The sequence below is a fragment of the Urtica dioica genome, chromosome 5, assembly GCF_054948205.1.
Source record: "Urtica dioica subsp. dioica isolate 48M chromosome 5, U.dioica_male_clone48M_v1_H2, whole genome shotgun sequence".
Classification (NCBI taxonomy): domain Eukaryota; kingdom Viridiplantae; phylum Streptophyta; class Magnoliopsida; order Rosales; family Urticaceae; genus Urtica; species Urtica dioica.
In genome coordinates, this window is record NC_142760.1 from 11299900 (window position 1) to 11371988 (window position 72089).

Sequence of the window (72089 nt, forward strand, 5' to 3'; positions counted from 1 at the left end):
AGTCCTCCCCTCAAATACTATAAATACCCCCCCCCCCCCTAGGGGAAAGATAGACAGACATTTTTTCGAGAACAACATTCTTCTCTCGAGAATTCTCTCTCGTGCTCTTGTGATATCCCAAGGGTGCGCACTCCTCTTCTCTCGGCTCAGAAATAAGGACCCCCTCCACGAGAGGGAGCGCGCTCCTCTTCTGCGGCCCGAGCTCCTGCAGTACACACTGCCCTCCGGCTTCTCGGCCCTTGAGCTAGAACCCCGAGCTACGAGGCAGGCGACCCCTCTAAAGTCTTCACTAGAAGCTACGAGCCCGGTCCCCCTCTAAAGTCTTGGATTCACAAAGCCTCCGAGCCCAAGATAGCCACCAATACACAAATTGAACTACGTTCTGACCTGATCCCTACTAAAGGGTACGTAGGCAGCCAACCTTTGGCACGGTCACACCCCCCAAAACACACCTCAAGGTCTGGAGGGTGTAGCTCGGTCTACGAGCTCCCATTTTTGGCCCGGGCGCGATCACTTGGTCCGGCCTTGGATCGAACCGCCCGAGGTATTTAATCGTTGTTCATTTTCGTGCGACAACATTTTGGCGCTAGAAGGAGGGGACTTCCCGACTTACACAGCCCGAAATCCCTTCTACAGTTCGACCCCTTTCTTCTCGACTTGAGAAAGACATGAGTGGTCAACCACCTGTTCGTTCTGAGGGCGTGAACAACCCCGAAAACGCAACCGCGGTGAAGAAATACTTCCTGCGCTCCCGAGTGCAAGGCGACGAGGAGTCTCTCAACGACGAGAGCCACACTCCCTCGCCCCATCCACCTCAGGACAGTCGGGACGACCGCATCCTTGAAATGAAGGAGAAAATCCGCCAACTAAAGATAGCCAATGCAAGGTACCACCGCCGACTGGCGGGCAAGGCACCAGCACACGGCGCCCCCCACGGGGAATCTGAGGACCTCATGGACGAGGGGCATGATTATGACCCCGACTATGAAGGCTTGGAGATTTCGGCGGACGTCGAGACTTCTCTCACCAAGGACGGGGAACTCCCTGTTGAGATCGAAGCCGGCCCGTCGAGAACGAAGGCAATACCGGTCTCCTCTCAAGAAGAGACCTCCCGACGTTCGGCCCATGACCGACTCGGTCAAAGAGGCAATGTCAGGGAAGGTACAACGACTCGGCGAGTAATGTGTGTGGCTCGAAGCTCGCACCCCCATACCGTCGGGCCGGATCTTAGAGATCGACTTACTGCCCAACGGAACAACCGTGGCGAAGACCTCTGAGAGAGGCTGAGCGCTCGTAAGGGTCACAACCATACGGCCCCAATCAATGGGGACCCTCGCACAGCTCAAGGGTCGAACGAAAGGCGATAGGTGACTCCTCCTGAACAAGGAGCGACCCCCAACACTGGCCTCGACGTCGTCACCATGATTCACAATCTCCGTAACGAGGTGCGTGACCTGCGTGAAGGCGGCTTGGCCGGTGATACACACGGGGTCGTGGAAGAACATTCCTCTCCCTTCACCACCCAAATCCTTGCTGAGGTGTGCACGGGAAACTTCAAACTCCCGAATCTCCCTCCATACAGTGGGAAATCTGATCCCACGTATCACATCCAACATTACGAGACTTGGATGACGATGCAAAGCGTCTCACCTGGGGCTCTATGCCAAGCTTTTAGTCTTACCCTCACGGACCCGGTTTCGAGTGGTTTAAGAATCTAAGACCAGGGAGCGTCCAATCGTTCAAAGACCTGAAGGACATGTTCCTGGCACGATTTGCTACATCCATGGTCCAAAAGAAGACCAAGATGTACTTATGGTCAATCAGGCAAGAGAATAACGAGTCCTTGAGACAGTATCTCACTCGATTCACCACAGAATCGAACAAGGTCGACCGCTTTGACGACAGTGACGCAATTACAGCCATCATCGAGGGCTTGCGCACTGGAGACTTCCTAAAGTCCGTCGTCGGCAGAGTCCCTTCTACGATGGCCAAATTAATGAACCAAGCCAAAACCTTTATGGGGGTAGAAGATTACCTCGACGGCCGCAGGAGCAGCAACCAAAGCTCCCGCCGTCGGGACGAGTCCAGAAACGAGCCTGGCAATCCCCGTAAGAGGATAAACAAAGGAGGTCAATCTTCCGATAGCCGACCCCCTATGTCTCAAAAGCCGCGTCTTGCGAGCAATTTTAGAGACTACTCGGGTTACACTCCCTTGAACGCCCCGGTAGAGCAAATCTACGCTGTGGCGCGTGACAAGTTCATCGCTCCGGCTCCAATAAGAGGCAACCCCGCGTCTCGCGACCGGTCCCGCTATTGCGAGTTCCACCGGGATTACGGTCACACGACCGCTCAGTGCTTCCATCTTAGGAAACAAATTGAGACGTTAATCCAGAAGGGAGAACTCAAAGAGTTTGTCCTTCGCTTGGTAGGAGCGACAGCCCCCACCGACAACAGGCCACAGCCTGAAAAAGGTGGAGGGACCAACCCAAACACCGACCGCACGGCGGTCACAGCTACGGCTGATGCGCAACTCCACGTCGTCACCACCATACTAGGTGGCTTGCAAGACGGGGACTCGGCCCGGCAAAGGAAAAAGCTCCTCAGAGCTGCCTCCCATGAAGGCCTTGCCGGGCAGGTTAACCTCACCTATGAGGAACCTCCGTCCATACCTTACGAGACGATACAATTCACCAATGAAGAGGCCAAGCGAGTTGTGCACCTGCACAATGACGCTATAGTCCTCAAGGCCCAAGTGGCCAACAACTTGGTAAAAAGAGTTCTTATTGATAACGGCAGCGCGACCGATATAATCTTTAAGACCACCCTCGAGCGCATGAAGCTCAGGGGGCTCCGCCCTATCCCAACTCAGACACCCCTGTTTGGGTTCACGGGAGAAAAGGTCATGACTGAAGGAATCATTGATTTACCAGTCACCTTTGGAACTGCCGGAGGCATCGAAGTCGTTCACATGGTCCCCTTTCTTGTGGTCGACCAGGAGTCGCCCTACAATGTTATCATTGGGCGACCCACGTTGAACAGACTAAGGACTATCACGTCCACTTATCACCTACTAGTGAAATTCCCCACCGAAGAGGGAATTGGCGTCATGGCCGATGATCAAACCAAGGCGAGGATATGCTACGTCCAAGGCGTGGACGGCAAGCCCGCTGAAAAAAGGGTTAACACGATCTACCAACTGGAAGACGACTACCCGTGTGATCAAAAAGACGCACGGCAACTCGGGGAATTAGACCCCCGCGACGATATCGAGAGGTTGAAAGTGGACACCCCCGACGATCTCACTTCGATCGTTCTCGATGAAGCTAAACCTGATCATGTAGTAAAGATCGGTGCACAACTCCCTCTCACCATCAAAACTCAACTCGCGTCCTTCCTTCGGGAGTTTAAGGATGTCTTTGCATGGACACATGCAGACATGCCTGGCATAGACACCGACGTGATTGTGCACCGATTGAATGACGATAAAACCATCGTTGAAAAGGTACAACCTAGACGTGCGTTCAACCCCGAACGGTACCTAGCAATAAACGAGGAAGTCGAAAAACTTATCTCCGCTGGTTTCATCCGAGAAGCCAAGCACCCAAAGTGGGTGGCCAATGTGGTCATGGTCAAAAAGCCCAACGGGAAGTGGCGCATTTGCATAGATTACAAAGATCTTAACAAAGCATGCCCGAAAGATTGCTTTCCACTCCCACGCATCGAACAACTGGTCGACGCCACGGCAGGACATGAACTCCTAAGTTTCATAGACGCCTACTCGGGCTATAACCAGATACGAATGCACGAGCCCGATCAGATCAAGACAACCTTTGTCACTGATCGCGGCCTCTACTGCTACAAGGTCATGCCTTTCGGCCTTAAGAATGCAGGAGCTACTTACCAACGATTGGTAAACCGGATCTTTGCCGACCTAATCGGCAAGACCATGTAAGTGTACGTGGACGACATGCTCGTTAAAAGCCTACTGGCTACCAACCACGTAGACAACCTGAGGGAGATGTTCTTAATCCTCCGCCGGTACAAAATGAAGCTCAACCCCACCAAATGTGTGTTCGGGGTCGAATCCGGGAAGTTCCTAGGCTACATAGTTAGCCGTCGAGGTATCGAAGCGAACCCAGAGAAAATTAAGATGCCTACGACTGGGCGAGAAAGTGCGACAAGTGTCAACGCTTCTCCAACGTTCCACGACAGCCACCATCTCCCCTAAGTAGCATCGTTGTTCCACGCCCCTTCGCAAAATGGGGCGTAGACATTATCGGCAAGCTTCCCAAAGCCCCGTGGCAATACGAATACGCCATCGTCGCTATCGACTACTTCACCAAGTGGGTCGAAGCCGAGCCTCTGGCCAGGATCACCGAGGCCAACACTACGAACTTCATCTGGCAATCCATAATATGCCGCCACGGCATCCCCGCGTCAATCGTGACCAATAACGGCGCGCAGTTCGACAACGCGAGGGTTAGAGAGATTTGCGCCCAACTAGGGATAAGCAAGACATTCTCATCCCCGCGACATCCACAGGCTAATGGCCAGGTGGAAGCCGTCAACAAGACGATTAAGAGCAACCTCAAGAAAAAGCTCGAAGCCAAAAAAGGCGCCTGGGCTGAAGAACTGCCTTTCATCCTATGGGCCTATCGAACGACCGTTCGAAACGCCACCGGAGAGACCCCCTTCTCCCTAGCTTTTGGGGTTGAAGTGGTGGTCCCCGTGGAAGTAGAAGTCCCCACCTATCGGGTTGACACTTTCGACGAAAATGAAAATGATGAAGCCATGCGCCTCGAACTGGATCTAATCGACTAGAAAAGATTCGAGGCTCTCACCAGACTCGCTGCACAAAAGCGAAAGGTCGAGAGATACTACAACACCAAAGTCAAATGGTGGATCTTCGCCGTCGGCAGCCTTGTACTCAGACGCGTGTTCCAGAACACCCAAGTGCAAGGCGCCGGAGTCCTAGGCCCAAATTGGGAAGGACCGTATAGACTCCGACAAGTCATAAACGACGGGACCTACTACATCGAGCACACGGACGGAACTCCAATCCGGCACCCGTGGAACGCCGAACACTTGAGGCAGTACCACCAGTAATCAAGTCCCCCCATTATTGCTCTGATTTTCCTTATTCAATAAAGGCCTATGTGCCACTGTTCAAGGATGTTACCTGTTAGCAAAATCAATAAAAAATAAAGTTTGCGGTCCCTTTTACCCACTTTAAAATAATAAAAAAAGTTTTTAGTCATCATGGCACGGCCTGTAAACTAAAAACTTGGGGGGCTAAGGGGTCCTGCGACATACAAGAATTCACGGCAAAAAAAAAAGAGGTAAAAACCTTAAGCTCCCCACTTCCGGGATGAGGCTTAGGTCGACCTAACTCGACGAGCTCGGTTGCTCACCAGAGCAAGCTCAACGAGGCCGGCGTCGAGTCGAGCTCGCTCCCCAAGTCGAGTTCGCTCCATGAGTCGAGCTCAAGTTCGCCCCTCAAGTCGAGTTCACTCCTTGAGTCGGGCTCAAGTTCGCTCCTCAAGTCGAGTTCGCTCCTTGAGTCGAGCTCAAGTTCGCTCTTCGAGTCGAGCTCGCTCCTCCAGTCGAGCTCGCTCCTCGAGCTCAAGTTCGCTCCTCAAGTCGAGTTCGCTCCTTGAGTCGAGCTCAAGTTCGCTCTTCGAGTCAAGCTCGCTCCTCCAGTTGAGCTCGCTCCTCGAGCTCAAGTTCGCTCCTCAAGTCGAGTTCGCTCCTTGAGTCAAGCTCAAGTTCGCTCTTCGAGTCGAGCTCGCTCCTCCAGTCGAGCTCGCTCCACGAGCTCAAGTTCACTCCTCAAGTCGAGTTCGCTCCTTGAGTCGAGCCCAAGTTCGCTCTTCGAGTCGAGCTCGCTCCTCCAGTCGAGCTCGCTCCTCGAGCTCAAGTTCGCTCCTCAAGTCGAGTTTGCTCCTTGAGTCGAGCTCAAGTTTGCTCTTCGAGTCGAGCTCGCTCCTCCAGTCGAGCTCGCTCCTTCAGTCAAGCTCGCTCCTCGAGCTCAAATTCGCTCGTCAAGTCGAGTTCGCTCCTTGAGTCGAGCTCAAGTTCGCTCCTCAAGTCGAGTTCGCTCCTTGAGTCGAGCTCAAGTTCGCTCTTCGAGTCGAGCTCGCTCCTCCAGTCGAGCTCGCTCCTCAAGCTCAAGTTCGCTCCTCAAGTCGAGTTCGCTCCTTGAGTCCAGCTCAAGTTCGCTCTTCGAGTCGAGCTCGCTCCTCGAGCTCAAGTTCGCTCCTCAAGTCTAGTTCGCTCCTTGAGTCGAGCTCAAGTTCGCTCCTCAAGTCGAGTTCGCTCCTTGAGTCGAGGTCGAGTTCCCTCTTCGAGTCGAGCTCGCTCCTCGAGCTCAAGTTCGCTCCTCAAGTCGAGTTCGCTCCTTGAGTCGAGCTCAAGTTCGCTCTTCGAGTCGAGCTCGCTCCTCCAGTCAAGCTCGCTCCTCGAGCTCAAGTTCGCTCCTCAAGTCGAGTTCGCTACTTGAGTCGAGCTCAAGTTCGCTCTTCAAGTCGAGCTCGCTCCTCGAGTCGAGCTCGCTCCTCGAGTCGAGCTCGCTCCTCCAGTCAAGCTCGCTCCTCGAGTCGAGCTCACTCCTCCAGTCGAGCTCGCTCCTCGAGCTCAAGTTCGCTCCTCAAGTCGAGTTCGCTCCTTGAGTTGAGCTCAAGTTCGCTCCTCAAGTCGAGTTCGCTCCTTGAGTCGAGCTCAAGTTCGCTCTTCGAGTCGAGCTCGCTCCTCCAGTCGAGCTCGCTCCTCGAGCTCAAGTTCGCTCCTCAAGTCAAGTTCGCTCCTTGAGTCGAGCTCAAGTTCGCTCCTTGAGTCGAGCTCAAGTTCGCTCTTCGAGTCGAGCTCGCTCCTCTAGTCGAGCTCGCTCCTCGGGCTCAAGTTCGCTTCTCAAGTCGAGTTCGCTCCCTGAGTCGAGCTCAAGTTCGCTCTTCGAGTCGAGCTCGCTCCTCCAGTCGAGCTCGCTCCTCGAGCTCAAGTTCGCCCTTCAAGTCGAGTTCGCTTCTTGAGTCGAGCTCAAGTTCGCTCTTCGAATCGAGCTCGCTCCTCCAGTCGAGCTCGTTCCTTGAGCTCAAGTTCGCTCCTTAAGTCGAGTTCTCTCCTTGAGTCGAGCTCCAGTTCGCTCTTCGAGTCGAGCTCGCTCCTCCAGTCGAGCCCGCTCCTCGAGCTCAAGTTTGCTCCTCAAGTCGAGTTCGCTCCTTGAGTCGAGTTCAAGTTCGCTCTTCGAGTCGAGGTCGCTCCTCCAGTCGAGCTCGCTCCTCGAGCTCAAGTTCGCTCCTCAAGTCGAGTTCGCTCCTTGAGTCGAGCTCAAGCCCGCCCCTCAAGTCGAGCTCTCTCCTCAAGACGAGCTCGCTCCTTGAGTCCAGTTCGCCCCTCAAATCGAACTCGCTTCTTGAGCCTAGCTCTCTCCTGGAATCGAGCTCGCCCTTCGAGTCGAGCCCCGAGTCTACGAGTCGATTGATACTCCTCGTGCCGACTCTTCAAAAAACAAAAAAAAACAAAAGACGCCGGCCTAACCCGGCGCAACCGCGTTCGCTCACTCCAGGGTGAGCGGGCCCAAAAGACGTCGGCCTAACCCGACGCACAAGGCCTAAGTCCCCCACGGGGGCACAAACTTAGGAAGCTCGGATCCCGACGGCCCTTCGCGCATACGGGATCGAGTAAAACGCCGGCCTTCCCGGCGTGCCGTAAGACGCGTAAAGGCGCAGGTGAAAGACGTCTTCCGAGACGCATGTAAGTCGCGTAAAGGCACTGCCTCAAACCCGAAAAAGGCCAAATTTGAGCCAAACTAAGGTTCGCTAGCCTCAGGGCACGAACACCAAAAGACGCCGGCCTAACCTGGCGCATGTGGTTTGAGTAAAAGACGCCGGCCTAATTCGGCGCAACCGCGTTCGCTCACCCCAGGGTGAGCGAGCCCAAAAGACGTCGGCCTAACCCGACGCACCCGCGTTCGCTCACTCCAGGGTGAGCGAGCCCAAAAAGACGTCGGCCTAACCCGACGCACCCGCGTTCGCTCACTCCAGGGTGAGCAGGCCCAAAAAAAAAAAGAAAGAAGCCGGCCTAACCCCGGCGCACCTATGTTCCGACGCTCAAGGGCGCGAACACCTAAAAAGACGCCGGCCTAACCCGGCGCACCTATGTTCCAATGCTCCAGGGCGCGAACACTAAAAAGACGTTGGCCTAAACCCGACGCGAAACTGTTGGAATTGATCTAGGGTTTAAGAAAAAGATTAAACGCTTCGGGAAGCGGCGGAATTTTAAAAAATTTCTTTTCAAGTAAAAACAGTTTTTACTAACCTAGACAAAGAAGCAAGTACATGTAATTAAAAATCAATATGAGCTAAGAGTTTACTAACCTTTCTTGAAGCTTGAACTTTGAAGAAGCTTTTGGAAAGTTCGCAACGCTCGTCTCCCCTCGCAGCACGTCTCTCTTTCTTTCCTCGGTACCTCGAGCAACCAGGAAAGTTTCTATCACTAAATCACTCGAAAAGAAGGAATCAGTGAGTGGGCACTTTTAAACACTACGACTTAAGAACGAGTCTCGAAGTCGCAGAGCTAAACACTAGGTCGAGTGAGGACCTAGGTGCCAAGATAAGAAAAAATCGAAAATAAACTAGAGAGAGAGAGAGAGGATTTTCGGCCACAAGTTCTAGAGAGAGAGTCTCTCAAATCTCTTAAACTTGGATGAATGAATTGTGAGGAAATGAGGCTCCTATTTATAGGATAGGTCTCACCTTCAATAAGGTAGTTTCTTCTTCTATAGAATATCACATATTCATGAGCTAATTTCCCTAATTCCTACTTGAGACACACGGCCAAAACAAGTCTTCTAGAAGCCTTGATTTTTTCCTATTTTGTTCAAGGCTTGCCTTTTCTCTCATGTGGCCGATTACCCTAGTGCATCTACATGCAAATTCGTTTCCTCTTTTTCTTTTGGCAAGTATCTAAATACATTTATGCACAAAATAAACTCTCTTTCCTTGGGTATTATGGGCGCCTATTCTCATCTAGAAGCTTCTTCATTTGTTCATGACAACATGAGAAAAGACCATTAAGAATTTTCAATAAAATTCTTATGAAATGAAATTAATTCACAAGGCCCAATAATCAAGTTATGGCCGAGTGACATTAAGTCATCAAATGAACTTGTCAAAAAATTTATTGACATTCATTTCATCATATGTCTCAAAAGACAAAAATACCCTTTTGACTATTTTCGTTCTTGTTTTGACTTAGCTTCCAGTTTAACTATTCCTATCAATGTGATTCGTGACAGTGACCTCATGGACCCAAATGAACAAAGCTTGAGCTAAAAACTTGGACTCAAAAGTTCACAAACCTTTTCCAAGTTTAGCTTAATGCCAACTGACTCCACTAAAGAGCTGACACTGAAAATCTCTCGGTTCAAATGAATTTGTTTTCTACTCAAGAATTCGACCTAATTATGATGAGCGGATCCACTGAATATTATCTATGTTTACCCTTCATGAATGTCATCAGCTATTACTAAATTACCATTTTACCCTTCTAGTTGTTATTTCCTCAACTCCTTTGTCGCTTGTGAATAAGTTAGAAACAATGTATTGACGAGGAGCTAACAAGTCACATTGTTTCATCCAAAAGAGTCAGGACTCAATTTGGACACTGGCCAGTTCATTTATTCACACTCCAAGGAACAAAGCATGAGGTGACATACATTGCATTTCAGCAATCTTGTACATGAATTCCATATCTATGAGAACTTCACAAAGTTACTCATGACAGACTCACGACTTAGTACTTCACCAATAGGCCTTGTTCGGAATCACATAGTGAGTCCGAACTTTGACTTTCTCAAATGAGAATACTAAGGTGTGAAATGGCATGTCTCATTTCAGGATTAAGGTAAGCATGATGCAATTCATACATAGTGACTTCGAGACACAAGAGGTTAAATGGTTTGTTCTTATATTGTCTCTAGAAGTGCACTGGTCAATTCAGTACCTCCGGAAGATACCTAGAAGAACTATAGAGTCCCAAACTCTCAATGCCTCATAACCAGACATCATAGATTCTTCTAACAATCGTACTGAGGTTAATAGTCCTTTGACCCTAAGATTGCAAATATATCGTTTTAAGCAAACTACGAAGAGTTTGTTCATGCAGATCTACATTTGTCTCTTCATAAGTTGTTAAGTTTGTTTATGGACTAAAAGGCTAAGGTTTTATCATAAAGCTTCAAATAAAGAAAGAATGAATGAACGTTTCAACTTTATTAATGAATAGATAGGCAATTACAAGCAAGAGTCTTCATGAGACTTTATTACATCAAATGTACAAAATAAAGACTACAACTCTTCTTGTGGGCACCATTGACAACAAACTCCCACTTGACTCAAAGAAGGTGTGTGTAGTCCTTTATGCCTAATTCCTCATGATGTTGGTCGAAGACCTTGTTCGCTAGGGCCTTGGTGAATGGATCTGCGAGGTTGTCCACCGTTGAGATCTTCTTCACTTCCACGTCTCCGCGCTGCACGATCTCTCGAATCAAATGGTATTTCCTCTCAATATGCTTAGAGCGCTTATGGCTTCTAGGTTCCTTTGAGTTAGCGACAGCCCCACTATTATCACAATAAAGGGTCATGGGCTCGTCGACGTTTGGAACAACTTCCAAATACTTAAGGAACTTTCTAAGCCATACAGCCTCTTTTGATGCTTCACAAGCAGCCACATATTCTACTTCCATTGTGGAGTCAGCAATGCAAGATTGCTTAATACTTCTCCACACAACAGCTCCACCATTAAGGATGAACACAGATCCCGAAGTGGATTTCCTGGAATCCTTATCCGCTTGAAAATCGGAGTCGGTATATCCCGTCATAGTCAGGTCAGTACCTGAGTATGTAAGCATCAAGTTCCTAGTTCTTCGAAGATACTTAAGAACATGCTTAACATACATGAGGCTTCCTACGGTAGAGGGGTAAGGAATTTTCCTCATGTCTTCAATCTCTTGTGTAGTCTTGGGAGACTGGTCCTTAGAGAGTGAAATTCCATGCCTAAAGGGTGTTTGACCCCTCTTGCAGTCTTGCATCGAGAAGCGATCCATCACCTTATCAATATAAGATGCTTCAGAGAGCGACAGGGTCCGGTTTTTCCTATCGCGAAAGATTTGGATTCCCAGAATGTACGCGGCTTCTCCTAGATCCTTCATATCGAATTGCTTTGCCAGCCAGACCTTAACCTCAGATAACTTAGCCACGTCATTACCAATGAGTAGTATATCATCGACTTATAGTACCAGAAACACAACTTTGCCTTCGTGTATTAACTTGTAAACACAAGGCTTATCTATTGACTGTTCAAAGCCAAAGCTCTTTACAGTTTCATCGAATCTAATATTCCATGACCTAGATGCTTGCTTTAGTCCATAAATGGATTTAGGCAACTCACTAACCTTGATCTCTTGACCTTTATCCACGAAACCATCTGGTTGAGCCATGTAAATGGGCTCGTCAAGATTGCCATTCAGAAAGGCTGTCTTGACATCCATTTGCCAGATCTCATAGTCGAGAGCTGCAGCTATGGATAGGAGTATGCGGATGGATTTAAGCATCACGACTGGCGAGAAGGTTTCTTCATAGTCAATCCCTTCTTGTTGGGTATAACCCTTCGCCACAAGTCGTACTTTGAACGTCTCAACGTTCCCATCAGGACCCCTTTTCTTCTTATATATCCACTTACAATTCAAGAAGATTGAGTGTTTGAGTGATTTGGGTTCGGTGCTTACGTGATTGAAGACTCACGTGCGTTTGAAGGCTGAAGTCATCCGAGCATGGGTGTTTGCTCGAAGAGTGGAATTGACGAGGATCTCAAATTCAGGGGGAGTCCCTGGTCTAGGTATTCACTCGTGGTAATAGTTTCTAGGGCTTTTATTTTGCGTTGTAATCATATAAGACCTTGCTTGTACTATTGACTACTATACTTTGAAATCCTTTCCACTGGCAGAGTGCCCCCAGACATAGGTGTTGTTGCACCGAACTAGGTAACAATATTCTGTGTCTTTTATTTATCGCACTGTTTGTTGATTATTCATTATCTGTGATCAAGCAAGTTGTCGGACACTATTGTCAATGGTGCCCACAAGAAGAGTTGTAGTCTTTATTTTGTACATTTGATGTAATAAAGTCTCATGAAGACTCTTGCTTGTAATTGCTTATTCATTAATAAAAAGTTGAAACGTTCATTCATTCTTCCTTGTCTGTTTGAAGCTTTATGATAAAACATTAGTCTTTAGTCCATAAACAAACTTAACAACTTACGAAGAGACAAATGTAGATTTTCATGAACAAACTCTTTGTAGTTTGCTTAAAACGATATATTCGCAATCTAAGGGTCAAAGGACTATTGACCTCTGTACGATTGTTAGGAGAATATATGATGTCTGGTTATGAGACATTGAGAGTTGGAGACTCTATAGTTCTTGTAGGTATCTTCCGAAGGTACTGAATTAACCAGTGCACTTCTAGAGACAAGATAAGAACAAACCATTTAACCTCTTATGTCTCGAAGTCACTACTTATGAACTACATCGTGCTTACCTCAATCCTGAAATGAGACATGCCATTTCACAGCTTACGTATTCTCATTTGAGAAAGTCAGACTTCGGACTCACTATGTGATTCTGAACAGGACCTATTGGTGAAGTACTAAGTTGTGAAGATGTCATGAGTAACTTTGTGAAGTTCTCATAGATATGGAATTCATGTACAAGATTGCTGAAATGCAATGTATATCACCTCATGCTTTGTTCCTTGGAATGTGAATAAATGAACTGGCCAATGTCCAAATTGAGTCTTGACTCTTTTGGATGAAACAATGTGACTTGTTAGCTCCTCGTCAATACATTGTTTCTAACTTATTCACAAGCGACAAAGGAGTTGAGGAAATAACAGCTAGAAGGGTAAAATGGTAATTTTGTAAATCCCGACTAGCTGATGATATTCATGAAGGGTAAACATAGATAATATTCAGTGGATCCGTTCATCACAATTAGGTTGAATTCTTGAGTAGAAAATAAATTCATTTGAACCGAGAGATTTTCAGTGTCAACTCTTTAGTGGAGTCAGTTGACATTAAGCTAAACTTGGAAAAGGTTTGTGAACTTTTGAGTCCAAGTATTTAGCTCAAACTTTGTTCATTTGGATTCATGAGGTCACTGTCACAAATCATATCGAGTAGAAATAGTTAAACTAGAAGCTAAGTCAAAACAAGAACGAGACAAGTCTTACGAAAATTGTCAAAAGGGTAATTTTGTCTTTTTGGACATAGGATGAAATGAATGTCAATAAATTTTTTGACAAGGTCATTTGATGGCTTAAAACCACTCGGCCAAGATTAAATTAATTGGGCCTTGTGGATTAATTTCATTTTATAAGAATTTTATTGAACATTCTTAATGGGCCTTTCTCATGTTGTCATGAACAAATGAAGAAACTTCTAGAAGCCCCTTCTAGAGAACCTTGGCCGCCCAACCCATAGAGAGAAAGGGATATTATTTTGTGCATAAATGTATCAAGATACTTGCCAAAATAAAAAGAGGAAACAAATTTCCTCAAAGAGGAAAGTACAATTTCGGCCAAGACAAGTCAAGGGAGAAGAAAAATAAAAGAGGAAACAAATCCAAGGTGTCATGAAGGCTTATGTTGGCCGTGTGACTTGGATAGAAAAAGAGAAATATTTGCTCATGAATATGTGATATTCTATAGAAGAGGAAACTACCTTATTGAAGGTAAAACCTCTCCAATAAATAGAGCCCTCATTCCTCGAGTTTTATTCATCCCACATAAGTTAGAGATTAAGAGCTTCTCTCTCTAGACATTGTGGTGGCCTATCCTCTCTCTCTCTCTCTCTCTCTCTCTCTCTCTCTCTCTCTCTCTCTCTCTCTAGTTATTTTCGTTTTTTTGTTTTGGCACCTAGGTCAACATTTGACCTAGTGTTTTAGGTCTTCGACTTTGAGACTTGTTCTCGAGTCGTCGTATTTAAAAGTGCCCACACACTAATTCCTTTCTTTCTCGAGTGATTCTTATGATAGAAACTTTCGTGGTTGCTCGTGTTACCGAGGAAAGAAGAGAGACGTGCTGCGAGGGGAGACGAACGTTGCAACTTTCCAAAAGCTTCTTAACGTTCAAGCTTCTAAAAAGGTTAGTAAATTTATTATGCTCATAATAGTTTTTATTTACGTGTACTTGCTCTTTGTCTAGGTTAGTAAAAAAAAATTACTTGTCAAAAGAAAATTTTTAAAATTCCGCCACTTACCCGAAGCGTTAAACTTTTTCTTAAACCCTAGATCAATTCCAACAGACACATTGTCAAGACATTGTGTGCGACATCTTGTCTTTGTGACTAATCAGAATTTCAATTCGTATCAGAGCGGGCACCTAGATCTTTGGGGGGTTTCCTAGGTATTTTATTCTGATTACCAGATATGGATAGTTCCAGAGAGGGAGGCTCGGTCAATCGTCCTCCAGTCCTTGATGGAACCAACTATGGTTACTGGTAAGCCCGTATGAGCGCCTTTATGAAATCCCTTGACAGCGGAACTTGGAAGGATGTGATCCATGGTTGGCAAGCTCTAGTTTCTGTTGATGACAAAGGAGCCGCTACTGGTCCCAAACCCGAGAAGGACTGGAGTCCTACTGAAGATGAGGCAGCTCTGGGTAACTCTCGTGCACTCAATACAATATTTAACGGGATTGATAAAAATGTTTTCATGCTTATAAACACCTGCACGAGTGCCAAAGAAGCTTGGAAAATTCTTGTTGTCACCTATAAGGGAACCACTAAAGTCCGTTAGCAGAAGCAACAGTATCTCACTACAAACTTTGAAGCTCTCACTATGCTTGAAGATGAATCTGTTGCCGACTTCAATGTGTGTATTCGAGACCTTTCCAATGAATCCTACTATCTCGGAAAACCTATGACCGATGAAGATCTTGTTAGGAAAACTCTGAGAGCTTTAAGCTCAAGATTCAAAATGAAGTTCACAGCGATAGAAGAAGTCCATGACCTTAAAACACTAAAGTTTGATGAACTTATGGGATCCCTCATGACCTTTGAGCTTTCTCTTCCCAAGATGGAGAAGAAAGACAAAGGAATGGCCCTCAAAAGCTCTATTCATGATCAGAAGGAGCAGGTATACTCTGATTCTGATGCCAAAATTGATGATACTATTGCTATGCTTGCCAAAAACTATAGCAAGGTTATAAAGAGATTCAACCAAATGACTGGGAAGAATGTATCACAAGATGTCAAAGATAACTTTCAGCCAAGGTTCTAGAAGAATGGAAACCCTCACATAAACGGCAGAAATGGGGCTTCGGTATACTCATGGTGCTTCCACGTCACAGACTACTTTTGTTCCCTAAAAGTCTGCTGACCATATGCCGTGCAAAATGTCTCAGACATCTAGTGGTAACAAGTTTCAGAATCAGCATCAGCGACATCCTCATGGACCAACTAGGTCTCTTGACAACAGACCTCGTTGGGTCTTCCATCATTGTGGATGAAGGGATCATATTCGGTCTTTTTGCTATCGCCTATATGGGAGGAACCTTCATCAGCATTAATCCTCCCACAGGCATGCTCAACCACGCCGTCAACCCTCTTCACGTAAGGAATGGAGAGTGAAAGATGCATCATATCGTGCCAACATAGCATACACCTCTCTGAGAGCCTCCACATGTAATGATTGGTATTTTGATAGTTGTTGTTCTCGTCACATGACTGGTGTTCGTGCCTTTTTGTCCAACATAAAACCTTATTCTAATTGTCATGTTACTTTTGGTGATGGAGTGAAGGCCAAGATTATTTATAAAGGTCAGCTCAACTATCCTGGTTTGTCTTGCTTAATAGAGGCATTATTGGTTGAAGGTCTCACTGCTAATCTTATTAGTATCAGCTAACTTTGCAATTTGAACTTACATGTTAATTTTACTCGTGATAAGTGTGTGGTGATTAATGAGGAACAGGATGAGCTTATGAAAGGAACCAAGTCTCAGGAAAATTACTGCATGTGGTCTCCGGTCAAAGACTCTCAGGTCACAAAGTATCTCTTGTCCAAGGTAGATGAAGCTAGGCTATGGCATCAAAAGCTTGGCCATCTGAACCTCAGAAGCATGCACAAAATTGTCTCTGAGAAGGCCATTGTCGGACTTCCTAAGCTAAAGATTGTTGAAGGAAAAATCTATGGGGATTGTCAGAATGGAAAGCAGGTCAAGAAGTCGCACAAAATGGTGCAACATCTTACTACCTCACGGGTTTTAGAACTCATCCACATGGACTTGATGAGGCGTATGCAGGTTGAAAGCCTTGGTGGAAAGAGATACATGTTTGTGTGTGTCTATGACTTCTCCAGGTATACTTGGATTGATTTTATTCGTGAGAAATCTGACACTTTTGCTATTTTTGAAGCTTTATGCAAGCAAGTGCAAAGAGAAAATGGAGAAGGCATAGGCAAAGTGCTCAGAATCCGAAGTGATCATGGAAGGGAATTTGAAAACATGAGTTTTACTAACTTTTGTATTACATAAGGAATATCTCAGGAATTCTCTGCCCCCCTCACCCCACAACAAAATGGGATTGTTGAGAGGAAAAATCGCACTCTTTAGGAAATGGCTCGTGTGATGATGCTTGCCAAAGACATTCTTCTTCATTCTTGGCTGAGTCACTCAATACAGCCTGCCATATTCATAACAGAGTTACCATTCGTCCGGGTACTACTGTCACTCATTATGATATATGGAGGGGGAGAAAGCCAAATGTCAAGTACTTCCATGTCTTTACCTCGGTGTGCTACATTCTTGCTGATCGAGATCATCGCTGTAAGTTTGATCCCAAAAGTGATGAACGTATATTTCTTGGGTATTCCAAAAATAGTCGTGCTTATTGTGTTTTTAATAAATGCACTAAGACTATGATGGAGTCTATAAATGTGGTTGTTAATGATGTTCCTGATGACTCTAAGAGTGCTGATGATGAAGATGATGTTCTACCTAGTAGCACGGATGTCAGGAGAGATGTTGGTGATAAAGTGGATGACATTGCGCCTGAACAAGAGTCTTTCCCTGAAGAAGCTGAATCTTCACCAGAAAGAAGGGTTCCCTCCAGAAGAGTTCAGAGAAATCACCATGTTGAGGAGGTGGTTGGTGATATTGGAGATGGTATGCGCACTCGTTCAAAAACTTCACTAAACTACGGAGATGGTAATCTCTGTTTTGTCTCTAAAATGGAACGTAAAAATGTCAATGAGGCAAATGATGATGAATATTGGATTAGTGCTATGCAAGCGGAACTTGTTCACTTTGAAAGACATGAAGTCTAGGAGTTAGTTCCTAAACCTGATAATGTTAATGTTATTGGAAGTGGATTTTTAAAAATAAATCTGATGAGCATGGCAATATAAGTCGAAACAAAGCTAGACTTGTGGCACAGAGTTATACGCAAGTGGAAGGTGTGGATTTTGATGAAACCTTTGCCCCTGTTGCTCAGCTTGAAGCCATCAGACTCTTGCTTGGCATCTCGTGTCATCTCCATTTCAAAATTTTCCAGATGGATGTTAAAAGTGCTTTCCTCAACGGGGACTTGACTGAGGAAGTCTATGTTGCCTAGCCTAAAGGTTTTGTAGATCCCAGCTCGCCCCAACATGTCTACAAGCTTAGAAAGGCTCTCTACGGTCTTAAGCAGGCACCTCGGGCATGGTATGGAAGACTAACTCAGTTTCTTGTGTAGAATGGTTATATTAGAGGTGGAGTTGATAAAACTTTGTTCATAAAGAAAGAGGATGGCAACCTCATGATTGCTCAAATCTATGTTGACGATATTGTCTTTGGAGGAATATCGAACAAGATGGTGGACCGTTTTGTGCGACAAATGCACTCTGAATTCGAAATGAGTATGGTTGGTGAGCTTAACTTTTTCTTGGGTTTTCAGATAAGGCAGAAGAATGATGGTATTTTCATCTCTCCTTAAAACATTGTGAAGAAGTTTGGCTTAGAAAAGTCATCTCACAAGCGGACCATGCCGCTACTCATGTTAAACTCACTAAGGATGAGCTTGGTGAATCTGTTGATCAAAACCTTTACAGAAGTCATTGGCAGTCTTCTATATCTTACTGCCACTCATCCTGATCTAGCATATTCTGTTGGTGTTTGTGCTCATTATCAAGCTAATCCCAAAGCGAGCCATTTGTCTCAAGCCAAGCGCATTGTGAGGTACATTTCGGGAACTGATGATTTTGGTCTTCTATACACTTTTGATACCTCATCTACTCTTGTGGGATATTGTGATGCTGACTGGGTAGGTAGCACTATTGATAGAAGAAGCACCTCTGGTGGATGTTTCTATCTGGGAAACAGTCTTATTTCCTGGTTCAGCAAAAAGCAAAACTACATTTCTTTGTCCACAGATGAGTCTGAATACATTGTAGGTGGAAGCAGTTGCACTCAGCTACTCTGGATGAAACAGATGCTTGCTGAATATGGTGTCGGACAAGATTTCATGACATTATTCTGCGACAATATCAGTGCCATCAATATTTCAAAGAATCCGATCCAACATAGTAAGACAAAGCACACTGAAATCAGGCACCATTTCATTCGGGATCTAGTAGAAGATAAGAAGATCAAACTCGAATATATCCACACTGAAAAACAGCTTACAGACATCTTTACAAAGGCCTTGGATGTGAACAGGTTTGAAAGTCTCAGATCCTCCCTAGGATTATGTGCTATTGAACAATAGCAATTACTGAGATATGGAGAGATGATTGTTTGTATTTTTCCTCTCCTCTGGGCTAATTTGTCTCTAATTTGTCAATGTTCATAGGCCCATTTGTTTGGTTGGCTCATTCGACCTATTTGCCGGGCTAAAATACCATCTAAATCGAGTTTGGGCTTGAGTTGGACCAAGACCCATTTAATAGTACGGCGTCGCTTTGATCATCCTCAGCTCATCAAACATGCAACTGACGGTTTATTTATCCAGGAAGTCTGGGAAGTTACTTTTTTTTCAAATTTCGCTTTAGCCTTATTTCCTGTTTTCCCGCCCTCTTCTCACACAATTCCTTTGAATTGGGTAACCACCTCCCCTGACATTTATTTTTGTGGTAGTTATCTCAGTTTTTCCTTCACTATGATGGGTACAAGAAGTGGCATGAGCACAACCGAGTCAGAAAAGAAAGAAAAACCTAAGATGAAGACGAAGAATGTCGCTAAGAAAGGGACTGGACTTGAGCCGGAAAGCAACAAGCATGGGGTCCGGGTTCGTGGAATGCGATCTAATAATCGCACAGATGGTAAGGACGGAGGTGCCATTGCTGGGTCGTTAGTTTCACCTGTAAACCCTGTTGGAATTGATCTAGGGTTTAAGAAAAAGATTAAACGCTTCGGGAAGCGGCGGAATTTTAAAAATTTTCTTTTCGAGTAAAAACGGTTTTTACTAACCTAGACAAAGAGCAAGTACATGTAATTAAAAACTATTATGAGCATAGAAGTTTACTAACCTTTCTTGAAGCTTGAACTTTGAGAAGCTTTTGGAAAGTTGCAACGCTCGTCTCCCTCGCAGCACGTCTCTCTTGCTTTCCTCGCCAACTCGAGCAACCACGAAAGTTTCTATCACATGAATCACTCGAGAATAAAGGAATTAGTGAGTGGGCACTTTTAAACACGACGACTCGAGAACAAGTCTCAAAGTCGAAGAGCTAAAACCACTAGGTCAAATGAGGACCTAGGTGCCAAAACAAAAACAAAAATAACTAGAGAGAGAGAGAGGAGAAATCGGCCACAAGGTCTAGAGAGAGAGTCTCTCAATCTCTAACTTATGTGGAATGAATCAAATGAGAGGAATGAGGTGGGGTATTTATAGGAGGAGGATTACCTTCAAAAGGTAGTTTCCTCATACCCCTTGCACGTCCAAATGAGCTTCTAGAAGCCTTTGGATTTGTTTCATCATTTGCTTTCTCTCTTATTGGCCGAAAATGCACTTTCCTTCTAAAGGAAATTTGTTTCCTCTTTTTCTTTTGGCAAGTATCTTCATACATCAATGCACAAAATAAACTCTCTTTTTCTCTATGGGGCTGCACGAAATTAGTCTCCCATTCTCTTGGGTTGGACGGCCAAAGGGCTTCCAAAAAGCCTTTCTAGATTTTTCTTTACTTGTTCATGACAACATAAGAAAAGCCCATTGAGAATTTTCAAGTAAAATTCTATGAAATGAAATAAATCCACAAGGCCCAATGAACACATCATGGCCAAGTGATCTAGGCCATCATATGACCATGTCAAAAAAAAATTTATTGACATTCATTTCATGCTATGTCCAAAAAGACAAATTTACCCTTTTGACAGTTTTCGTAAAACTTGTCTCGTTCTTGTTTTGACTTAGCTTCTAGTTTAACTATTCCTACTCGATATAATTTGTGACAGTGACCTCATGGATCCAAATGAACAAAGCTTGAGCTAAACACTTGGACTCAAAAGTTCACAAACCTTTTCCAAGTTTAGCTTAATGCCAACTGACTCCATTAAAGAGTTGACACTGAAAATCTCTCGGTTCAAATGAATTTATTTTCTACTCAAGAATTCAACCTAATTATGATGAGCGGATCCACTGAATATTATCTATGCTACCCTTCATGAATGTCATCAGCTAGTCGGGATTTACTAAATTACCATTTTACCCTTCTAGCTGTTATTTCCTCAACTCCTTTGTCGCTTGTGAATAAGTTAGAAACAATGTATTGACGAGGAGCTAACAAGTCACATTGTTTCATCCAAAAGAGTCAGGACTCAATTTGGACACTGGCCAGTTCATTTATTCACACTCCAAGGAACAAAGCATGAGGTGACATACATTGCATTTCAGCAATCTTGTACATGAATTCCATATCTATGAGAACTTCACAAAGTTACTCATGACAGACTCACAACTTAGTACTTCACCAATAGGCCTTGTTCGGAATCACATAGTGAGTCCGAACTTTGACTTTCTCAAATGAGAATACTAAGGTGTGAAATGGCATGTCTCATTTCAGGATTAAGGTAAGCATGATGCAATTCATACATAGTGACTTCGAGACATAAGAGATTAAATGGTTTGTTCTTATATTGTCTCTAGAAGTGCACTGGTCAATTCAGTACCTTCGGAAGATACCTAGAAGAACTATAGAGTCCCCAACTCTCAATGCCTCATAACCAGACATCATAGATTCTTCTAACAATCATACTGAGGTCAATAGTCCTTTGACCCTAAGATTGCGAATATATCGTTTTAAGCAAACTACGAAGAGTTCGTTCATGCAAATCTACATTTGTCTCTTCGTAAGTTGTTAAGTTTGTTTATGGACTAAAAGACTAAGGTTTTATCATAAAGCTTCAAACAAAGAAAGAATGAATGAACGTTTCAACTTTATTAATGAATGAATAGGCAATTACAAGCAAGAGTCTTCGTAAGACTATATGACATCAAATGTACATAAATAGACACTACTACTCTTCTTGTGGGCACCATTGACAGCAAACCCTTCCCTTGCGGCCACGAGAAAGGCCATGATCAAGAAAGATGCACTATCGATCAGCGACATCACAGGCGATGTCAGTTCCAGTAGCGCGTCTGAAGAGAGAGAGGATGTAAGAAGCCCATACAAGCGCATCTCCTATTTGAAAGTCCTCACAAAATGGTTCAAGGTAATCTTGACTCCACTATTCCTTCTGAACCTATTGAAGGAAACCCTAGGGACAGTGATGTTTTGGAATCTCTTCTTGATGAATAAGAACCCCCACATGATGATGTGATTGGGGTAATTCTGGGTCTGGGACAAGATGTTGTGAAGGATGTCCTGAGATCCTTTGCTCGGGTGGACAAGGATAAGACTGATGAGAGGCAAGATGTTGGAGAGGATGTTCTTACCTCTCTAAAGAAGAAAGTTCAGCACAATGATGACGTGTGCATTGCTACTCTTCTGTCTGAGAAGAGGAAGAAGAAGAGAATGATAATGGAGGAGTGTGAGACTGTTGCTCCTATCAAGGAAAAGAAAAAGAAGAGAAAAGTTAAGGTTGGACTAAACAAGAAGAAAGGGAAAAGGCCTACTGTGGCATCTATGCATGTTGCTGACGAGCCCATTGAGGCTGAAGAAGAGGAACCTGTGATATCTCTTGGCATTGGAAACAAGAGATCTGTGGGAGGTCAAAAGCTTCCCAAGAATGTCCATGCTGGTCCCATGGACAATGTTTCCTTTCACAAGGAAGACGGGGTGCTTAAGTGGAGGTTTGTGTATCACCGTGCCATCTTTCCTGAGAAGGGACTGTCTGCTGAGGCTCAAAAGATTGATGTGTTCATGGAACTCTTGCATGATGCTGATTTGCTCAAGACCATCACCAACATCGGAGTGTACTACCCTACTTTGGTGAGAGAGTTCATCGTCAATCTATCCACTTCCTTTGATGCTCCTGTTGACTCTGAGTATAGGAAGGTCTTTGTTAGAGGTCACTGTTTTGACTTCTCCTCAAGTTGCAGACCTGTTTACCAAGGAATTGAATATTCCTACGTTTGATTACTTGATCTCCAAGCTAAACATGTTGCAGTATGTCTAGCTTGAGGGGAGATATTAGAGTAAAGCCGGAGAAGGCTTTACAGCCCTTAGATTCAAACTAAGTTATGTACACGTGTAAGGCCATGATATAAACGATTGCATGTATATATAGTCAAATCAAGTCAATGAGAAAGTTAGTTGCGCAGTTACACAAATCAGTTACATTCTTCTTCTTCTTCCTCTCTCTCTCTCTCTCTCTCTCTCTCTCTCTCTCTCTCTCTTGATCTCTCTTTCTTTCAGCTTGAGTTCTTGATCTTAGAAGATAGGAACAATAAGGTCCTAGGCCTTCCTTTTCTTTGAACCCAACTCTTGATGAATGATATCAGACAAAGAGGGAAGGAGTGGTAAAAAAAGGGGGAGGGGGCATGGTGGGTATTGGGCTACCTTATTTGGCATAAACCCGTCATTTGATTCTTTTAGGTATTTTGGGTCAAAGGCCTACGGAACAAAGGTTGGTTCATGTGCTATACTGGGTCACTTTTGGATAGCTCTTGGGTAAGCAATCCTTACCCGAAACAGTCTCGTAGGGGAACCTGGTGGAACCACCATTATCGACTCGTACTCTAGGACACATCAACGTTATTCTTCTGTTTTGTTGATTCCACACCACTGTTATCTGCAACATTTGCGCTCTGTGCTCTTCAGACTATCTTAACATGCTTTTTCAGGTGGACTTATGTCTTTTATCTCCTTGCCCTTTTTCCCTAGAGACATTCTCCCCTCTGGCGGCGCTGGTCATACATCCAAAGAGACCTCTCATTGAATTTCTTCAATCTTCATGGACTTTAGACATTTCCCCACTCTGAGGATGCCGACGATACTATCATCCCCCGTTGAAGAGAAGCACGTAGAGCTAGTTCCATCAACACGCATCCATGGTCTGTACAACCTTATTGCATCCCCTCTAGCGGTGGCGCTCTCACATCGGAAGAGACCTCCCATTGCATTTCTCCAATCTTCATGGACTGTAGACATTTTCCCACTCTAAGGATACCAACAATACTAGCATCCCACGTTGAAGAGAAGCACGTAGAGCTAGTTCCATCAACATGCATTCATGGTATGTACAACCTTATTGCATCCCCTTCTGGCGAAAAAAGGCCATTTTCACCAGATCTTGGCACATTTTCTTCTCATGATTGATAATCCCACATCCATAGCAAATCGAAGGGAGACGTTCGAATTTGATTTGCACCCAAAGCTCATAGAAGCCTTTCATTTTCTGGGAGAAACCAACAAAATGAGGCTTGGTAATATCTACTTCCACCTGAAGACGCATGAATTTGAGGTTAGAATAAGACCTCTTTTACATATCCTCTACCGGCATTCCAATCTTGGCCGCGACTTTGTTCGCATTTTCCTTTTGAGTGGAATGGGAGTAGGAGACCATGAACTTGAACCCATAATACTGACTTTGTGAACTCAACATCTTCCAAACCACCATTCACCGGCCACTCCTTCATAATCATATGAGAACCATTTACATTCCATGTTCTCCCCAGGAGAATCTCCGCACCTCAACTCCGACTTGAAAGAGAAGGAGAAGACGTCTGTGTGGAGTCTATGTACTTTTAAATCCGAGCTTCTCCAATGACTTTTCTAACTATAATGTACATTTTTTAGGAGAAATATAAGTCTCTCATAAAAAAAATTAATTTCAGGCTTATATAATTTTGGCTTAACAATTTTAAGTCTTTGATAATTTAGCAGTTGCCTATGATTGGTCCGTTCAAAGACTAAACATAAAAATAATGCTAATATGATCACGACTATTAGTTCGCCAAAATGACTAAAGTAGTTTCAATTTTAAAAATCAAATCTAGCAATTAAATATAATAAGGTTACTCTAATTTAAATGAAAACTAACAAAACTTATTGTATACCATATCTTATAAATTATTAATAATAATATGGTACACTTTCTTCCTTGAAAATGTTTTATAAAGACCTCCAAGAGTTTTCAAAAGTAGTCCAGTTTGATCTTAACTCACTACTACAAATTTTGTTTTCTGATGCGTATGACTATCAGGTGCGATTAGTCGCACCTAAAAGTCGCATCTAAATGACTTTCAGATGCGACTAGTCGCACCTTATTGTCTACCATAAGTCCAAAAAAAATTCGCTGAAATTGAGTTTGATTTTAACTATCAGGTGCGACTTGTCACACCCGATAGTTCAACAAACTTTCAGGTGCGACAAAGTCGAACCCAATTGTTAAATTATTTTCTTAAGTTCAAATCTCCCCCTCATTTTTTTCATCCAGTTATATGACATGGCATTCTGATTTAATTTTTTTCAATATCATCCAGTGTGAGTAGTCGCACCGATGAGTTATCGGGTTCGTTTAATCGCATCCGAAAGATTCTGCAGGTACGACTTTGTCGCATCTGATTGTTCAAAATTTTTACCGGGCCAAATTTCCCCCTCAATTTTTCGTCCAGTTATATCACATGGCATTCTGATTTAATTTTTTTTAAATATCATCGGGTGCGACGACTAGTCGCATCCGATGAGTTATTGGGTGCGACAAGTCGCATCCAAAACACTATTTAGGTTCGACTTTCTCGCACATGTTTTCTAGGATTTTCTATAAAACCAAATCTTTTGTACTTCGTCTTCTTCATAACTTCCACTAATTTTCTCCAAAAAAAAATACTTCTCTTGCTCATTTTTACTCTGCTCCGACCTCTCCACCATCATAAACCACCACAACCGCCTCCACGAACCTCCACAACCACCAACTCCTCCACAGTCACCTCAAAATCTCTGCCTCACACTCTCTCCGACCTCTCACTCTCCGCCTCACTCTCACTCTCTCCGACCTCTCACTCTCCGCCGCACTCTCACTCTCTCCAACGGCTCTATCTCTCTTCATAACTCTCACTCTCTCTGACATCTCACTCTCCTCCTCACTCTCTACCCCATTCTCACTCTCCTCCTCACTCTCTGCCCCATTCTCACTCCCTCCAACCTTTCACTCTCCGCCACACACTCTCTTCGGCCTTTCTGGTATTTCTCTCTCTCTCTCTATCTTTCTCTCTCTCTCTCTCTCTCTCTCTCTCTCTCTCTCAAATGTGCTCAGCCTCGGCATCTCTACCCCGACAACCCCACTGCCTCGACACGTGTTCAGCCTCGTCACTACAATCCCGCTAATCTATCCCTCACTGCCTCTCTCTCTCTCTCTCTCTCTCTCTCTCTCTCTCTCTCTCTCTCTCTCTCTCTCTCTCTCTCTCTCTCTCTCTCTTATTTTCCTGAACCAAGAGCCGATTTAATTTGGCAGGCTGAACTCTCTTCTGCGTTGTAGTGTCGTGTCCCGAGCCTCGTCAAGTTGTTGTCCCGAGCCTCGTCGCTGCAATCCCGGTAAGCTATCCCTCTCACTGACTCTCTCGTTCTCATTTTCTCTGTCACTGACTCTGTCACTCTCGCTCTCTCTGTCTCAGTTTAGCCGTTGTCCCGACGTGATGCTGCTGTTTCGACGAGTCCCTGTCCTCGATGAGTCTCTGTCCCCGCTGTGTTGTCGGTCCTCAACCGTCTTTCGTTGTACTGTACCGTCGCTGCCTCGATCCCTCCTCCACCGTTTCACCGAGCCGCTCTTCCGCACCGAGCCGCTCTTCCAATTAAGTCTAGCTTTTTTATTTTATTGTTTGTTATATAAGCTGTTAGTTTAGTTAGTTTAGTTAATTAGGCTAGTTGATATAAAATGTAATGTTAGTTAATTTAGGTGTAAATGTTAGTTAGTTAATTAGTATGTAAATGTTAGTGAATTAAATAGATATGTAGTAATTGTTTAGAATGTTAAATGTTAGTATGTAAATGTAAATGTTAGTTAATATAATTGTAGTTAATAATTGTAAATGTTAATTAGATAGTTAGTAATATGTTTAGGTTGTTTAATTTAATTTTGATTAGTTTATGTTAATTGTAATTGTAATTGAATTGTAATTAATTTGATAACATATTAATGTTTAGTAATATGTTTAGGTTAGTGTTTAGTTTAAATTTGTTTTGTTTTAATTAGTTTTGAATTATTGTAATTTATCAATTAGGAATTGTAGTTAGTCTAATAATTACATGAATAGGTTGTTTAGTTTAAAACTAGTTAATCAAATTAAAATTGTAATTGTAATATGCTACTTTCAAATTGATTAGTAATTGTAATTGATAATTTCACAAATTTAATAATTTGATTAGTTTATGTTAAAATTAAGTTTTAATTGTGTTTTGTGACATGTTTTGATAGTTTGTGACATGTTTTGATAGTTTGTGATATTTTGTTTATTTCGATTTTTTATGCTAATGAATTTGTGATTAGTTTTGTTTAGTTGATTTAACATGAAATGAAATTGTAACTTTAAATAAGAAAAATAGTTTGTGACATGTTTTGATAGTTTGTGATGTTTTTTTTATTTCGATTTTTTATTTATAAAATGTTATGGCCAAACCACGGAGGTTTGGTTTAGGGCTGAGCTTATTTATAGGATAGTTCTGGATGGTTTGTATATGTCTTTAAATAATTTTGCAGGTTTTTGGTTTGTCAGTATAATAGGGGAAACTCTGCCAAAATTTCGATAGAGTTTCGAATCAATTAGTCTAAAAACTCCCAATTTATTCAATCTGACTTCAAAATAACATACAATTCATAATCTCTCGTCCATTTGTTCTTCGTCCCTTATCAATAACTCTCAACAACTTTCATTTTTCGCTCTCATTCAGCAAAATGTCCAATCCAAGTAGAGATTGGATCACGGAGAACAATCGGTTGACCTTACCGTATAAAACCGGGATTAACGAGTTTATCCATGTTGCAAGAAGATTCCCTAACGAAAATGACAAATATCGGTGTCCTTGCAAGCCTTGTAACAACGTGAGATGGCATGACACTGGGGTTGTTAGGAATCATCTGTTGAACAAGGGGTTTACCCTAGGCTACACAGAATGGTATCATCATGGCGAGCTCGAACGTGTCGTCCTTCCTCTTGAAGAAGATTCCATCGGAGGAACAGATCAGAGAGGAATAGAAGGATTGCACAGTGTTGTGGAGGATATCAGGGATCACGAGGATTTTGACGATGCTACGGAGCCGACCCAGAGCGAGGTGGGTGCAGAGGAGCAAGTGGAAGACCTCTTCGCCCAGTTGGAAGCATAATTGTACCCAGCATGCAAAGAGTTTTCTTCTTTGTCGTTCCTGGTTTCTTTGATGCAACTCAAAGTCACGAACCATTGGACGGACAAGTCGTTCACAGAACTCTTGCAACTGCTGAGGAAGTCTCATCCAGCTGGTACTCGAATTCCGGAGAAGCATTACGAGGCAAAGGCGAAGTTGAAGCTTTTGGCATGGGATACGAGATGACCGACGCGTGCATTAACAACTGTGTCCTATTCCGAAAAGATCTCGCGGAAGCCGACGTGTTCCCAGTATGCAACGAGAGTAGATGGAAGCCAATTGGGAAAATGATAACGCAAAATATTTTGCGATATTTTCCCTTGAAAGATCGATTAAAGCGGTTATACGCATCTCGACACACGTCGCTTCTGATGTAGTGGCACAAAAGAGATCGCGTCAGGGAAGCTGGTGTTCTGCGACATCTTGCGGATGGTACGACGTGGAAAAACCTGGACGATAGATACCAAGGCTTTGCTGCAGAGCCTCGAAACGTGTGGCTTAGACTAGCTGTGGATGAGTTCAACCCGTTTGGAGAAATGAGTCTATCGTACAGCATGTGGCATGTGGTACTAACTGCGTACAACTTGCCGCCTTAGTTATGCATGAAGAAAGAGTACCTGATCCTGACGCTTCTGATCCCGGGGCCTCATTCACCAGGAAAAGACATAGTGTGTTCTTGCAGCCAGTTGTTGAAGAGCTGAAAGAACTGTGGGAAACTGGATTTCGCGTTCGAGATGGCGCCAACGATGAAGTGTTTTAATTGCGTGATGCGCTACTCTGGACGATAAAAAATTTTCCGTCTCGATTGTATTTATCGGGATGGAGTGGCCAAGGGTATCTCACTTTCCCCACGTGCAACCTTGACACGCCGTCTCTGAAAATCAGAAACAAGATCGTCTACTATGACCACCGTCGATTCTTGCATACGCGTCACTGATTGAGGAAAAGCACCAATCACTACAAGGGTCACCACGAAAAACGCAGTAAAGCAGAAACCCGAGAAGTTGACTCCGCAAGACATACTCGCTCAGTTGGCTAGTGTGTCTAGCACGACAACTGGCAAACACGCCGGCTCCGTGGGCAGAAAACAAAAGCAAGCCTAGTGCGAACTAAATTGGGCCAAGAAAAGCATCTTTTACGAGTTACCGTACTGGTCAGATTTGGAGTTGAAGCACAACATGGACTTCATGAACATAGAGAAGAACGTGCGCGAGAATCCTCTCGGAACCATGCTCAGCTTAGAAAAGAAGAACTACGACACCGAGAAAGCGAGGTTTGATTTGATGGACTTGGACATCAAGACTGCTCTCCACTTGAAAAAACAAGGGGATTAGTGGTACAAACGTTTGACATAGACCAGGTGGAGCAATATGCGATAGATACCGTTCTCGGGCAACGTCAAGATTGGTATATCGGGATAGGTCCTTCGATCCCGAGATCCTCGTATCTTTTGGCTCAAGCTCAGGACGAGAGCTCGTCATCAGGTTCCTCATCTAGGTGCGTTCCAGATCTAGCAGTTAGCGAGCTACAAGCTGCGTTGGATGCACAACAGGTCGCGATGGAAGAGATGAGATGTGAGCATCAAGCTCAGTTTGACGCCATTCAGCAACATTTCTTCGCGTACACACAACAGAATCCATCTCCCTTGCAGACGTCCCCCGCGATGCAGCACCCTCAGACGACGCCGCTATCAGCTCAATGGCGAATGCTCAGACGCCAGCTTCAGTAGAGTTCCAGCGACAGTGTTCGAGCGGCAGTGCACCAGAACGCCAAGGCGTGCGAGGAAAATCTGACGAAAGAAGAGGTCGTGCAATCAAGGATTGGTATGAGCAGCAAGGAAAGGGGAAACAAACCAAGTAGAAATGTATTATTTTAATTTATCGAATGCAAATTATCAAATTTTCATTTGTAAATATTAGAATTTCAACTATAATGAACCAAATGCTATTATTAATATTATATAATTATTATTCTAATTATTATTATTAAAATTATTTAATTAATTTTATAAAAAAAATTATATGCTGATTAATCAGCATATGAAAAAAAAAAAAAAAAAAAAAAAAAAAAAAAAAAAAAAAAACTAAAGAGAATCAGATGCGACTAGTCGAATCTGATACTCTTGCATCTTGCCAAAATATTAGGCGGGAAAGAATATCATATGCGACTAGTAGCATCTGATACTTTTGGCGCTAAAGTTTCAGATGCGATTAGTCTCATCTAATTCTCTTTTCCCCGCCTTTATATATTGTTTTGGAATGAATTTAAGTGCGACTTTAAATGCGAAAAGTCGCACTTAAATGTGTCGCACCTGATAATTACGATTTTCAGGTGCGACTTTTGCACTTTCAGGTGCGAAACAAGTCGCACCTGATGCTATGTTTTGTACTAGTGACTAAGCCTAACGGTTTTGGGGACTAAATTCACTTATTATTTTACATATGTTTAATTAGAAAATTATTATTAGCTCATAAATGTGTTTTTGAAACCGATATTAACTGCTATTAAAAAAATCGACATGCAAAATAAGATCACGAACCCTCAAGAACTATATGTCTCGCTAGCTCAGTAAATCATCGACCACATTACTAATAATTAGGTTCACAACCATCAAGTGAATTTTGAAATAAAAAATTCCATGCCACTTCTGAACAAGAAAAAAATGAATTACATAGATGATTCAAATATGAACCCCTATTGATAAAATAATAAAATATTAAAAAAAAAAAAGTAATAACCCGCAAAATACACACATGCAAATGAGAAGGAATTTCTCAGCGTTATCTTATGCTTTTATAAGATAAAAGATTAACTGTATTCAGACATCGACTCAGTAAAGCTGTCAAGCTTTTTGACATAATTAATTAGAGAAAATACCTTTTATGATATGTGACCTTATTCCCAACCACGGAACTTAGTTTACGATTTTGTTAAGCACTCAATATCAGCTAGCTCTCCACTATGTAATCCAAGTCCAACACTCTTATGTTACATGTATTTTATGTTCTTACGTACTACGATGAATAGATATCCACTGGTCAAATACGCAAATCTATCCGGAAATTTAATATATTATGAACATGATTTCAAGTCTAACCTTGATTGCCTGGTCTTTGTTTATATATGCAACAAAATCTGGTTAAAAAAAATGATCATGTGCCTGAATAGATAGGGTAATATAGTATTTTACTTGAGCTAAAAAAATTATGTGTTACGGTAGGATCAGCATTTTTATAAACAAATATACCCTGGTAGATTAATGAGGCATGATAATTTGACTACGAAAGCAGTATCTTCTGAAATTCTATTGAGTCAAAGAAAAAATGCCGCACACAATATAAAATCAATTAATTAATGAAACATTCTGTATAGAAGCAAAAAATGAACTTTAAAAAGAACAATGCATAAATATAAATGACACAAAGAGTGGTAACCCAATTCGGTGTAACGGCACCTACTCTGGAGTGTAGTGTACCAAGTGAAAAGGAAACACACTATAACGATAAGTAATCAATAGTACAATAATGGACTTATATGAACAATCTCTGTCTCAATGTCATATTTCTATTACTACCCGTGAATTTCAAATCATGTTCCCCTAAATATGAGATCTCATCTATTCCACTCTCAAGCACTCTTCTAGTGTTTCATAATCTTCAATATCAGCGCTCCTGAAACCTTCAACCACGATATCACAAAACCAACATTTCGAGAGTTACACGACACACATCAAACAATTAGTTTCTCAGTCCGCCAATCGTGCAAGTCTAAGAACCCTACAAGATTGATGAATGCATCTAGACTACTAAGGGTGAAGCCCTTGGCTTTTATAGTAGTCAACACCTATGGAAGTTGATCTAGGGTTTCCTTACCCATACACGGGAAGAGAACCAGTGTAGAAAGTCTTCCTGAATCATTCAGGTATTTCAAAAAAACATGCCAAAAATATAGATTTGCACACAGAGACAAAGATGTCTCAACATATCCTGAAGCATGTTATCAGACATCTTACCAGACAAACTTGTAAAAAAATAAGCCAGCAACACATGTAACAACGAACTCCCCCTTTCGCTATTTTTTAGACAAGCACTTCAAGAACAGTACTCATCAGATAAAGTCTCAGTAAAAAATAAAATGACACTCCAAATAGAGTCTAGAAATTAACAAGTCAAAATAAATAAATAAAAAATTAAGTACCTCTCCCATTTATTGCCTCACAAACATACCAAAGACAAAGACATATCAAACTCAGAGTGTGGCACAAATCTGATAAACAAAGAGTACTAGAACAAAGCAGCAGAAAAGACTATCATCCACAAGCAAAGAGGTCTAAGTACACATACGAGAAGAGAGAGGCTGATCAAAACAAAACAGCCACTAACATAGTCTTAAACACAAACAGTCTAGAAGCAGGAACAAAAAGAACACAACATGTTGTCAATGGTGCCCACAAGAAGAGTTGTAGTCTTTATTTTGTACATTTGATGTAATAAAGTCTCACGAAGACTCTTGCTTGTAATTTCTTATTCATTAATAAAAAGTTGAAACGTTCCTTCATTCCTCCTTGTCTATTTGAAGTTTTATGATAAAACATTAGTCTTTAGTCCATAAACAAACTTAACAACTTACGAAGAGACAAATGTATATTTGCATGACAAACTCTTCATAGTTTGCTTAAAACGATATATTCGCAATCTAAGGGTGAAAAGACTATTGACCTCAGTACAATTGTTAGGAGAATCTATGTTGTCTGGTTATGGGGCATTGAGAGTTGGAGACTCTATAGTTCTTCTAGGTATCTTCCGAAGGTATTGAATTGACCAGTGCACTTCTAGAGACAAAATTAGAACAAACCATTTAACCTCTTATGTCTCGAAGTCACTACGTATGAATTGCATCGTGCTTACCTTAATCCTGAAATGAGACATGCCATTTCACAGCTTACGTATTCTCATTTGAGAAAGTCAGAGTTCGGACTCACTGTGTGATTCTGAACATGGCCTATTGGTGAAGTACTAAGTTGTGAAGATGTCATGAGTAACTTTGTGAAGTTCTCATAGATACGGAATTCATGTACAAGATTACTTAAATGAAATGTATATCACCTCATGCTTTGTTCCTTGGAATGTGAATAAATGAACTAGCCAGTGTCCAAATTGAGTCCTGACTCTTTTGGATGAAAAAATGTAACTTGTTAGCTCCTCGTCAATGCATTGTTTCTAACTTATTAACAAGCGACAAAGGAGTTGAGGAAATAACAACTAGAAGGGTAAAATGGTAATTTTGTAAATCCTGACTAGCTGATGATAATCATGAAGGGTAAACATAGATAATATTCAGTGGATCCGCTCATCATAATTTGGTTGAATTCTTGAGTAGAAAATAAATTCATTTGAACCGAGAGATTTTCAGTGTCAACTCTTTCGTGGAGTCAGTTGACATTAAGCTAAACTTGCAAAAGGTTTGTGAACTTTTGAGTCCAAGTGTTTAGCTCAAGCCTTGTTCATTTGGATCCATGAGGTCACTGTCACAAATCACATCGAGTAGGAATAGTTAAACTAGAAGCTAAGTCAAAACAAGAACGAGACAAGTTTTACGAAAATTGTCAAAAGGGTAATTTTGTCTTTTTGGACATGGCATGAAATGAATGTCAATAAATTTTTTGACATGGTCATATGATGACTAATAACTCTCGGCCATGATATGTTGTCAAATTAATTTCATTTCATAGAATTTTACTTGAAAATTGTTAATGGGCTTTTCTTATGTTGTCATGAACAAGTAAAGAAAAATCTAGAAAGGCATTCTAGAAGCTTTTTGGCCGTCCAACCCAAGGAAATGGGAGATAAAATTCGTTCAGCCCTTTGTGTGAAAGAAATTTTATTTTGTGCATTAATGTATGAAGATACTTGCCAAAAGAAAAAGAGGAAACAAACTTCCTCTAGAAGGAAATTGTGATGGGCGGCCAAGGCAAGGTCAAGGCAAACAAAATAGGAAACAATCTTGTTTCTAGAAGGCTGCCACACGTCCAAATGAAAGAGGAAATAAGGCAATATTTGCTCATGAATATGTGATATTCTATAGAAGAGGAAACTACCTTATTGAAGGTAAAGCCTCTCCTATAAATAGGGGCCTTATTCTTCTCATTTCATTCATCCCAAGTTTTAGAGATTGAGAGCTTCTCTCTCTAGCTTGGCCGCCCCTATCTCCTTGTCTCTCTAAGTTCTTTTCGTTTTTGTTTTGGCACCTAGGTCCTCATTTGACCTAGCGAGTTTAGCTCTTCGACTTTGAGACTTGTTCTTGAGTCATAGTGTTTAAAAGTGCCCACACACTAATTCCTAATTTTCTCGAGTGATTATAGTGATAGAAACTTTCGTGGTTGCTCGAGTTGGCGAGGAAAGAAGAGAGACGTGCTGCGAGGGAGACGCACGTTTTCAACCTTCCGAAGGCTCATCAACGTTCAAGCTTCTAAAAAGATTAGTAAATTATTTATGCTCATAATAGTTTTTATTTACATGTGCTTGCTCTTTGTCTAGGTTAGTAAAATCGTTTTACTTGTCAAAAGAAAATTTTTAAAATTCCGCCGCTTACCGAAGCGTTAAACTTTTTCTTAAACCTTAGATCAATTCCAACACAACCAACTATCACAAAATCGAGATAATACAACCAATCAACAATACAGACCAATATGAGATAGAAGTATGAGAGCCATCCTTTTAGCAGGCTGCTTTTCATAAATTTCTTCTTGTTAAGTCCCACATTTCCTCTCTTTTTCTTCTTCTTCTCTACACCTTTTTCTTTTCCTTTCTCACTAGTCTTTGGAATAGATCTAGGATTAAGAATAATTTATCGCTTCTAGCAAGCGGCGGAATATAAAAAATTCTTTAAAGCATGTAAAACAATTTTACTACGTAAACAAAGTGCATGAACATATAATTTAAAACTAATAACTATAAAGAGTTTTCACTCGGTACCAACCTCGTTAGAAGCTTGAGCGTTGAGAAGCTTTTGGAAAAGTTGAATCACTGGTCTCCCCACTTAGCTTGTCTCCTTCGTGTCTTTTTGAATCCGAGTAACCACGATAGTTTCTACCATTAGAGTCTTCGAGTTTTTAAAGGATTTAGTGTGTGGGCACACTATTAAACACAATGACTCAAGAACTAGTCTTAGAGCCAAAGAGCTAATACAAAAGGTAGGTCTAATGAGGACCTAGGTGGCAAAACAAAAGAGCAAGAAGAAAAGAGAGGGAGAGAGAGAGAGAGAGAGGGGGTCGGCCAAGTCTAGAGAGAGAAGCTTTCAATCTCAAAAACTTGTTTCAACATTGTGAATGAGGTGTGGTATTTATAAGAGGAGGGATTGCCTTGAAGAGGTAGTTTCCTCTTTTTTATTGAATATCACATATTCATGAGCACAATCTTTATTTCTCATTCCTATCATAATACCAAGGTTGGAAATTTGTTTCCCTTTTTCCTTAGTTGGCCGTCCATACTATAGCTTGGCGCTATAAATTTGTTTCCTCTTTTCCTTTTGGCAAGTATCTTCATACATCAATGCACAAAATAATTTCCTCTTTTCTATTGATGGAGGCCACGAAATTTTCCCTCTTGAACAAGCTTCTAGATGTTTCTTTATTTGTTCATGACAATACAAGAAAAGCCCATGTAGAATTTTCACATAAAATGAAATTCAATCCTTAAGGCTCAAAACCCAATGTTGGTCGTGTGGATCAATTTACATTGTCATCATATGACAATGTCCAAAATCTTATTTTGATATTTATACCATCTTATGTCCTTATGAAAAAAATTACCCTTTAGACAATTTTCGTAAAATTCGTCTAGTTCAACACCTGAACTTGTTTTGACTTAGTTACTAGTTTAACAAATCCTACTCTAATGACTTGTGGTAGTGCCCTCATGGATCCAAATGAACAAAGCTTGAGCTAGCATGCTTGGACACAAAAGTTCACAAACCTTTTACAAGTTCTAGCTTAATGTCAACTGACTCCACTAAAGAGTTGACATTGAAAATCTCGATTCAAATGAATATGTTTTCTACTCAAAATTCTACTTAATTGTGATGAGTGGATCCATTGAATATTATCTATGTTTGCCCTTAATGAATATCATCAACTAGATGAGATTTATAAAATTACCATTTTACCCTTCTAATTCTTATTTCCTCAACTCCTTTGTTACTTGTGAATAAGTTAGAAGTAATGTATTGACGAGGAGCTAACAAGTCACATTGATTCATCCAAAAGAGTCATGACTCAATTTGGAAACTGGCCAGTTCATTTATTCACATTCCAAGAAACAAAGCATGAGGTGATATACATTGCATTTCAGCAATCGTGGACATGAATTTCATATCTATGCGATCTTCACAAAGTTGTTCATGACATCTTCAAAGTGAATCTAGAACTTTGACTTTCTCAAATGAGAGTATGTAAGCTATGAAATGACATGTCTCATTTCAGGATTGAGGGAAGCATGATGCAATTCATACATAATGACTTTGAGATGGAAGAGGTTAGATGGTTTGTTCTTATATTGTCTCTAAAAGTGCACTGGTCAATTTAGTATCTTCATAAGGTAACTAGGAAGAACTATAGAGTCTCCAACTCTCTATGTCTCATAACCAGACATCATAGGTTCTCCTAACAATCATACTGAGATCAATAACTTTTTTGTCCTTAGATTGTGAATATACTGTTTTTAAGCAAACCATGAAGAGTTTGTTCATGCAAATCTATAATTGACTCTTCGTTTGTTGTTAGGTTTGTTTAAGGACTAAAGATTAAGGTTTATCATAAAGCTTCAAACAAACAAGGAAGAATGAATGAAAGTTTCAACTCTTTATTAATTATTCAGCAGTTACAAGCAAGAGTCTTTGTGAGACTTTATTACATCAAATGTATGTAAGTTATAACTACTACTCTTCTTGTAGGCATCAAAGCCAACATAGTCTTCTTCTTCTTGGTGACCAGAGAAAAAAACAGAACATCATCCTCAAAAACAGATTTCCTCTTTCGAGAGGACTTCTTACCAGAGCTAGGCATAAAATCAACATGTACCTCTTCTCTTCTCTCTTCATCCACTCTCTCTATCTCCACAGCAAGTTTTTCCAAAAGAGGAGTGTGGTTACGTTAGGTGTTGGCTTATTTTTTACTGCAAGTTATTAAGGAAAGATGTCGGTCAATAGGTTTCAGGATAAGTAGATACATCTTTCTCTTTGTGCGGAAACTGTATTTCTGGCAAGTTTCTTGTTTTACCAGATCGTATCGCTGAAGACTTTCTTGATGATCTTCACTGGTTTATGGGTAAGGAAACCCTAGATTGACTTCCAGACTTGTATGACTGCTATAAAAGCCGAGTGCTATTCCCTTAGCAGTTCTTGACGCTATATCAAAATACTTAGGGTTCCTAGACGTGCACGATTGGCGGACTGGGAGACTATTTGTTTTGTTAAGAGCAGTGTAATTCTACAAACACTATTCTAGAAGTCTGAGTGTTTATGATATTGGGTTTTATGATTGTGTGATTGAAGTCTTCGCGTATGTTTGATATTGAGGCTGACCGAGCATCAGAGCATGCTTGAAGAGTAGAATTGAGAGGGGTCTCAAATTCAGGGGGAGTCCCTGTTTTGGTAATCACTTGTAGTAATAGTTTCTAAGGCATTTATATTTGTGTTGTTCATATAAGTCCTTGTTTGTACTATTGACTACATGATACTGAAATCCTTTCCACTGGCTGTGAGCCCCCAGACATAGGTGACGTTACACCGAACTAGGTAACCATATCTTATGTCTTTACTTTTATGCACTGCTTTGTTCATTATCCATTATCTGTGTTAAAGCAACTTGTCGGACATATTGCTGCTACATTGTGTGCGACATCTTGCCATTCACTCTAAACAGAATTTCAAGTAGAAGCATTTTTCTCGACATTAGAAGCAGCAGGCTCCACAACATTCTCCTCAGGTTGATCAACAACAACGTGGGATAACTGAAGAATTTCTTCGATAACATCAGCACTAGGAGGATCAGTATTGTTCAATACAGATTCCAAATTTTCAAAATCATTTTCTACATTTTCAGTAATCTCAACCCTAGCGGCAGTAATCTCCTCATCAACCATATCTTTAATTATATTCTCTACATTCTCTTCTACATCAATAGTAGAGACACCAGGATCAGGAATACCTTGAACCATAATATGAGGGGCTTCTATCGGAGAGGTGTTTGACTGATTCTTCGGAGAGGCAGTAGAATTTTCTTCTTCAAGGGATGAAGGAACATTTTTTTTCCTTGGAAGTATTACTCAAAGAAACTTTATCAGTGATGTCTTGAAAGGTGAAAGCCATACTATTCCTTTTATTTGTGGATTTCTGAGCGGAGAGTTTCTCGGTGCGTTTTGGGATGATTTTGGAAGAAGGACCTTCGGCCTGAGCATCAGCACTCTTTCCCGAAGTCATTCCCCTAACACAAATACCATGTTTGTTTGTCTCTTTCTCCGTACATCTTTCTCAATAATTTTCTTCTTCAAAGTTTTCTTGGCCGGGACCGACGTTGTTGCACCACTTCTTGCTCTTACCGTTCTCAAAACACAAAGCAAACAAGGAGAGGAATTTGAAGCAGCACAAACCCACAATGTAACACAAACAATTTTCACATCGAGCGGAAGCGAGAAATCATTAATTTTTTAGTTGAGAAAATTTGAAAATAAGGAAACTATATTAAACGTCAAGAAATAAACAGTCTTTCTTACAAACTGACACACACCAAGCTTCACAACGACATCGTATAGAGATATGGGCCAACTAGCTGCAAAGGCCCAAAATAGATGAGAGGGCCATAAACCACTCAGGTTAGGATTTCGAGTGGGCCTTTTAAACCAAATAGCCCAAGCAAATTTATCAAGACAAATCGAATCGTTGTAATATTGTCGACTCAGCCAACCAAAATCATGGGCCCATGAACAAGTGTAGGAGATCTACATACTTCTACTGCAAAGTCGAATTGGCCAACCAGATAAATGGGCCCATGAACAGCTACACTAGCCAAGACTCGGTAATTGCTACAAGTTGATCACACACAGACCAAGAGAAGACCGAAGAGCTTCAAACTGATTAGCATCCAGGGCATGGGTAAAAATATCTGCAAGTTGTTTTTCTATACGCACATGCTCTAGATTTATCTTCTTTTCTTCTTCATGAATAAAATGGTGTCGGATATCAATATGCTTTGTCTTTCTATATTGAACTGGATTCTTGGAGATGTTAGTGGCGCTTATGTTGTCACACTACAGGGTCATGACATCTTGAGAGACATCATACTCAGCAAGCATTTGTTTCATCCACCAAAGTTAGGTGCAATTATTTCCTGCTGCAATATATTATGCCTTAACAGTAGATAGAGAAACATAGTTTTGTTTGTTGCTAAACCGGAAATCAAGTTGTTTCCCAAGAAGAAACATGCTCCAGATGTGCTCTTCCTATCTTTGGAACTTCCGGCCCAATCAGCACTGCAATAACCAAGGTAAAGGTTGTGTCATAGTAATATAAGAGACCAGAATCAACAGTACCAGCTATGTATTTTATGATGCGCTTGACTTGAGTAAGATGACTAACCTTTGGAATTCTTGATAGAAGGCACAAATACCTACAAAGTATGTTATGTCAGAACGATTCGTAGTAAGATAGAGCAAACTTCCAATCATGCTATCGTACAAGATTTGATCAACTGATTATCTTTGATTTTCTCTAGTAAGCTTGATATGAGTGGCAGCAAGAGTACGTTTATGAGACGTTTTCTCTAAGTCCAAACTTCCTTACAATATTTTTAGCATACTTACTCTGAGTTATGAAAATCTCATCCTCCATTTGCTTGATCTAAAGAACAAGAAAGAAGTTGAGCTCACCAACCATGGCCATTTTAAACTCTGCTTGCATTTATTGAACAAAACATTCCACCATCTTAGTAGACATCTCTCCAATTACTATGTCATGAACAGATATCTGAGATACCATGAGACTTCCTTCTTCTTTCTTTACAAACAAGATCTTGTCAACTCCTCTATGAACATAACCATTCTGAACAAGAAACTCAGTGAGTCTCTCATACCAAGCACGAGGGGGTTGCTTAAGACTGTATTGAGCTTTTTCTGAGTTTGGACACATGTTTGGGTCAAAAAATACCTTTGGTTGCTCAACATTAACTTCTTTATTCAAGTATTTATCTGGTACAATTTTTAGTGCAGATGGCATGAAATACCAAGTAATAACTTGATGGCTTTAAGACGCTCAACAAGAGCAAAAATCTCATCAAAGTATACTCCTTTCACTGGAGTATAGCCTTGAGCAACTAGCCTAGCTTTATTACGAGTAACATGTCCATGCTTATCCGATTTAAAATCCACATGACCAGCTTAGATGAGAAGTCAATTAAAAAGAGCTTATGTGAAACCTTTAGCTGATTTTGGAGGCCCTTCAGAACTGTCGACACCTCCAATTGCATATCTCCGAGTTTGTTTTAAGGTTTATTAGGAATTCGAAAAATATGAGGAAAAAGTAAATTTAGGAAAAAACAATTGAAGGAAAAATAGGACAAAGAATCAAAAGTCATTTAAATAAGAGAAAAAGGAATCAGGATAGTTAGAAGAAGACGCAAACTTGTGCCCTTCACTTGCAAATGTAGTTAAATTTCATTTTTCACCAAATTTAGTTATACATTTATCTTCTTATTTTTCCTCTCATTTTCTTTTCCCTCATCGGTAAAAGGAGAATATGAGCGATTTTGTTTGTGAAATTTGTTGTAACTAGCCAAGTTTGTCATTCTTATTGGGGGAATAGCCCAAGTTTCATTTTATTAAGCAAATAGCCCATATTTTCGGCTCAGACCATAACGCCCTTGGTAAATTCGCGAATAGGTTAATTTAATTAACCTACTGGAGTGAGTTAGGTTAATTAATTAACTTATTGGTTGAATATTAGTTTAGGTTTCGATTTTTTTGTGAGTAAAGTTAATTTACTAAATGATTGAATTCGGAATTAGGTTAATTAATTGAATGCTTTGAATATCAATTGACTTAAGTTATGATTTTTGTAAATTTTTTGTGAATTTCAAATCATTCACGAATCAGTTAATTAATTAACGTAACTCACTCCAGTAGGTTAATTAATTAACCGATTCGCGAATTGTTTCTTCTTCTCCACCTCCAGCGAACCCAAGGTTAGGGTTAGGTTTAGGGCTTTGCTTCGCCGTCTACTTCTGAGACCTCAGGTTCGATCATGAAAGCAAGGCAGTGGAGGAGCCAAACCCTCCGCGCCATCTCCGAGAACGATCGGAAGAGCTCGGACGACTCGAGGCCGTCGCCGGAGAAATCTCCTGCGAGGACGAGCGTACCTGCGAGGACGAGCATACGGACATCGAAACGGTACAGCGACGCCATAGCCATCCTCGACTCCCCCGATCGCGGCCTCTCCGTGAAAACCAGCGGCGCAAGCGACCTCGTCTCCGCCGCGGCGCTCGACGGCTACCTCGGGCTCTCGGCGGCGATCATGTTCGAGCAGAGCCTCGGCGACGTAGAAGAATATGCTGAAGAGAGAGAGAGAGAGAGAGAGAGAGAGAGAGAGAGAGAGAGAGAGAGAGAGAGTTGTGTGAAAGGGTAATTTAGGTAGTTTAGATTAGTTGGGCTATTCCCTTAATTAATTGAAACTTTGGCTATTCTCTTAATATTAATGGATTGATTTGGCTAGTTAGCAAAATAGCCCATTTTGTTTTCCGTTCTTTCTTATATTCATGTTCCATTTTAACTAACAATAATTTATATTTCCTCGCAATTGTAATGATAATTGATGATGCACTTAGAAATGTCAATAGTGTCACATCAAGGCTTCTTTTTTTCTTTTTTTTTCTTTTTTTGGTTAGCATTTTTCGCTTCCAATGAGGAACTTTGAAGAAATGAATATTTTGCACGAGCTTCATTTTCTTGCGAATTGAAAAAATAACTTGTTACCTGTTCAGCTATATCTTTTGCATGTAGTGTTAGTAACGCTGATAGTTCGAGGGTCTATTGTCATCTAGGTTGATATTTCATATTCTGAGGCTCTTAGATTAATGCTTATTATGACTTTACTATGCTTCGTGAACTTTGATGGAGTAACAAACAAAAACATAATTCTCAAGTAGTTGAAGTGGTCCCTTGTTACAAAGCATGACTTCTAAAATATTCTGTGAAATGAGGAATAATATGGGGTAATGATTAATATCAGTATTTCCCACATATATCTTAATGGATTTTGCAAGTACAAGATGGAATCGGGAATTTCCCAGTTCTTTCCTGATGAAAGAAGTGGATGTCTGCTGTTTAAAACAAGACATGAACCAAAAATCCCAGTACGTTAATGTTTTTATTTTTATTACTTTTCTTCCTGGCGAGGAACTACTAGGCCGGAGAGATTCCTAACGACGAATTTTTTTATTTTTTATTTTTAAAGAGAGTTCGGGATCATGTTTCTTGATTTGAACGGCTAACCGAGTTTCCCGATCCTGCTTAAAATTCAACATGAGATTTCAGGATTCCAAGATAATACTATACAGACTTAGATTCTCAAAATAAACATAAAGTAAAATAACATATTCAAGTTATAGTAACTTTTTTTTTTCTTTTTCTTTCAAACACTTCAGGGTAAAATGGCTCTCTCAAGTCTCAAACAACAAAGCCATGTTATTACTTACAGCACACGCAATCATCAAAAATCATATACCTATAAGAAACTTTCCATATGAAAAAGAGGAATAAAAGACGACCCTAGCCTAATACAGTCCTGTGAAATCTCACTCTCTATGCTACAATGCTACAGTAAGAAGGATACAAGCTTTACACACTAAATTCTTTACACTTCTAATTTTTTTTTATGTATATATGTAAAAGACAAAAGGGCAATCCTGGACCCAAACCGACTATCAATGCGACGCAAGTCGAATAATCACACCTTATCAAAACCAAAAGTGTAGCATCGCCTGCCCATCAAAATACTCGCTATCGTCAAAATAATGATAAAAAAAATAAAATAGGAAGCTTTTACGAAAACAATGAACATAATAAAATGTATTTTTTTTTTTTTTACCTCTTTTAAGCAATGCACTTGTTTGTCTTCCTTCTTCTCCAGAGCTTGTCTCTTTTCTTTCAAGTCCCGAATCTCGGCTCGCAAGGCACTGAGTTGCTCTTGTATCTCAACCAACAACTTCTTCTCCTCTTCCCGGCTCGACCAGCCAGCTCTCTCTCCCTCGAGCACTGCGACCCTTTCGCGGAGCCGTTTCAACTCTCGCTTAGAATCTCCTGAACAGCACCGCGCCCCGTAAACGAGGGCCGCTTTATTACACACCAACGCGATCTCTTTCTCATCGCTCTTCAAATTGTCCTTTTTCTCGTACTCATCGTCGCAAGTACTCAATTTCGGACTCTCCTCGAGTTCTGGAACTTCGAAAATGTCCTGAACCCGTACATGTTCGCTTTCGCTCGATCCGTTCAAACAGACTGTCTCTGTCTCCGTCTCTGTCTCTTCCATAGGATTAGGAGGACTAAGAGGGCAATAATCCGCTATCTCTTTCACTTGCTCGTCCAAATCCCGAATCCGCTCCCAATAAGATCCGGATCCGGAGCCCGAGGGGACGATCTCCTTCTCGGGCTCGTCGTCTCTCCCGAGGCTGAGAAGCTTGCACTCGTATGCCCGGACTTGGAACCCCAGCGAGGCGACCTCCATTTCCTTGTGGTAGAGGAGATCCTCGAGGGTCTCGAGAGAGTCCTCGGCGTGGAAAAGCTTCTCCTCTGCGAGCCTCTTGTACTGAGCGGCCTCGAGTTTCAAGGCGGCCTTCTCGCACTGGAGACGGTGGATCATCGACAGGGCTTCGCTCACGGCGCTCGACGAAGCCTCTCGCTCATCGTCCAGCTCAGCGGACAGCTTCTGAAGGAGCTCTTGCTGGGCTCGAAGCGTCTCCACTGTGCTCGCTTCATGAGCCATTCACAGCTCACAACGCATGTATATATATATCACACTCACACTCACACTTGAGAGCTTTTCAGAGTCTGTGAAAGGAAATTTGAGATAATTCAGTTCATGAGCCATTTACAACGCATGTATAAAAATTAGCTTCAAAGTTTCAATCTTTAGCTTTTTTTTTTTTGTCTATCTTTTTTTATGTGTCAAAAGGAAATGAGAGAAGAGAATACTCAGACGGTTTTTTTTTCCGTGACAAATTGAAAGAGAGGGCAGAGAATCTGAAACGCTCAAATGGGCATGAGAAAAGAATTGATCCTGCTTAACTACTCAAGTGCAAAGACCATTTTTTGTCGCCTGTATATAAGAATATGACTTGAGAACAACGTCATCGTAAGAAAATTATATGAATTATAGCTTCAAAGGTTCAATCTGGGCATGGAATAAAAATCGATTCGCTCAGATGGCATGGAAAAGAAAGGAAATTTATTGAACAACGATTCAAGTGCAAGAGACTCAAGGATGTGTTTTTATAGAAAAACATGCGACTAAAAGGACTTAACTGAAAAGATAGTGCTAAAAGAGGGTTATAAAAGAGCGAAGATATTTATTTACCTTATATACCAAGAATCTGCTGAAACTTGAGCAACCAGGGTTGATAATAAATCCAACTCAGACTTGTCAAGATTGTTTCCAATAATTCAAGAGCAGAAGATGAACAAAATAGAAAATTTAGGGAATCAGAGAAACTTTCTTGTTGATAGAGAAATGAAACGACAAGAGAGAGAGAGAGAGAGAGAGAGAGAGCCAATGGGTTGGAATTAATATAAAGATCAATTAAAAAAAAAACTTTAACAAACTCGTTACCAATTTCTAACACGGAAAAAGTTTTGGCATAATTCGGTTACCCTACAAAAATACAATTAATGATGAAATAAATATCTTTTTAATATAGAATGAGAAAGTATAGGGATTCTATCTAATGATAAGATTATTTACCATAAGACGAGTCAAAATAAAATTTCCAGCCTCGCTGTACTCGCACATAACATAAACAAACAAAATAACCTTTCTCTGTTTACGTTTTTTTATAATGTATTTCTTTTATTTTTGCTTTCTTTTGTATGAAGTTGAGTCGGTATGTTATGTTTATGTGTAGGAGTGTTTTCTAAGGAAGATTTTAAAATAAATAGGTGGGAAAGAAGAATCCTAAGAGCTCACAGTTTTGAGTATCACCGATGGTGGACCCACGATTTTAGTGTTTTTTTTTTTTCCTTCCATTAATTATGCCCCCAAAAAAATTTCTCAATTTTAACAATCATATAAATGCGAAACTTAAGAAAAGAATATTATTTGCAATGCTGCCAAGGAAAATTCAATTTTAACAATCATATAAATGCGAAACTTAAGAAAATAACATTATATGCAATGGTTACACATAGTCAAGCTTGCACATGATGATGATACTGCCCAAAAAAATACTTTTTTAGATAAGATGATACTATACTATTTTTTGCATTTTAATGGACGGCTCAGAAACTGATACGAACCTCGGCCGACTAAGCTCCGAGACCCGATACCCCAATAGCACAGCGACGGATCGTCTACGTTTTAGGAACGAAGGTGGATCGAATGACGCCACAGACGGATGCGAATGGCCGTCTGATGAGTCGGGCTCGAACTCCTACACGCACCGCCTTGTAAGAGACTCGAATAGTTCTAAACGAACCAAAGAGAGAATGAAAATCCTCACAGAAAAGTGTTTAACTCGAAATCAGAATTGTCTCTCTTCCATTCAGCCTAAAGGCTTAATTTATAGAGTTTACAAAGGTCAAATTCGCAGCTCCATGGGCCCCATAACCTAATAAGCCCATTTAGCCTTATTTAAGTACTAATAAGCATAAAACAAAGGACCAGCCCAATACAAACCATTTTGGGCGTTTTAAATAACATGTCTTGGCCCAAATAACATAAATTGAAAATAGGAAAATAGGAATAGTCTAACTAATTCAATTCAGCCCAAATAACGTTCTTCATTGTTGTTTCTTGGCTTCCTTGAATCCTCTCCTTTGCGAGCTTGTCCCCTTCTTCATCTTGGAGCTTGATGATCAGATTGTTAAGCTCCTCCTTGAATCTCCTCGCTCGAGCTCTCGTTACGGGTCCTTCCGGCACTTGGTATTTTGCTTGCGGCTATTTTTGGGGCATGTCCTCATCATTCCCCTCGTCTTGAAAAAGATTTGCCCTCAAATCATGATCTGCATCAAAAGGAGATAAGTCAGTCACATTGAATGTAGCACTAACATTATACTCACCTGGAAGATCCAATTTGTAAGCATTATCGTTGATCCTGCGAATAACTTGGAATGGTCCATCGCCACGCGGCTGTAGTTTGGAATTTCGTTGCTCCGGAAAACGCTCCTTGCGCAGATGTAACCAGACCCAATCACCAGGTTCGAAAATCACTCTCTTGCGGCCCTTGTTGGCTTGCTCCGCATACTACTCTGTTCTTCGCTCAATGTTGAGTCGTGCCCTCTCGTGAAGCTGCTTAACAAGCTTTGCTTTCTGTTCACCATCTAAATTCACATGCTCAGGCATAGGAATAGGAGATAAATCCAATGGCGTTAGTGGGTTAAAACCATAGACGATCTCAAAGGGTGAGAACTTAGTAGATGAATGAATAGCGCGGTTATAAGCAAACTCAACATGTGGTAAGCAATCTTCCCAAGTTTTGATATTCTTCTTAATTATTGCCCTCAACAAAGTCGACAAGGTCCTATTAACTACTTCGGTCTGACCATCAGTTTGGGGGTGACAAGTAGTCGAAAACAACAACCTAGTACCCAACTTAGCCCATAAGGTCTTCCAAAAGTAACTTAAGAACTTGGTATCCCTATCCGAGACAATCGTCCTAGGCATGCCATGCAACCTAACAATCTCTCGAAAGAACAGATCAGCAACATTAGAAGCATCATCGGTTTTGTGACATGGGATAAAATGTGCCATCTTTGAAAACCTATCAACCACTACAAAAAAGAATCACGACCTCGCTTAGTCCTAGGCAAGCCTAACACAAAATCCATAGATATATCTACCCAAGGTGAGCTAGGAATAGGCAAAGGTGTATACATACCGTGTGATTGAACTTTCGACTTAGCTTTTCTACATGTGATACAATTACCACAGATCCTCTCAACATCACGCTTCATGCGAGGCCAATAAAAGTGCTCTTGGATCACTCCTAGAGTTTTTGCTATCCCAAAATGTCCCATAAGGCCCCCACCATAAGCTTCCCTGACTAACAACTCCCGAAGAGAACAACTAGGCACACAAAGTCTACCAAGCCTGAACAAAAATCCATCATGCCTAAAGTAATCTCCCGACGCCATCTTCTCACACTTCGTAAATATCTCACTAAACTCTCGGTCTTCTGGATACAACTCTTTGATATGTTCAAAACCAAGCAGTTTAGCATCTAAAGTGGAAAGTAAAACATACCTTCGAGAAAGGGCATCGGCTACCACATTCTCCTTACCTTGTTTGTACTTGATGACATATGGAAACGGCTCGATGAACTCCATCCATTGCGCATGCCGTTTGTTGAGCTTTTGTTGTCCCTTCAAGTACTTCAGTGACTCATGGTCGGTGTGGACCACGAACTCTCTTGGCAAAAGGTAGTGCTGCCAAGTCTCTAAAGCTCGAATTAATGCGTACATCTCCTTGTCGTAAGTGGGGTAATTAAGGGTGGCCCCACTCAATTTTTCGCTAAAATACGCAATCGGCTGTCGATCTTGCATGAGAACTGCTCCGATTCCCACGTCGGACGTATCACACTCAACCTCGAATGGTTTATCGAAGTTAGGTAATGCGAGACAAGGAGGGTTGACTAATTTCCCTTTGATTTCGGTGAACGCCTCCTCTTGTGCTTGCCCCCATGCGAACGCCACATTTTTCTTCATCACCTCCGTGAGCGGGGCAGCGATCGTGCTAAAATCTCTGACAAAGCGCCTATAAAAGCTCGCTAAGCCATGAAAACTTCGTACTTGTGCTGCATTTGTCGGCGTCGGCCACTCCTGAATAGCCTTCACCTTTTCCTCATCTACCTGCACTCCTTTTGAACTTACAACAAAACCCAAGAAAACAACGTGATCGGTGCAAAAGGTGCACTTGTCAAGGTTAGCAAATAACTGTTCATGTTTGAGTACAATAAAAACCTCACGCAAGTGTAAGACATGATCATCCAGGGTCTTGCTATAAATCAAAATATCATCAAAGTATACCACCACAAATTTACCAATGAACGAACGCAAAACATGATTCATAAGTCGCATAAATGTGCTAGGTGCATTAGTCAAACCAAAAGGCATCACTAACCATTCATACAACCCAAGTTTAGTTTTAAAAGCGGTTTTCCATTCATCCCCCTCTTTCATTCTAATTTGGTGGTACCCACTCTTTAGGTCAATCTTAGAGAAAACACACGCACCATGTAATTCGTCTAGCATATCATCCAATCTAGGAATGGGAAATCGATACCTGACCGTGATGTTGTTGATGGCTCGGCAATCCACGCACATCCTCTGGGACCCATCCTTCTTTGGAACCAATAGAACTTGTACGGCGCAAGGGCTCATGCTCTCTCTAATGTACCCCTTTGACAAAAGTTCCTCGACTTGCCGTTGCAACTCCTTCGTTTCCTCAGGGTTGGTTCGGTAGGCCGGTCTGTTTGGAAGCGAGGCTCCGGGTACAAGGTCAATCTGGTGCTCAATCCCCCGAATCGGTGGTAGTCCTGTTGGCATATCTCGATCAACAATATCCTTGAACTCCTGCAAAAGAGACACAATGGCAGTAGGTAGAACCTCGCCATGTTGGTTAGTGAATAAGGCAGCCTCCTTGTACACAAGTAAAATCATCGGCTGTTTGGCAAAGAAGGCTTTCCTCACATCACTCTTTCCCGCAAAGAAGTTGTTTTGTTTTCTCTCACCGATTTTGTTTTTCATGACCCCATCTTTTTTTCACTCCCCACTTCCCTCTCGGGTTTTCTCTCTGGGACTCTCTCTTTTTTTCTCTCTGTTTTTACCTCATCCCTTGGTTCTTTTCCCTTCTCTAGGGTCCTAAACCTTTCCCTCTCTTGTTGCATCCTCAGTTGATCTTCATGAACTTGCTTTGGAGTAAGGGGTGCGAGGGTGATGGTACGATTCTTGTGCCTGAGGGAGTACTTGAAGGTGTAGCCGTTATGAGTCACCCTCCAGTCGAATTGCCACGGCCGCCCCAAAAGTATATGCCCCGCGTCCATTGGTGCCACGTCACAGAGCACCGAGTCCTCATAGCTGCCAATCCGGAAACTGATAAGGACTTGTTTATAGACACGTACCTCTTCACCATCATTAAACCACTGAAGCTTGTAAGGACGAGGGTGGTTTGTCGTGGGAAGTCCAAGCTTCTTCACTACAGCAACGCTGGCTATGTTCGTACAACTCCCTCTATCGACGATAACACTGAACACCTTCTCACCAATATGGCACCTGGTGTGAAAGATGTTTTCACGCTGCTCCTCATCATCTCGTACAACCTGCGCGTTCATAGTTCGTCGAGAGACCAAAACGAGCTCTGCTGGTGCCTCAATTTCCTCGTCTGACTCTTCTCCGGTACACTCTTGGTCTTCCTCTTCATCGTCGGTAATCATCTCTCCGGTCGGAAGAATCGTCATGCTCCTCTTATTCGGGCATTGATTCGCAAAGTGACCTACTCCCTGGCACTTGAAGCACTTGATATCACGATTTCGCTGAAATGACGTCTCCGGTTTCTTTTGAGCACTGGGACCAGGATTAGATGTGGTTGGGGCCGTGGAAGTGCTTGGCTTGGCTACGTCCCCTCGTGGTTTGAAACTGCTCTTCTCGTCTCGGTTGAAGGTCTTCTTCCCTGCAGGTTGTTCTGAGAATCGGTTTCCCCGCATGCTACCCCTCGTCTTGAGTTGCTTCTCAATCTTGACGGCCAAGTGAACCAAATCCTCCATCTCAACATAATGCTGCAACTCCACCTTGTCCGCTATGTCAGGGTTCAGCCCGTTGATAAATCTGGCCATGGTAGACTCGCGATCTTCCTCGATGTTTGCTCGGATCATGGCAACCTCCATTTCCCGGTAGTACTCCTCAACAATGCGAGTGCCTTGCCGTAGGCGCTGAAGCTTCTGGTAGAGCTCTCGGTAATAGTGGCGAGGCACGAATCTCTTCCTCATGATGGCCTTCATCTCATCCCAAGTCTCTATGGGCTCCTCTCCATCCCGTTGCCTACTCGTCACCAGCTGATCCCACCAAACAATAGCATAATCAGTGAATTCAGCGGCAGCAAGTATTACTTTCTTGCGTTCGGTGTAGTTGTAGCAATTGAACACAAACTGGGCTTTGGTCTCCCATTCAAAGTAGGCGTCCGGGTCACTTTTCCCTTGGAATGTTGGAATCTTCTGCTTGATGCCAACAATTCATCCATCTTCTCTGTCCCTTCCTCCATGTCTTCTTTCGAACATTCTCTCGTTTCGTCCTCCTCTCCTATAATCCTCCTCTTCAAAATCATTCTCCATCTCATCTTCTGTCTCCTCCCTAGGCTGTCTTCGTCTTCCTCTGTTGGGAGCTTGTTGGCCTTCCTCCACTCTCTCAACACGTTCTCGTAGCGGCTCCAACTCTTCCCTCATCATCCTCCGCATTTCTCCTATCATGGCTTGCATCATCAGCCTCCGGTCTGGAATTCCCTCATCTGCGTCGCCGTTGTTAGACATGGTTGCTGCAAGATATTGTTAGTAACAAAAGAAAACCTCACCAAACTCTCCCTCACGTGTTTACACTCAAATAATATCACTCAGCGCTCGTGTTTGATAATGGCGATAGTTATACTCTCTCTGCCTTTTACCACTCACTCAAACTCTCTATAGGCTCGTACCGAACTACTCAGAGAGCAGGAAGGTGATGAAAGGAATTCGAAAACGATACACCAAAACGACACAAACGACACGAACAATAAAAACGACACCCCAAATGACACAAACAAGAAAGATAACACCACGGAAAGTTATGATCAGGATCTTAAATAAGTCCCAAAAACAATTCTCCCAAGGTGCGACAATCAGCCCACAATTGACAAATGGCGACACAAAAAAAATATCGATAGGATGTAGGGTACCTGAAAACGCTCCAAAACATACAAGGAATCTATCAGGAAAATAAAATTTCTTGAGCTCAAAAATACTCTTTTTTTTTTTTTTTTTTGATATCCGGGAGATAAATGCTAATTCAGAATTAATGTGAAACGCTGAAATTGATTGTGATCACACGAAATCAGGAAAAGAATGAAATGGTAATTAAGTGGAAATTGATTCTGGAAATAAAAGGGATAAAAGCAAATCAGGGAAACTAAGATATAAAGATACTTCCGAAATTAGGTGCCAAAAATCGGGAAACTGAATAAAATTGACTTCCTAAAACAGACCCCGGTAATTAACAAGAAATATATGATCTCCACGGATTCCTCTTTTTTTCGGATCTTTTTTTTTTCTTTTCTTTTTTTTTTCTTTTTTTTTTGGATCTTTTTTTTTTCTTTTTTCTTTTTTTTGATGCTCAAGAACACAGACCTAGCACGAAAAGAACACAGACCTAATACGAAGATAACAAACACAGACTCAACACAACAAATACGTACGTACGGAATGAACACAACACAAACGAAGAGACGAAAACAAAGAAAACGAAACAAAGGATAAGCAGACCTAAAAGTAGAGACTAGCTCTGATACCACTTGATACGAACCTCGGCCGACTAAGCTCCGAGACCCGATACCCCAATAGCACAGCGACGGATCGTCTACGTTTTAGGAACGAAGGTGGATCGAATGACGCCACGGACGGCTGCGAATGGCCGTCTGATGAGTCGGGCTCGAACTCCTACACGCACCGCTTTGTAAGAGACTCGAATAGTTCTAAACGAACCAAAGAGAGAATGAAAATCCTCACAGAAAAGTGTTTAACTCGAAATCAGAATTGTCTCTCTTCCATTCAGCCTAAAGGCTTAATTTATAGAGTTTACAAAGGTTAAATTCGCAGCTCCATGGGCCCCATAACCTAATAAGCCCATTTAGCCTTATTTAAGTACTAATAAGCATAAAACAAAGGACCAACCCAATACAAACCATTTTGGGCGTTTTAAATAACATGTCTTGGCCCAAATAACATAAACTGAAAATAGGAAAATAGGAATAGTCTGACTAATTCAATTCAGCCCAAATAACGTTCTTCATTGTTGTTTCTTGGCTTCCTTGAATCCTCTCCTTTGCGAGCTTGTCCCCTTCTTCATCTTGGAGCTTGATGATCAGATTGTTAAGCTCCTCCTTGAATCTCCTCGCTCGAGCTCTCGTTACGGGTCCTTCCGGCACTTGGTATTTTGCTTGCGGCTCTTTTTGGGGCATGTCCTCATCAGAAACAATATTTATTGAGCATATTACTACAATTATATATAAAATTGACCATTTAAGCAGATTCACCATTTCTTGTCAAACTAAATAAACTCAACAAATTGATTAAAATCTAGAGAAAAGGGAAAAAAAAAAATTGAACTCGACATTCTTACTATATGGTATAACCCGTCAAAATTTCTGTAAATAGAGACTTATTTGCAACATAATTTGTGATCAACAAAACTAAATAGTTTAACTAATTAAAGAGGTATTAACTTCATGTTCGTATGAAGAAAGTTAGAAAGTTAGATATTATCATTTATATATCTACATGGATTGGTTATTATATTAGCAAAGAGTAATTTCACAATGTAAACCATATACGTTAGAAAATATCAAGAATGAACTTTTTATTTGCAAAATATTTAAAAATAAACTTTTGACCAAATAATATACAAAAATACATTTTCAAGACAATTAAACTTTTTTTTAAAAATTATCGTAATTCATCGTAATTTATCTATCAGAAATTATCGGAATTAATTAACATTAAGGTAAATTGGAAAAATAGCGACTCCGTTAGACAACAGCGACTACAAAAAGAATCGTTGTTGCTTTTTAATCAAAATAATTAAAAAAAAATTACAATAAATGATGATGATATTAAAAAATCATCGTAATTTATCGTAATTTACGATAAATTACGATGATACAAAAAGAGTCGATATTGCCAAAAAAGAGTCGCTATTTCATCAATTTATCTTAATTTAAATTCATTATGATAACTTCCTATAAATTAGGATGAAATTCAATATTTTTTCAATGGTAGATTTAAAATAATTTTTATTTTAAAAAATTAAGTTTAAATGCCTTGAAATGGTATTTTTGTCCGTTTTAAGTCAAATTCTACTTTTAGATATTTTACAAGTAAGATGTCCTTTCTTGATATTTTATAGCTTAGGAAGTCAACATTATGAAATTATTCATAGCGCGCGCGCCAACACACACACACACACACACACATATATATATATATATATATATATATATATATATATATATATATATTATACGTTAAAATAAAATTTCGGTACCGGTTTTCTTCGGCTAACCAAAATAATTAGTTTTAACCTAAAAAAATGGCCACACAAAAATAAAATATTTTTTAGGTTAATTTCGGTAAATAAAAAATAATCTAGTTTTATTTTAACCTAATGACAAATGAGTAAAAAATATATTAAAATAAAACTCTAAATTAAATCTTTATTTTTACTTATGAGCAGTTCTAGTAGTATCAATGAATTTCTTGCATCGGTGGTCCTCAAAGTTGTGAGGTAATTGAACTTTGCACTGGGCCCTTAGAATGTTTTTTATCTTTTGAATATTTTGACATCAAGTCTCATCTGAACTGTTTTGGACATTATACTTTAATAATATTACCAATTATTTTGTTGAATGTTTCATTAAAATATAAATACTACAAGCTCTTAAGAATAATTTTTTCCAATCAATTTAGTAATGCTATTACTAAATACAAATTAAAAGCTAGTTATAAGTTTCAAATTATATATATACATATATATACATATATATATACATCAATGAAATTTTTTTGAAGGAGCTAAAATACTCAAATAAAAAGTCCAGAGTGATAAATGCAATGTAAATATTTGAGTATCACTCTGGACTTTCCACACAATCGATATGAAAAAGGACCTTCTCATAAATTTTAAAAGGTCTTTAATGGCGATCCCAACGGCTACATCAATGGCCCACCATTTTGCACTTCACCGACCAAATGGAATTATGAATAAACATTAAAATCAAATTCTACTATTTTATTTGTTTGGGTCAACCATATTGTTAATTTCTATGTTGCTTGTGTGATTTGTGTTAGTCTATTTGAATATGAAATATCATGGCAAATGGAGGCAGGAAGAAATATATTTATCACCCATATTTTTCCTTGAATTAACTATCACTTTTTTCATCAAAATTTGTTTGTTTGCTCAATATTTGTGTTTATGTCCTCCATATCACCATATTCTACTGAAGAACTGAATTTTGTAAACATTTATCTCATGCCTAACATTCCAAGTTGTCATAATTTTCTCAACCTCATCTCTAACTATGATATATATATATATATATATATATATATATATATATATATATATATATGTATGTATATATATAATGAACATATATTCTTTCCGGTTTCCTCTTTATGATACAAACATTTTTTTTTTCTATGAGAGCCTGCTAAAAAAGCGACCATTTGTTTTGTCAAGTTGTTTATGAAGACAAACGATGGGTCATAATTTTTCTCTTAGGTCATGCGCTATAAAGCACGGCCATGTTTTATATTCTTTGTCAAGTTGCATATAAATCTTGAACAGCGTTGAATATCAAGCTCGATTTTATGCACAGGTTTAATTGCTGTATTTCAATTAGTGTTTGGCATAGCTTTACTTTTTTTAAAGTGGTGTTTATAATAATTATACGAAAAAACTCTGTTATTTTAAAAAACAGATAAGTGTTTGGTAAACTATTGTAAAATAGCTGTAACCGTTAACAAAAGCTGATTTAGTGTTTGGTAAAATATATATTAATATTTAAAAGTAATAATTATTTATATAAAATATAATTAATAATAATAATAAGATATTTTTTGGTACATAAAAAATATATCAAAGTGAGTGTCTATAGAATGTAAAAAATAAATTATAAATTTTGGTGACGTCAAAAAAATTATTTGATAAAAACATATAAAGATAATTAGAATTAAAAGTTAGTGTAAGAAAAAAAAATGTCAAGAGAGAGAAACTACAAACCAAAAACTAAAGCTATGTATAAAAGCTACAAATTGTAGTTTTCTGTTTTTTAGTTAAAATATTCAAAAACACTTTTGAGCTTTTAGAAAAATCAATTTTACCAAACACTTAAATATTATTTAACTTTTAGAAAAAACTAAAATCAAGCTTAATAAGTTGAGCCAAACATAGCCTATATCTTGATTAAATGGTCTCTTCATATATGGTAGTCATTTAAAAAAAAAAAAAAAAAAAAAAAAAAAAAAAAAAAGACCTATTATAAATTTTATGTTCAAATTTTTATATAACTATCTAATAAATAAATAAATTAAAAAAAAAGTTCAACTAAAAGAACACGTTTATTAGGGTAGAGCTATGCATTCGATGGGCTTTATTCTTAATATTTAAATAATAAGAATAGAATTTTGATTGAGAGTAATTATTGAACTATTTAAAATTTTCTCCTTGATCAATATGCCACGTGTCTCCGAGGATCGGATATTAAGCAAACAGCGCATGCGCATTGTGTGGTAACGGCAGCAATATGATTGTGATACCGACTTATCATGCTTCGAACGTGTGATTGTCTCTCGAATAGATATCTAAATAGCTTTAGCATAATACGACTAATTCAGTGACCTTCACATAAGTTTTGGATTGAAGTTTCTTGTTTGAAAATTTTCAGTGTCAGTTGATCAAATTATTGTAACATCAATGAACTAAAGAATATAATATTATGTTTAAGTTTTTTTTTATCTTTGACTAACAAGTTTTTTTATTATAAATAGTACAAGTTATTTTAGTCAATTAATAAAAGAAAACATTCTTTATTTAAAATTTAATCAATACCTTTAACCTAAAGGCGGTTGCTTTAACCTAAAGGCAGTTGCGTGGGGATTAATCGACAGACATTTAGGTGTCAGTTTCGCGTGGCTCAGTGGATGCGCTTGTTGCTCAGACCAAAAGATTCCACCTTAGCCTCTTTCACCAACATGTGTATGGTGTTCCGTTTTCTGCATTTATTTTCAAGTTTTGATGTTTTTGTTTGTACATTGCTTGGTTAACCATTTAGATTGTTGATTTTGCATTCAATTAAAGACAGACTAGTCGTCATCCATTATCTAGTTTGTTGGATCCTTTGTGACATGGTTTAGTTTGGCAAAACAATTTTGATAAAGTTGTTCAAGACAAGCTGCAAGAAGTTGTTCAAGATCCGAGTCACTTAAAGTCACATGTCCTCCCGCACGAGTATAACTAGAAATATAATTTTTCGAGTTGTGGTCTTTATGATGAGATATTCTTGGATATTTGGTTTCTGAGAATAACAGATTCGTGAGAGATTTTGTGTTAACAAAATAAAACTCTTCTGGGGTTGAATCAAGTTAATCAGTTTTCTGTTTTGACAATTCACGCCGACATTAGCCTTGAATAGTCTCTATGCTTTGAAAATTTTCATCGACAACTAGTGCTACTCACTTGCTACTATTGTATTTTAAATGTGCAAAGTTTGTGAGCGCAGATTTTTCATTGACGTGATGTGTCAATGTTCGGGAGAAGATTGCGTGAAAAAGAGAGGGAGTCTCTGATCTAAGGGGAGCTTAGATTGACATTCATTGGAAAGATCAAAGAAGTAGGTGTTTGAGAGGGAGTCTGCAAACCTAAATCATGTACATTTGATTATTGAGATAGTGGATCGTTATTCACCCGGACGTATCAATCCCCATGAGCAGGTGTTTTATCACGGAACAAAGTTACCAAATATTTGTGTCATTTATTGCTTTATGATTGATTGCTTATTTGATTATTGATTTAATTTATCATATTAAAAATAATTAGTTATTCAACAAATTGTTCTACTAACTAGTTGAACAATCAACTTAAAACATATTTAGTAATTTTACAGTTAAAAACATATTGTTATATTTTGTCTATATATATTAAAGAGCTTTTTCTTCCTACTCGACAATCTGGTATTCGGGATCTGCTAATTTTTGTGAAAATTTCAAAAAAGCTATATAGAATTATACACATATGGGAGTAAATAAGTTGGTTATTCCACATTACTATTTTTTTTTCAAATTAGTGAGATGTATGAGTGTTTAGTTACAAACAAGTAATTAAAAGTGTCAATTTTATCACTATTAGTTATATGTTTGTAACTAAACACTCTTAGATTTGTCTAATTTGAAAAAAAAAAATAGTAATTTTAGAATCAGCCACTTATATACCGGTGTTCAAACTCCAAAACTATATGATCGATTTTAAGTGTGTTTTGTGATCTTTCCCTAAGTTATAAGACTTGCAAAATGGGCAAACAACTATGTTTAATTTAATATATGATTTAATGAAGGGTAATATTGTGTCTTATTATAATAAGATGTTCAAAATTGATATGTTTTTGAATGGTCTACGGAAATCATACATCATAAAAAGAAAGCACGTGGAAGTTTATGTTTATCTTATTAGTGGTTGAATTTAGTAACGAGTCTTGATTTGAAGCAAAAATAAATATATAAATAAATAAATGAATGACGAGTCTTTATTTTGTCATGTGTCTTCGTGGAGGCATAGACATCGTTATATGAGCATGCGTGATGTTTTCACTATTCAGGGGACAAAAGCAAGAAGAAGAAAAAAAATTAACAAAATAAATAGGAAAAATCTCACGGAATGGTCACAACCACGGGTAATAATGGGAAATCAACTAATCGTGACTATAACATTGCAATAGATTTTTCTTGTCCAAATTGACACTTGGTAGTGGTTGTTTCATTTGGATAAAATGAATTAAATAATTACATGTTAGAAAAAAGGCGCACTTAACCATTAAAGCATATTAACCCAACTAAAATTATTGCAGGACTAGACTCCAATCTTATATATTTTTCATGACAATCCAGATTTATTTAATAGGTGGATTATTTAATGGTGTAATGGGTCTTACAAAGTCAATTAAAATGAAAGAATTCGTAAAATAGCTCAAATTTATTTAAAACTAGTGAAATAGTCAAAATATATAAATATCATATTTCAATTGTTGTCGGTCGTTTTCAGAAAACTCGAAACATTAAATTCTATGTGACTTGCGTGCAATTTTGAATTTTAAGGCACAACGGCGTGCAATTTTGAATTTTAAGGCACAACGGCGTGCAATTTTGAATTTTAAAGCTCAACGGACCGGACCATAAAAAGCCCATCAAAGCCCACGAAAGCTAAGGTCCACGCAAAATGGCCCAAAAGTCCGAGCCCAAACTCACATACGAAGCAGAGCTCACCCACGCGTCACGTGCCCACTTAAGAGCGCCGCGCACTCCTCAAAAGAGGCAGGCGCGCGCACGGCGCGCATAGACATGGCGCACCGCGCACCCGCGCGCTCCTGTATGCGCTTCAGGATAATCCGCGCTCCCCAAATCCCCGGCACACTCCACGATGTGCGTCCAAAGTCCCTCCTAGGCCTCCACATCTACTATAAATACCCCCCACCAGCGAGGGCCAGAGACACATTCATTCTCACTTAAGATTACTCGCTCTTCGAGTTCTGAAACGCTGCCGGAGACTTTTTGCACACGATTTCCTCTGACCGAGCGCTTAATCTCCCGCACACGGATCCGCCTGGAATTCTCTACTAAGAATCTCCCTCATCTCCAAGATAAAACACACATTCTCTCTCGGATCACTCGATTCTAGAGTCTTTGAGACGTCACCGAGGACTCGTCCACGCTCCGTTTTCTCTGTCGAGCATACGCTCCAGGATCCGTGCCTCAAATAGCGTATATACAGTCAATTCGATAACGCGCGAGTAAGAGATATTTGCGATCAATTAAAGATCAGCAATATGGTCTCCTCGCCACATCATCCACAGGCCAACAGCCAAGTCGAAGCACTCAACAAGACGATAACGAGCAACCTCAAAAAGAAGCTCAAAGATAGGAGAGGTGCATGTGCCGAAGAGCTACCATTCACCCCATGGGCTTACCAGATGACCGCCCGAAATGCCACCAGGGAAACCCCATTCTCCCTCACATACGAGATCGAAGCAGTGATGCCGATCGAAATCGAGATCCCCACATTCCAAGTTGAGACTTTCAACGAGGAAAAAAATGACGAAGCCATGAAAGAGTTAGACTTGATCGGCGAAAAGAGGTTATAGGCACCTACCCGCGTCGCTGCGAAGTGGAAAAGTCTACAACTCTAGAATCAAGAGTTCTCGGCCTAAACTAGGAAGAACCCTACAGAGTCCGCCAAGTCATACATGACGGGACTTACTACATCGAGTACACGGACGGGACCCCGATCCATCAGCCTTGGAATGCAGAACACTTGATGCAGTTGTTGGAATTGATCTAGGGTTAAGAAAAAGTTTAACGCTTCGAGCAAGCGACGGAATTTAAAAATTTTCTTTAAAACAAGTAAAACGATTTTACAAACCTAGACAAAGAGCAAGTACATGTAAATAAAAACTATTATGAGCATAAAATAATTTACTAACATTTGAGAAGCTTGAACGTTGATGAGCCTTCGAAAGGTTAAAACGTTCGTCTCCCCTCGCAGCACGTCTCTCTTCTTTCCTCGGGAACTAGACCTACCACGAAAGTTTCTATCACAAGAATCACTCGAGAAAGAAAGGAATTAGTGTGTGGGCACTTTTAAACACGACGACTCGAGAACAAGTCTCAAAGTCGAAGAGCTAAAAACGCTAGGTCAAATGAGGACCTAGGTGCCAACCAAAAACGAAAAAAAACTAAGAGAGAGAGAGAGAGAGAGAGAGAGAGGGAATGGGCGGCCAAGCTAGAGAGAGAAGCTCTCAATCTCTAAAACTTTGGATGGATAAACAATGAGAATGAGACCTCTATTTATAGGGGAGGGATTACCTTCAATAAGTTAGTTTTCTCTTCTATAGAATATCACATATTCATGAGCGAAATTTGCTCCTTACCCTATAGAGTCACACGGCCAACATAGTCCACGCAAGTCATTGGATTTGTTTCCTCTTTTATTTTGCTCTCTCCTTGCCTCTAATTGCCGCCCATATACTTCCCTTCTAGAGGAAATATGTTTCCTCTTTTTCTTTTGGCAAGTATCTTGATACATTAATGCACAAAATTGGTCTCTCCCTTGCCAAGTTGGACGGCCACCTTTTCTAGAAGGAGCCTCTAGAAGCTTCTTCGTTAGTTCATGACAACATAAGAAAGGCTCATTAAGAATTTTCAAGTAAAATTCTATGAAATGAAATTAATCCACAAGGCCCAAATATTTTAACTTGGCCGAGTGGTTTTAATTCATCATATGACCATGTCAAAAAATTTATTGACATTCATTTCATGCTATGTCTGAAAAGACAAAAATACCATTTTGACAATTTTTGTAAAACTTTTCTAGTTCTTGTTTTGACTTAGCTTCTAGTTTAACTATTCCTACTCGATATAATTTGTGATAGTGACCTCATGGATCCAAATGAACAAAGCTTGAGCTAAATACTTGGACTCAAAAGTTCACAAACTTTTTCCAAGTTTAGCTTAATGTCAACTGACTCCACTAAAGAGTTGACACTGAAAATCTCTCGGTTCAAATGAATTTATTTTCTACTCAAGAATTCAACCTAATTGTAATGAGTGGATCCACTGAATATTATCTATGTTTACCCTTCATGAATATCATCAACTAGTCGGGATTTACCAAATTACCATTTTACCCTTCTAGCTATTATTTTCTCAACTCATTTGGCGCTTGTGAATAAGTTAGAAACAATGTATTGATGAGGAGCTAACAAGTCACATTGTTTCATCCAAAAGAGTCAAGACTCAATTTGGACACTGGCCAGTTCATTTATTCACATTCCAAGGAACAAAGCATGAGGTGATATACATTGCATTTCAGCAATCTTGTACATGAATTTAATATCTATGACAACTTCACAAAGTTACTCTTGACATCTTCACAACTTAGTACTTCACCAATAGGTCTCGTTCAGAATCACATAGTGAGTCCGAACTCTGACTTTCTCAAATGAGAATACATAAGCTGTGAAATGGCATGTCTCATTTCAGGAATAAGGTAAGCATGATGCAATTCATACGTAGTGACTTCGAGACATAATAGGTTAAATGGTTTGTTCTTATCTTGTCTCTAGAAGTGCACTGGTCAATTTCAGTGCCTTTGGACGATACCTAGAAGAACTATAGAGTCTCCAACTCTCAATGCCCCATAACTAGACATCATATATTCTCCTAACAATCGTACTGAGGTCAATGGTCCTTTGACCCTTAGATTGCGAATATATCGTTTTAAGCAAACTACGAAGAGTTTGTTCATGCAAATCTACATTTGTCTCTTCGTAAGTTGTTAAGTTTGTTTATGGCCTAAGACTAAGGTTTTATCATAACGCTTCAAACAGACAAGGAAGAATGAATGAACGTTTCAACTTTTATTAATAAATAAGCAATTACAAGCAAGAGTCTTCGTGAGACTATATTACATCAAATGTACATAAATAGACACTACTACTCTTCTTGTGGGCACCATTGACAACAGCAGTACTATCAATAGTCAGCGCTTCTCCAATTTTATTGCTTTATTTTCTCAAATTCAATAAGGCCTATGAGCTAATGTTTTAGGGTTTCAAATTTTTCGCAATATTAATAAAGTTCAAGATTTTTTTTTCAAAATCCATTTTATCAAAAAATTTCATCAAGATAACGCTTGTAAACTCAAAAACTTGGGAGGCTAGTGACATAGGCAACACGTAAGGAGATCCACAAGAAAATATACTCCAACAAAAAAAAAACTTAAGTCTCAACCCAAACATAAACATGAATAAGGACTTAAGTCATCATACATTGTGCACCCTAAGACGCTTCCGCGGTGCGTAGTAAGACATCCAAGAGATGCAGACAAAGTCACCATACACGGTGCACCCAAAGATGCCTCTGCGGTGCGCTGTACGACATCCAAGAGATGCATGCAAAGTCACCATACACGGTGCACCCTAAGACGCCTCCGCGGTGCGCTGTAAGACATCCAAAAGATGCAGGCAAAGTCGTTGTAAGGCGCACCCAAACTGCCATAAGGCGCACTCAAAGCCGCCATAAGGCGCACGAAAGCCATCCTCCACGACGCATCTTAAGCCATCTACCAAGACGCACCAAAGTTGACACACTAGGTGCAACCTAAGATGTCTGTCACGATGCACAAAAGCCGTCTCACATGATGCACCAAGTTGCCACACGCAACATAATAAAAGACGCCAAACACGGTACGTTCATGCCATCCTAACAGTGCGATCGACTCGTCCCAAACCCAAAGAAGTGACCGCTCGCTCGGGAACAAGGACGCGAACCATACAACTGTTCATATGCCTCAGGCCTAACCCCCACAAAGGCAAACATGCCAACACAATTGCTAAGGGAATGATAGCCGAATCCTGCCACGGCAGAAGACTTGTCAAAACAATCAACAATGGCACATGCCTACCGAAATACACCATGGCTAATCGAAATGAGAGCACACATCAACGATCGAAGATAGCAAACTTGTTCAAAAGATCCGTAAAGAGACAGCATTTGAACTTGAAGTAAAAAATATCTCATTTAAGGGAGCAACTGCTCCAATTCTTACAAAGCAAGCGCTAATGCAAGTGCGTTAAAAAGAGAAAAAAAAAATCCGTAGAAAGCAAGCACTAAGACAAAAGCGTCGAAAAAGGAAATTCCTAAGAAAAACAATGCACTAAAAACTTGCGCCGAAAATAAAACGACTACTCAAAGTCGACATGTTCGTCTCCATGACCAGGAGGCTCGACCCCTTCAAGCGGTGGGAATAGAGAGTCAAAGAAGGTGAAAGTGACCACCCGAGAGACATTCTCGGCGGTGGTAGCTTCCGGACACTCCACCGTTGCAGCATGCCTAGCCTCCTCGACCCTGACGTCAAGGTTGTCCTACAAGTCAGACGCAAGTCATTCCGCTGCGGCCTTCTCCGCAGTAAGTCGAGCAACCTCCTCCGCCAAAGAGTCGCGCTCGTGCTCCGCCCAGACGAAACGATGTTTACCTCATCCATCCGGTTGTCCAATTGGCATCGAAGGTTGTGCACCTCATTCCGGAAGACTTCCGTCGATCGAGTCGCCTCCGGACGCGCCTTCAGACTCTGAAGCGGTCCTCGTCCTCGGCACCTCCAGACGCGCCTTCGGACTGGAAGCGCGTGAGCTCGAGGATTGAGGTGGAGGCATTGGAGGTCAAAGGAGAGTGTTCTCAGGGCCTTCAGGAGTCAGCTTTGAAGGTGTGGAAGGGAAATACGTGAATTTTTCATGAAAAACGATGAAGAGACGTAAGATATATTGGTTGGTACTCAGTAGAAAATTAATTTTTCTCCACTTTCAAGGACATTTAGAACAATTATTCAACTAAAAAAATGGGGCAAATATAGGGCAAAATAGATAAAGTGTTTATATATTTTTTCTGATTATATTTCATTTATTATTGAGTTCTTCATCGTAATTGTTGGCACCCTCGTGGCCGTCAGCATCAGCATTTTGATCTCCATTTAGGTTTGCAAACTCACAAGCAATACCTCTCTCTCTCTCTCTCTCTCTCTCTCTCTCTCTCTCTCTCTCTCTCTCATGCTATTGATATTCGCATCCATCTTCTCCATAAGACATGCATGTGGCGATCTCATTTTTATTTAAATAATAAAATAATATGTAAAGGAACATTTTTCTTTCCGATCACATTCTAAAGTTGTTGATAAATCATACAACTTCAATCACATCTCGAGTTTTTTTTTTTTTAGTAGGGGCACTATCGGCCAGGATTACATGATATATTAGCAGTGCAAAACGCAGGTGGCACTATCGCTCAAGATTACATAGTAGGTGGCACCAAGATTACATACTTATTAGAATAAATCTTAGGGGGCATGCATTTCTGCATCCCATGAGGGTTTGAACCCATGACTTCTCCGTCGAGGTGTGTGTGGGATTACCGTTAAAAATTGGTCGACGCCAAAGAATGCAAAGAAGTGCAGAGTTTTCTTGGCTTAGCGGGTTATTATAGACGCTTTGTGGAAGATTTTTCTCGAATTGCATCACCAATGACCCTACTGACAAGGAAAAGCGAGTTTCTATCTCTTCCACAAATAATTATTGGCGATTGACATGGAATGGACCATTATGTTTAGATTTAATTGACATAAATAAATTTCGCCACTTAAAATATAGGCCATATTTCGGTTTCAAGTCGGTACCAAAGTTGAGGTACTTTGGTTATCATACGGTTATCCGTTGGTATACTTTTTACCTACGGTTATCTATAAGTGGTACTAGGTTAACTTTATGCTTATCATTTATGTGTGATATCTACCGGGCAGCATGCATATACCCATAAAAAAAATGTTTATAATAGTAATCATATGATTAAACTCGTCGACATATCTTTTGATTACCTGTATATTAGTAGATTATAATCAGTTAAATCAGTACTGGAATTTCGAACAGCTATAAAATACTGTCAGTATCTCAGTAAAATTAGAGACGACATTATTTTAATCATTTGTCTAGCCGATGAAAAGTTTATCCGATCTAACTTGTATATTAAAGTTCCAAAGACAGAAGATTCATTGGAACTTTCATTTGGTGATAAATCTTCGTATGACATTAAGTGTACCAATAATGTGTACCAATAATTGAATTAAGTGTCGAGTTGAAGCTAAAAAGTTGTGCTTCTCTTTAATAATTTGGAGATATCCAGAGTTCACATAACATTTTATTTCCCATCTCATCTATTATTTAGCGTTATTTTGTGTGGCAAAAGTGATTTACATACATGGATCTTTTCAACAGCAAATTTGTGCACCCAAAAAAATTATAAAAAATTTGACGAACAAAAATTTAGATGAAGTGATGAACACAAATTAACACTCTTTTTCTCAGAGAAATATAGCTCTGGAAATTTTCCATACTTCCGACTTAATCAACTGGAACTTCGACCTCCATCTTCATACTAGAGTTGCCAAGAACCTGCAAGAAATGGGGGTTAATTTACAGTGTTTCATTTTCGAAGTAGTTGTATGAGTGACGTTGAGATTTCACTGTTTAGTCCGGGCGATATGACTTTAATGTGGTCTAATTAATTTCAAATGTATTGAAGAATGCTTAAACAATACACCTGAAGAGGTCCCACAGAAAAAAGCAAGTAATGATTTTTCTTTTAATCGGTACAGATACTTGCTGGTCGCCAGAGTAGGGAAAAAACTGGTAACGGAATTTATTATTTATCATTCCCAACCAAAATATTGTAAAAATTTAGCAGAGTTTCATTCTGTTATTTTGGGCAGAAACTAGAACTCGAAAGGAAAATCTTATCCCATTTCACCAGTAATTAAATATCAAGGAATAATTAAATGAACTGTAGGAGATTGATGTTAAGAAATATAATTTGTTGTACCTTCATGAAGTCAGATGTGCTCAATGCGCAATCCTTTTGGTAGCCCGATTCCTCGAGGACACGAGCCAATACTTGCTGTACAAGCGAGAAAATATGAAAACGAGATCTTACCATACATAATCCAAATAAATTCATGTTTGATTCCATGGCCATGTGAAGTTCATTGCTGAATCAGCAAGTGCTATAAATGATTTTAATTCCAATCATTGAAAATCAAGCGACACTTTTTCTTTGTTTAAAGCTGATTAAAGCAAACTTATATATTTCTGTTCATGAAAGCCCGAGTTAGCAAAAATATTTATTTGAATGCAGCCGTACGCGTCAAAGTTCAATACAACTTGCAAAAGCAAAAACAAAACAGGTTTCAAACTTCATTTTGTTTAGAATAGAAAGTAACTTTTCAGTGATAAAATTAGGAAAACTGAAAGGATCCAGGAAGCAAATAAACACTGAAAAGTAACTTTTCAGTGATTAGTTAGGAAAACTAGAAGGATCAAACTTTGAACCCAAAAACGCCCGCCAGAATATTTCAATTAGACCCACTAGTTTAAAAATATCTAAAATTGAACTTTTGTACCAATTTCGGACGGAAATACCCTTGCAAGACCATATAATCTCTTTTGACAAAAGTTCATTCACTATGGAAATCCGACCAAATCCAATAAAATCCGACCAAATCCGACCATTCCGACCAAATCCGATAAAATCCGACCAAATCCAACCATTCCGACCAAATCCGACCGAATCCGATGATATTCATAAAAAATTTCCAGAATTTTTAAGAACCCTAAAACCTATTTTTTTTTCGTCCAAATCCCATTCAAATCAACCTAAAATCACTAATAAGCACTAAAATCATGTATCCTATCAATCCTACACTAATCAAACTATGAAAAAAAAACATAAAAATTTAACATTTTTTTGTCATTTTGAGTTATGGCACCTTGAGAACTTGACAACCACCAACGCCGGAAGGAGACCGTCGGATTTGGAGGTGGGCCGGTCGGATTTTGATGGAGAAGGTCGGATTTTTCTTGTCTCGGTCGGATTTGGGTTTGTTCGGTCGGATTTGGGGTAGAAAGAGAAAGAAAGTGAGAAAGTGAGAGTGAAAGAGATGAAGTGTGAGAGATAGAGGGTATATTTGGACTGCAGGTAATTTTGTCCGAAATTGGTACAAAAGTCCAATTTTGGATATTTCTTTAACTAGTGGGTCTAATTGAGATATTTTCATTAATTTAGGGTCTAGAAAATGAAATTTCTCAAAAAAAAAAGCCACAAAGAAAACCATAGCAGCATTACACTAGCTCAGATAGCTTCAACACCATATACTAGTTCAGACTATCGATAATCTCAGTAGGGTTCAGCATTTCATTTTCTCCAGAAAAATCACTGTAGGACTTCGAGTTCTGACATTGCATGCCATCGGGGCGTAACACATAACTCGGACATCTACAGAACTTATACAATCGGCGTCAGGGTTGAGCTTAGAGAATAGGCAAGGAGGCGGATATTATAATAATTGGAGACTTTTACAGCAGTCATAACCGAACAAGATCCGGAAAATACTCCACAAGACTTCTATTCCCAATCCACTGGTCTACCCGGAAGTGCACAACTGACTTGTCTTGGAATTAAATTTCCATATATGGACATCTATTATATAATTCCTCGAGCACTGAAAATATAGCTTCAAAGGACTAAGGAAAGTTCTATTCGTACAAGCCCCCATGACCCATTGATTGTCTTTGTAACCGTAGATCGCAATGATAACATTGTGCCCCAGCGAGTCCCAATCCAAAACCATTTGGCTAATAACCGCTGGTTTTATATACCACTCTCCCCATCCCCAGCCCCCTTTTAACTTAGGATAACACTCCTCCCAAGCCATTCCATGTCTGTTTTTGTACTGTTAGAATCTTCCCATAAGAGGTAACGCATTATTTTTACAACATCGTCAGCCACTCTCAAGATTTGCATACTTTTATGTCTGGAGAGCCTATAAAACTGCTTGAATAAGTTCCATCCTTTAGACAGAAACTGTCTCTTCCAATCACTTTAAACCCTTCGCAGCTACTGGGTCTAAAAATATTTCCGTCTAGGACTATCCCCGAAAGGCATACCGAGGTACTTGGTAGGTCAAGTCCACTCGGCAGCAGATGCAAACTCCACAGCCAATGAAGTTTCTTCCCTTCCGAAAGGCGAATTCCCAAGAGACTACTTTTCTGAAGATTGATTTTAAGCCCCGAGGCCCGACAAAACTGATCCACGATGATTCAAAAATTCTCCCAACTCCTCCAAGAGCTGATAACAAAAAAAAATTATCATCTGCAAATTGCAAGTGTGAAATTCCATAGCGTGAAAAACATCTGTATCTACTCCCCACTGAAGTGCATCCGCCCCCAAAACAAATATAAATTGAGAAAGAAACCGACGAAAGACATTCCTGTACAATACTTTCCTTTCAAGCACAAAATCCACGAAAGACCATTCTACTCGCTCGTATGCTTTTCTCTACCTTTAGCAATGCTCTTTTACTCCCAGCCCTTATATATTCTTCAACCACTTCTGTCGCAATGAGAAGTTTTCCAGCCCTAAACAGGTTTCCATACTTCACTCTATTTCTGAAAAACCTGAGTTCTAATTGATGATAGTCCGACAAATTTGATAATCACGCCCTTTCCTAGTGAAAGAATCTGTGATCTATAAAATTTACTATCCATGAAAAAAACTAGCCGTTGAATTAAGATAACTTCTCTCCTTACACTTCCAGACACAATGGTTTGCATCGATTATTCCACCTTATATCCAAGGCCATAAGCGTGACATACACGAGTTAAATGAAAAGAGAGTGTTATCTTCTAGCTCTTGAATTTAGTCTCCTAATATACTAATCTCAAGTCTTTTATACACCCTGAATTTGCTACCTAAATAATAAAAATGAAACAAAATTAACAAGAAAGTACTGAAAGTGACATACCTCTCTCTGCTGTTCGGATATGAACTGTCCCGTCAAATCCCGCAAAATGTTCATCATGTCATTGAATGTAACTTTCCCGTTGTAGTCTGAATCATATACTTTAAAGATAACTGTATAAAAAAAACATGCCCCGAAAATATAATTTAATTAAGACTAGACAACTGAAATAAGATTTGTAGTTCAACATGCAAATGACGCAGAGTCTTTACACTCGATCTTTTGCTGCGAATTTGCACGAGGACTAAATGCCGACAAGAATGCGACAAACTCCTTAAAATTCAATCCATCCAGCATCCTCAGCAATCTCTGAAAGTCATGAAACATCAGACTGTATGCACCAAATCAGAAAGCGAAGAGAAAAAGTACAAGCTACAATTATATATTTGCAGAAACGTATTTGAGATTACTCAATATTAACTAATTAAAAGTGGTTGTTTGAGATAAGTATATAATTTGAAGTTAGATCAGAGGTGCAAATGAATCACAAGTATTTCCATTTTAGTTAACACAATGTTGACATAATATATTTTCTATTAATAGTATAGAAAAAAAAAATTAGATCTTCTATTTAAAATATATTCTACTTCATTCAATTTATAACAGTATAAACACGAGGCACGTTTTTTTTCCCCTTTCCTTAATCGAGACTTTGGATTGAGCCCACAGCTTTTTATTTGGCCGAAAGTCTTACTATTGAACTATCGTCTCTTGTCTAAACACTAGCTTTATCTTGAATTCCGATATCTAGCCATCCAGTAAAAATGTCTCGCTGATTATTTTCTATTCTTCAACTTACCGATAATAATGAGAAACGCAAAATAACTGGTTTAATCTCCCCACGAGTGATAACAGCATGTTGTTCTTGATTTTCACAATTCAGAGAAGTTTATCAGAGATTATTTCCGCTTCAAGATTCAAATTAACAAACACACACACACAAGCATGCATGTCTCGATGGATGCACACATACATACATATTCCTGATTTCATGTTCCATTGTTGAGTTAAACCCTGAGAGAGTAGGAAAATTGGGACCTGAGAGAGAGGATTGACAGCAAACTCGGGGACAGATAAGAACTCGTCCGCGGAGACGAAACCACCGCCATTGCGATCGAGCTGACAGAACCTCTTGTACAGCGAAACTATCTCCTGCTGCGAAACTGACCGAGTTTCGATAAATAGTTAAATACACACGCACACACACACACACAAAAAAAAAAAAAAAAAAAAAAAAAAAAAACATTGTAAGAAAATGAATCAAGAACACTCGAGGATTCCAAAGGATTAGGGTTTTATGTATTTCGGGCCTTACAAACACCATTGCAGTGCTCTTGGACCTCCTCGATGTCGTACTGAGTGAGCATTGAAGATGTGTTTCCCATGGCAGCCTAGAGAGAGAGAGAACGCGCTGAATTGAAGTTGAAGTTGAAGTCTAGGAAGAGGAAGTCGAGGGTTGATTTTGCTTCGGTTGAATCAGGAAGGGAATCGGACATGCGCGAGTGGCTACAACGCGCGTCAAAACAGTAACGACCGCGCTGTCGTTTCCAATTAATTTAATAGGCCTGTAAAGGTTATTCGGTTTTATTATTTGACAGATCCAACTTGAAGCATTCGGTTTATGGCTTAACGGAAATATCGGCCTTCCAATAAGCCAATAAGGACGGCTTAATGACTTAACGGAAATTTTTCTTCCGTTAAGCCATTAAGCCGTTTCCGTTTCTTATTGGAAGTCGTTGTTCCGTTAAATCAATAAGCCGTTTTGATTTCAATTAAAATGTAAAATCAAAATGACTAAAATGTTACGTTTTTAATAAAAATGGTTAATATGCAAACTAAATTTTTATCTTTACATACAAACTATATAATGAAAATATGTTCGAGACGTTTTTGTTTTAAGTAAGAAACGTGGACGGAACCACTCATCTATAACACTTAAAAGGATATCTAAGATGTTATTTGTGGTGTGACTACCTTCTACTCTCTTAAAGGCTATGATATACTTATTAAGGTTCCACTCCTCATTTATGTTATGGGCTACAGCACTCATGTAGTCCATCTTAGCATTACCAGTCCAAATATCGGACGTGAGGGCAACATTAAACCGCCTAAGCATGAACAAGGCTTTCAGTTCTTCTTTGTCTTGTTCAAAAAATTTCATGATATCACTACGTAAAGCTTTTCTAGAAATCTCTATGATGTCAGGTGCCAAATAATGAACATATCTACCAAATCCTTTACTTTCTACATGTGAAAATGCTTGATCGGTAGAAACTATGTACTTGACAAGTTCTTTCCTATATTCTTGGGGATCGTGTCTACTTACCTGAGTGTGAGACGAGGAAGATCTGGGGAGGACGCAAATCCTGTAGTGGTGGTGCAATGCGGACGTCCCTTGGTGCCTACTGTCGGCGTTGACGATCTTCCCACATTTGTTGCATCGCCCATTCTTTCCCTCGTCGTCGTTTATCTCGGTGAAATATTTCCACATTTCGGAACGAGGTTTTCTCCTCCTCCTCCTTTGTTGTCTAGGTTGAGGAATTTCTTCAGGAATTTCTTCGGGATGTTCTTCTGGATTTTTTTGTGGTTGTTGTTGAGGAGGTGATTGTGACTCTCGTTGAAATCTACGAATTCCTTCTTGATATGCCTCGTAAGCGTCTTCGTAAACGGGAGATCGGGGTAGTTGTGGTGATCGTGGTGGTTGTTGTGATGATTGTGGTGGTTGTTGTGGTGACCAATATTGTTGTTGTGACATATGAGGATGTTGTTGTGGTGGTTGTTGTGACCAATGTTGGGGTTGTTGTGGGACAAAAGGAAATATCGGTGCAAATTGGTCTAATTGGGTCATCTCATCTTGAGTTATATAAATTACATAGAGCTTGATGAGATTGTAGAGAGAATTGTAGAGAGAATTTGATGGATGATGTTGTGAAAAATTGGATTGAAATGAGTTATATTTATAGAGAAAAGGATGAAAGTGTAAAAAATTTAATAAATCCGTGTATAAACAGTAAAATAATGGCTATTTTTTGTGACCATTGATTAAAAAACGGTAATCAAATCAATGGCCGAGATTGAAACGCAAGCAACGGTCAAATGTGTGCAACAGCTCTGACGGAAGCCGCGGAAGCCGAATTTCCGTGTAAATGGCTCCGCTGAAGCCTTCTTTCCGTATAGACGGAAGCCGTAAAGCCGAGCCACGCGCGGAAGGAAGGACGGCTTCCGCATTTCCGTCTCCAACAAGCCAGGTTGAGGTTTATCATTTTGAAAACCCAAATTAAACTGCTTATGATATCTGAACCAAACCAACCTGAACCAAAAAGATCGGGTTGGTTTGGATTGGTTTATTTGGGACGGTTCGAGTTGGCTTGTTCGAGTTCACTGTAATTTAGTAAGGTAATTAAATGTAAAATATTCAGCAAAAATCAATAGAAATATTTAAAACAAACCTATAAAAAAAATCCAAAAGAAAAGAATATCATAGAAATTAGAAAATTGCCAATCTAAAATAAATAAATAGTTTTTTTTTTCTCTTGATCATGAAAAAACTCAAATCTTGATGCAAAAAAGTAAAATAAAAAGGAACTCAAGTATGTTGGCATTTGCTCTTTGCTAAAGTTCACGACGA

The 72089-nt window shown here is 40.2% G+C and overlaps 4 protein-coding genes and 1 pseudogene across 4 annotated transcripts; 2 read left to right on the top strand and 3 right to left on the bottom strand.

Moving 5' to 3' along the window:
• Positions 1-18099: 18099 nt before the first annotated feature.
• LOC149395166 (secreted RxLR effector protein 161 pseudogene) lies at positions 18100-18792 on the top strand (annotated as a pseudogene).
• Positions 18793-42433: 23641 nt separating this feature from the next.
• Positions 42434-44612, bottom strand: LOC149395167 (uncharacterized). The gene is made up of 3 exons (XM_089616101.1): positions 44421-44612; positions 42936-43894; positions 42434-42828 (listed from the first exon to the last, which is right to left on the bottom strand). Exons 2-3 carry the CDS (start codon positions 43827-43829, stop codon positions 42805-42807), a joined length of 918 nt encoding a protein of 305 aa, XP_089472227.1. The 5' UTR covers positions 43830-43894; positions 44421-44612; the 3' UTR covers positions 42434-42804.
• A 1436-nt stretch (positions 44613-46048) lies between these two features.
• On the bottom strand, positions 46049-50577 carry LOC149395168 (uncharacterized). The gene is made up of 8 exons (XM_089614240.1): positions 50461-50577; positions 49552-50265; positions 48883-49308; positions 48098-48718; positions 47855-47935; positions 47031-47419; positions 46118-46223; positions 46049-46060 (listed from the first exon to the last, which is right to left on the bottom strand). The coding sequence occupies exons 1-8, from the start codon at positions 50575-50577 to the stop codon at positions 46049-46051; spliced, it is 2466 nt and encodes an 821-aa protein (XP_089470366.1).
• An 8315-nt stretch (positions 50578-58892) lies between these two features.
• On the top strand, positions 58893-59207 carry LOC149395169 (uncharacterized). The gene has a single exon (XM_089614241.1). It carries the CDS (start codon positions 58893-58895, stop codon positions 59205-59207), a length of 315 nt encoding a protein of 104 aa, XP_089470367.1.
• Positions 59208-64709: 5502 nt separating this feature from the next.
• On the bottom strand, positions 64710-70011 carry LOC149395170 (uncharacterized). Its single transcript, XM_089615411.1, has 6 exons — positions 69777-70011; positions 69500-69624; positions 68674-68770; positions 68465-68574; positions 65488-65562; positions 64710-65060 (listed from the first exon to the last, which is right to left on the bottom strand). The coding sequence occupies exons 1-6, from the start codon at positions 69844-69846 to the stop codon at positions 65010-65012; spliced, it is 528 nt and encodes a 175-aa protein (XP_089471537.1). The 5' UTR covers positions 69847-70011; the 3' UTR covers positions 64710-65009.
• Positions 70012-72089: the final 2078 nt, after the last annotated feature.

Excerpts from the sequence above, each read along its gene's own strand:
- LOC149395169 (XM_089614241.1), top strand. The coding sequence starts at position 58,893 with ATGGTCTCCTCGCCACATCATCCACAGGCCAACAGCCAAGTCGAAGCA.
- LOC149395167 (XM_089616101.1), bottom strand. The coding sequence starts at position 43,829 with ATGGCTCATGAAGCGAGCACAGTGGAGACGCTTCGAGCCCAGCAAGAG. Across the intron at positions 42,829-42,935 it reads AAGTGCATTGCTTAAAAGAG|GCGATGCTACACTTTTGGTT; the intron begins GTAAAAAAAAAA and ends TTTGATGGGCAG.
- LOC149395168 (XM_089614240.1), bottom strand. The coding sequence starts at position 50,577 with ATGTCTAACAACGGCGACGCAGATGAGGGAATTCCAGACCGGAGGCTG. Across the intron at positions 47,420-47,854 it reads AGTGGCCGACGCCGACAAAT|GGACAACAAAAGCTCAACAA; the intron begins GCAGCACAAGTA and ends AAGTACTTGAAG. Across the intron at positions 46,224-47,030 it reads ACTCTAGGAGTGATCCAAGA|GAGCGTTTTCCGGAGCAACG; the intron begins GCACTTTTATTG and ends CATCTGCGCAAG.
- LOC149395170 (XM_089615411.1), bottom strand. The coding sequence starts at position 69,846 with ATGGGAAACACATCTTCAATGCTCACTCAGTACGACATCGAGGAGGTC. Across the intron at positions 68,575-68,673 it reads TTCGCAGCAAAAGATCGAGT|TTATCTTTAAAGTATATGAT; the intron begins GTAAAGACTCTG and ends TTTTTTATACAG. Across the intron at positions 65,563-68,464 it reads TATCCGAACAGCAGAGAGAG|CAAGTATTGGCTCGTGTCCT; the intron begins GTATGTCACTTT and ends TCGCTTGTACAG.